We start from the raw sequence: 66,779 nt of genomic DNA, 5'->3' as shown, positions 1-66,779 counted from the left end.
TTTTTCCTCTAATGCATGTGAGTAAAAAGTTAAATTGAAACCTAAATATGGGTTTGAGTTTGGGAAAAAAATCAAATTGGGGTTTTGGGTTTCTGGTGCATTGGAGAAATCCTAATCTATATTTTGAATCAAGGGCGACGCCACATATAGGTCTGCAGTTACCGTGGCCTTTCAAGCTTCATGAAAAAGTCAATAACTCTTAAACACCTGCTGCTATATCAATTGAAATATAAGGCTATAAAATCTTGAAACTATAGTATTGACCCCCCAAAGACAAGCTACTAGCTCTGCCACTGTTTTGAACCAAAGTTGTAAATGGCTATGTGATTCTAATGCTGTTTATAGATGTGATCCAAAAATTAACTAAAATATATCACAATTGTAATTTTAGTATAGTAAAAGACGAGACAACAAAATTACTGAATTAGTAGAGACCAAAATACGGTTGGCAAAGAGTTTGGTCCATTTTCTAGTTAAGATTCAATATGTCATTCTCACTATTTGTTTGGTACTTGATGTGGCTCACAATCTAATAGTGTTTTTCATATTCGGCAAATATACCATCACCTAATAAGCAAAACAATGCATTTCATAAGTTATATGACTCCCCAAATACTTACGTTGTCAGATTGTAACACATACAAGCAAAGCGATAACCAACGTTTAAATTCTTAATTGAGCAAAAAAGTATTCCCACTCATAATTATTGGGATATATAAAATATTGGGTTGTGCTTGAGTTCACCTCCAACCCACCCAATTTGTGGAGGCCCAAATGTAAATAACAGAAATACATCAGATGATACGACATCGTTTGCAAAGTGCCATTGATTCTCCAGGCTTCCTAACTGCCAAAGATTCAGAAGAATATTCCATCATCTTGTTTGTGCAGCCAAGCAACTAAGAACAAGGCCACAACTGTGTCCTTTTCTGTCCCAGCTTCATTGTTGTGTCTGAGGATAAGAGCAGAGAACGGCCACCATAACCCACAGCATATTTGAAAAATCCAAGTCTCATGGCATTGGCTTTGAACAGCATAATCCCCCACACCAGAGCTTTGAGCTTAAGCACTTCTTTGCCTTCTAAAAAGCCTTCAAGCCCTCAATTTCAACAGCCTCACAATCGTCGCCAAAGCACTCAAATTGTGCAAAGCACTGCCTCGTCCTCCACCAACACCACCCTTTCTGATGTTAAACTCCAAATTCAGGAGGACAGCAACTTCAATCCCACTTCCACTTCTGCCACTGGTAACTTTATTCTAAGCTCTCTAAGTCAAAAGCTATGGTGATGCTTGTGCTTATTTATTTTAGGATTTGGCTTTTTGGGTTTAAATAAGAGCATCTGATTGTATCTATAGCAACAAAAATTTTCATCTTGGCTTAATATTTGGAGCAAATGAAGCTATTTGGATTTGGGTTGTATAATTCTGGTTAATTTCCAAACAATTTGCATGCTGCAAATCTAAAATGGTCAGTTGTTATATACCTGGTTTAATATAAAGCAGAGAAAAAGGATTGGATAAGAGATGGTGATGGTTAAATTTCCATGCTTTATGTTATATATGTGAAATCTAGAATCTAAAGTTGATATATTTAAGATGCATTTAATTCAATTTCTCTTTTATCAATCTTCTTTATCTGTTCAAGCGTGGTCCGAATTTGCCAGAAATGTGTCCGGTGAATGGGATGGCTATGGAGCAGACTTCACAAAGGAAGGGAACCCAATTGAACTTCCTGAGAATGTTGTACCTGGAGCTTACAGGGAGTGGGAGGTTAAGGTTTTCGATTGGCAGACTCAATGCCCCACTCTTGCTAACCCGGAAGAGCCCGTTCTTGTGTACAAGAATATAGAGCTACTTCCCACAGTTGGATGTGAAGCTGATGCCGCTACACGATACACAGTCATTGAGAAGAACATTGGTGGTGTGAATAACGAAGTTTCTGCCTTTGCATATCAGTCTAGCGGATGCTATGTGGCCGTCTGGCCAGTTGAGGAAAAGGGTAATAAGTTGTTGGAGTTGGAGTATTGCTTGATTAACCCTCAAGATAAGGAGTCACGTGTGAGAATAATTCAGGTCATCCGTATAGACAATATGAAGATGATGCTGCAGAATACAAGAGTGTTTTGTGAGCAGTGGTATGGACCATTCAGAAATGGGGATCAATTAGGCGGGTGTGCTATCCGGGATTCTGCCTTTGCTTCTACGGCTGCATTGAAAGCTTCAGAAGTTGTTGGGACTTGGCAGGGCCCAAGAGCTCTTGCCAATTTTGATGGTTATGGTTTGGAAAATGTGAGTTATGAAAATCCTTCTCTTGTTGGTTTGGTGTGTATATTTTGATTGATATGCTCAAATTAAGCTCAAATCCCTGAACATAATTGTGTGCCGTAATTAGACTATTGTGCTCAATAAGTATGCTTGAGAGGTTCAAATAATTCTTTTGTTTGGTTAAAAGTTTGTGATTTTTCTTGCTGCGGAGGTTCACTTCATTCTTTGCTTTTGCCACTATGGGAATCACATCCATGTTTTGATCCATAGGAAGAAACGTCTACATATTCTTGTGTTGAATTCTCCTGAAGCTATTACCTCAACGTAATTGCATATCAATCCATTTGGTAGACTATCATTGATTTGTTGGATTTCTTGTAACTCCAAGGTCTAATTAGTATATAATGTGAACAGGATAAACAGAACTTTTTTCAAGAACTTTTAGACAACAGTGAGCAGAACTCCGTAAGAGATGAAAGTGGTCTGATATTGCTTCCGAAGCAGTTGTGGTGTTCACTAAAAGAATGTAAAGATGGTGATACTTACAGCGAGGTGGGATGGCTGTTGGATCATGGACGTGCAATCACATCAAAATGCACCTTCTCAAGCACAGCATTGCTGAAGGCAAGTTTGCATCCATATACCACATCTTTTTCTGCATATATATTTATTTGTTTTGAATTTCAGCATCCAATGACGAGAACAAACCAGCTAAGGATTCAGTCCAACATATTTGACTAGATCATAGTACATAGGTTCCGATAGCTGGTTTCGTCTCATTTTCGGATACTGCTGCTGTATTTGTGGCTTCCATGGTGAAATCCATCTGTGTCAATATATATTGTGCTCCAATTAATAGATTTTACAGGATAGTTTCAGTTCCTTGGTTTTAAGTCTGGTCATGTAAACGGAGCTGAAATTCAGATCTTTCAGTTTCTCATGGTCACTAACAAAACAGTGTGTGCTTATTTTGACATCATTCCATCTTCTTTTGCAGGATATCTCAGTATCATATGAAACTTCAACTTTGAAGGCCGCATAGAAATTTCGGATGAGTTCCAATATGAATTATCTATCAGTCGCAATGCAAGCAAATTCAAACACAAACATCGAATTTTATATGAAATGTATCTTCGACTCTTTTTTCTTTTTCTTTTTGATCTAGTTGAGGCAATGGATAACAACAATAAGCCATCGACATCACGTGGCCAATAATGTCATGTACAAAACTTGTGCTATTTTGTTCAAACTCATAGTAATACAACATGCTCTGAAATGTAGTTTGCAAGTTGAAACAGCAGCCTGCTGGTGGATTTTGTACCTCATTTTTCTGACATGGTTTTGATCAAATATGAGGTAAATAATGCTTGTAAATACCGACAGGATGATTTTTGAAAGAAAAAAAATACCGACAGGATGAACATTTGCGAAAATGCAGGGATTGTTCTCTAGATTACAGCAAATTTGGTTGGTTGAACAGACAAATCCCCCAGACAGCTCCAAAGGAATCCAATCTGGGTTTGTCAGTGCCATTATAAATCGTTAAATGGACATGAACACCTTCAACAAATGAGACAAATATGCATGTGATAGGTTCCAACAATATGACACAACTAGAAAGAAACCCATCATTTATTGGCTTTTTTTATTTTTAGTACAAGCGTAGTCTAAACTACAGGAATAATAATTTTTCACACACAAAACTACAATGCCGTAAGAATTTGAACCTGAGACCTCAGATCTACAAGTAAAGACCTTTTTCCATTAAATTAGACCTGTTGGGAATTGGCATTTTCTTTAAAAGCCCGATGAGGGCACTACAAAATTAGGGTTAATGAATTGTTAGTAAAGTAAAAAGATAACAATTATTTTTCAGTGTTTAGAAGGCTGTAATTTCTTTGATTAAGAAAAAAGGCCGTAATTTCTTTGATTAAGAAAAAGGCTGCAATTTCTTTTTGTCCTTTCTGTTTCGCTTTATCATGTGGCGGATGGAGCCTGGAGTTATTTGCCTTCACCACAATCATATGACACCAACAAGACATCTTTTAAAGGAAAACACCCAAAAAGAAATTAGCATCTTTGAATAGTTGTAACACTTCCCACTCTGGAGTCAACAAAGCTTACAACATGTTCTGTGGTCATACAGCAACATAAAGGCTTCACTACACAAATGAAAACAGGATCTCCACAACTCAAATCTTCTGGGGCCTATTGAAATCTACTGGAGTTGAGGAATTAAAATTTGCTTCTCAAACTTCTACCACCAAATCTCTTCTGACTTTGCTGTACAACCTGCCAAAACCAAGTAAGATTACTTATAAATAGTCTAAAAGTCTCCCACATAGGCCAAAAGACCAATAATATTCCTTACAATGGTTATCTGGAAACATGAGAAGAATCTTTTGAAATTCTTCTGATATCTTAGAAGTGGAACAGATAAATGAGAAAACAAAAATGCAGAAAATGATACCTTTACATAAAGCTGACGTGCTTAGTTGGAAGCTAATGAGCTCCTGGTGCATCTCTCATGCTCAAATTTAGACTGTTCCTCATAGTCCGTCTTCCAATCGGCATATTGCCTTTCACATTGCCCTTTTGCATCATGGCGACAAATTCACCGTAGTCAATTCTTCCATCCTGCATGCATGCGAGAATTGAAGCTTGAGTAACATTTATAGCAAGAAGCCTAAATCTTAAAATAGATGGTACAAAACATAATTCTCCATTAAACTATTTCCATAGGAGATATTCTGATAGAAATCAAACACTCTGGTCAACTATTTGATAAAGCAGAAATATGCACTTTCCTCATGAAATTTTAATGACTTACATTATCTTGATCAACTTCTCTTATAATATCTTCAAGAAGAACGTCAGTCATGTGATGTTCTGCACAAGCTTGCTGGAGCTCATCAACTGTAATATAACCACTTCCATCCTTATCAAAGTATCGAAAGGCTGCAACCAAATGTTCTTCACGTTCTAGTTTGTTAAGATGAACTGTAGCAGCTATGAATTCCCCATAATCAATAGTCCCACTGTTGTCAACATCAGCCTGGAAAGAAGTAGAACAGCTTAGTTTTTTGAAACATAAACAAAGTCAAAAGGTAATGAATTTGGCACATTAACAAGAAGATTGAGAATTAGACATGTCTGTAAGCCTATAAAACAATCTATTTGGAAACAAGCATCTTACTGCATCCATAAGATCACGTATCTCTGTATCCTTCATGGTAGAGCCGTATCTTCGCAAGCCAGCTTTGAGTTCATCAAATGTGATAGCACCACTATTATCAGTATCCATTGCCTTGAACATCTCTCTGAGCCCAGCAATCTCCTCCTCAGAAAGGCTTTCAGCTATTACCTGATAATACATTAGAAATCTTGAGAATAAGTTCTAGCATCTAGCCCAGTTAAGGGGCATGCCAACCCAAAAGTCAACATGAACTATAAAGTGGGCCCTGAGATTTTAGGGACCATATGCGTGAACTATAAATGCGTGTTCCAAATACAAAGCCAAAAACTACATGAGTAAAGCATCTAAGAAACACCAAAATTGACACAAAATGCGTAACAATATGTTTCAGTCTCCTGCATGCACTTACCCGTAAGGCCATCTTCTTTAACTTGTTCATAGCAGAAAACTGTTTGAGACGAGAAAGTACAGCTGGATCTAGTGCTCTATCAGGAGCAACCCCATTTTCACAAATCCAAGGGTGACCTGAAAACGAAAATACATCACTTGAAAGCTTGAGAGTAGCAAAAGTGTGCAATTTACACTGGGCAATTATGATGAATAACACACTTCAACGGTCTTTCTAAATCTTCATTTCGTAAAATTTGAAAAAGCTCACACTAACAAGGAAAGCTAAGCAATAGGTGTAAGTCGAAAAGAAAGGAACATCTCCCACATCATATACTTTAAATGATTAAATCTAGGCAGACAAATAAAGTTTATTCCTTTTTAGCTAAATTTTTTCTCAAGAAAACATAGCTGATTCTCTTTAGACATTGAATGCGCTGAGTTCAACTTAAAAGGGACTGAAGTTTTATCCAGCAAATTTTTCGCATAATGTCGTTAGCAGCAAATATTGTGCATGTAGTAATAATGACATGATCCATCCAACGAAAAGAAAAGGAGAACAACCAACAACAAATAAATTTCCTATTCTGGTCACATTAAACCATGCACATTATTGCACTAAAATAAGGTTTAAACGTACATAGCACTTCATGAGCAGTCAAGCGATCTGAAGGCCGAGAACAGAGCATTTTCCGGATTAGGTCTTTTGCGCTGTCAGATATTAAGGGCCATGGCTCTGACTCGAAGTCAATATATCCCTTCAAGACCGCATCAAATATCCCCTGCTGAGTTTCTGTACACCAAACAAGTAAAACTTTTCAGTAATAGAAAACATGAAGTAACCTCTGTTTCACAATAAATACCAAACCACCATTACCTGCCCAAAATGGTGGCACACCACTTAGCAAAATATACAGAATAACGCCTGCAGTCCACACATCTGCTTCTGGTCCATAATGCTTGAGGAGTACCTCCGGAGCAACATAATATGGGCTTCCAACCACATCAGTGAAAACTTGACCTGAAAGACAGTTGAAAGACTTAAAGAGACACAACAGTGACACTGCAATGCATTCCAGCTTTTCAATTATTATCTAGAAACAGTACCAATAAATTCAGAACAGAAGTTAAGAGAACTTATTATTATATACGCACTACATATGTTTAACTACTCAAATGCACAAGAACTTGATATAACCCATAAATTAAATACAAGTGCAGAAAATCAAATCCCCTAACATAAGATGTTCCATTTTACTATTAAAATTATACTATTGAAGTGCACTAGTTATTTACTATGCTCCAGATCATCAAAAATAAAAATTAAAAAAGGAAACCACATTTATTTTTGCTTGTTTACCTGGTTTGAAAAAAACTGAGAGTCCAAAATCAATGGCTTTGAGAGAGAAGTCATCGTCCTTGTTAACTAACAAGAAATTCTCGGGCTTTAGATCTCTATGCATGACACCAAGTGAATGGCAAGCTTCAACAACCCCAACAATAATCCTTGTCAACTCAGCTGCCCTCCTCTCACTGTAATGTCCCCTCTGGATGATGCGGTCAAACAACTCACCGCCAGCACAAAGCTCCATCACAATATGAACGTACAGTGCATCCTCGTAGGCACCCTTGATTGTCACAATATTCTTGTGACCAGCCAAATGGTGCATTATCTGAATCTCCCTCCTCACATCGTCCACATCCTCCTTTGAGATCAACTTCCTCTTGGAGATAGACTTGCACGCATACTGATTGCCCGTAGCAATCTCGGTGCATAAATAAGTAGTCCCAAATTGTCCCTGTCCTAACTTATGACCCAACGTGTAAAGATCACGAATGTTGGCAGTCTTATGACCCAACACATAATAGCTTTGGTTATCAATGCATCTCCTCATGGTGTTGTCTTTCCTGGGACTAATGATGGGTGGATTACTATTGTTATGGTTGTTTTTGGTTTTGGGGCTGACTTTGGAGAATTCTTGGGGAACGTTGTGCTGAGATTTCAAGCTGGATGGGGAGTGGTCAGAAGTCGAATGGTCAGAAGAGGTGTTGGGCTTGGAAATGGAAGCAGATTGGTCTTCGGGCTGGTTGTAGCCCTGAAAATATTTCCCCCTGAAAGATCCACGGCATGTGTTGCCCATGAAACAATCACAAATCCCCTCAAGACTTTTTCACAGACTTTCCCACACCCAATTGGTTTCTCATCAATTCGCTCTGGAAGCATGCAAATAGTGCATAACACATTCAGTCAAAAGTTAAAATAAGCAATAAGCATGGCTAACAAATCCAAGAAAAGTTCATCATCATAATAAGCAGATCAGACCTATGGGCTCCACATATATGAATCCATTAACCATGAAAAAGAAAGCAAGCAAAGCATTGAAATTGAATTTTCCAAGCAACCCAAGAAAGAACCTTTTCTTTTTCACTAGTTTTTCCATGATATAAATCCATATCATACATACGATTATTGCAACAAGAGCTTACCAATTAACCACAAAGATCAAATCTTTAAACAGAAAGAAAACAACCCAGCAACCAGAAAACCAAAAAGACCAAGATTCAGATATTCACAGATAGAAAGCAAGAAAGCAAATACATTTTTTAGAGAAAGAGAGAGAAAGACGGGGCCTTTACCAGTTGAAAAACTTGAAACGACGGGAGTGTGAACGAATTAAACACAAGGTGGGAGAAGAACAAGGATATAAACAAGGTGCTTATGAAGATTTGATTTTGATCTCAAAATCAACAAAAGGCTTTGGGATTGGAATAATCTTTACAGCTATAATGATTTTGAAAAAATGGGTTTCTTCCAAAATTATATTTTTGTTAATTAGGGGCTGTTTTGGATTGTTGTTATTTTGGGATGGTGTTGCTGGGAAACATCGGAGGTGAGTGCTGACCAGCTATTCTCATCTCAAGTTCTAACCTTCCCCTCTCTCTCACTCCCTCTCACTCCCTCTCTCCTCTCTTCACTTTTATTTTAATTTTTGCAATTAATTAAATAAAAACCATATACCAGCTATTTTAAAACGCGTCTTTTTTTAATGGCCTTCATGTCATCCAAAAATTTTCCATTTATTTATTTTAATCTTTTGTGATTTATTTTTGTCTGAACAATGAAAATAAAAGGAGCACACGGCATTCTTGGAACTGGGGGGAGGAGGTAAAAAAAAAAGAGGAAAAGTTACCATGTTGACCTGCCGGTAGAGCCGCGGTGAAAAAGGTGAATTCCGAGATTTTGGGTCGGGTTGGTTCCGAGAATGAGGTGGTGCAATGTGAGTGTGATTGGTGCGTGGATGACACGTGGCGGTGAATGGCGGTCGGTGTGTAGAGAAGTTGTTTGGTCAAAATGTTCGAGCTGGTTTTTCTGGCAGCTAAATTTAGAGACACAGTTTTTTGTGTCAGAGAAGCTGTTTGATTCTCCGAACAAGTTTAAATTGGCAAAACTTGCATTCACGAGTTTCATGCAACACATGTCTTACAGTTTTTAACATTATGTGAGTAGTAGATTGACGCACATATTCCATACAACGGTTGCATTAAAATTAAAATTCGAAAGGCAAAGGGTTTTGTAGCTCAATTGAGCATTTATTCTATATTCGAGATTCTAAGTTAGACAACTTCTCTGTTTTTTAATATCGCTTGTATTAATTAAAAATAGAAAATAAGGCAACAAAAGAGGGGAAGAAAAAGTAAATAAAATGATCCGTGCAAATCTTTTTGTAGATTATATAGCCTAGTTTCATAACAGAAAACAGTAATATAGGAATGTTTGTGCAGACAATTTTGCAATCATTATATGTACAAATAAACTGATGGCATCATTCCTTTTGTGCGTTGTGTAAAGCCAAATTCTACCAATTCATTATTCTTTTACTTACAAATAAACATCATTTTTTTTCTTTTTATTATGATTAAAAGGAGGTTTAGAGCCTGATGACGAGAGGAAGGGAATTGAACTATTATTCTAGATGTTAGATAAGAGCTTAATTACTATTGTTAGGAACCCTGCAAAAGAGGTTAAAAAGCTTCCATTTTGATGGATAAATATGGATAGATTTGGTATAAATTTGCCCTTTTAACAGTTCCTCCACAGAAAAGTTGGTATGCTTGCCATTCATTTATGGGTCAGCAACAGTCAATTCTGACCCAAAATAAAAATAAAAATAAAAATAAAAGAAAAGGTAAAAACAACCATTCCAAAAAACCAAAAAAACAAAAAGTTACTATTATGTATGAAAGGTCGTCCAAAACCAGTTAATTAGGTGGGGTGGTCCACACAATAATCCAGCCAAATGGATAAGTGCCAGATGTGCTTGACCAATTCTATTCGTTAGAGGCTCACTCTAAATTTGCACAACGAATTTATAGTCAACTCACTACAACCAGAAAGGATGAAAAGGGAAAATCGCTTTGCACACTTACATATATTAAGCCTAGCAGCCATATGACTCTTTTGACTTAGCTGCCTCGTGTGTATGACTTTGACATTCTATCTAACCTATGTTGAGGAGCCAAAATCCCATTAGGATTATGCTAACATCAGTCTTCAACGATCGAGTTGATGACTGTGAACTATTAATGCATTCACGTGTTACAGTAATAGTATGCTAGTTTTAGTTTCCTATTAGAGAGTGTGTAATTACAGACGGTTAATATATGTCTCGTTTGGAAGAGCCATAATTATTTATAAGAAATAACACCTTTCACATATTTTTCTATATAATTATTTTATGTGATTTTAAACGATTAAGAGAAGAAAATCACTTAAAACCACTTAAAATAATTTTTCATAAAAATAAGTATTGGTCTATCCAAAACCACTCATAAACGAGCCTATATTCATATCATAAATTGCTTGTGCAGGACTGATGCTAAGTTGCTAACACTGACATTAATGATTGTTTGCATCTTCACTTCAGCATAAACATTGGTTTTTCTAAAGTTCACATACGTCAGAATCCACAATCTCAATTTACTGTGGAAAGCTTAAAGCAAAGCAAATGCACACTTTGGTGGATTCCCACTCCCTCATGGCACCTAGGAAGATCGAACTCCAATGGAATTTCTTTCCTCTAATATAAATTCCCAAAAAAAAAAAAAAAAAAAACAAAAAGTAAAGGCATACTTTTCTTTTTAATTTTTTAATGTTTACCAAACAGCATTCACTTTTGGCCCTCAAATATCGGACCATGGTAGTTGGTAGACTTTTTAGCCAAAAGACTCACGACCACATAGCACTTGCCTTGCACCCAAGAAAGGTTCCACAAAGTGTAATTGGCAATTTAGCTTTTTATAGGTTCCACGAAACCTATTGCCACAAATTACACTTCTTTTCAAGTATACAAAATGTCGTTCAAAGCAGGATCACATTTTATAACTGCTGCTGCTGCTGCACTTTAACATAAAGCATTAAGCATGCAGAAGCTATTTACATCTTATCTTATGTACCCAAAATCATAGAGTATCATGAAACTGCATGACCTTCAAATATTATGGATATAATAAACCCCGGATACGACAAAACTCTCAACTCAAAATGCCACCTATACCGCGAACGAACCGTGACATGACAAAGGATCAAAGTTGTAGTAATTGCTGGCCCCAAGGAGTGACTATCTCATCCTCAAAGACAGTGATCCTATTGAATTGTTCTTTATCTAATCTAATGATCTTAAGCTGATAGGTTAGCTTCTTCAAGACGCCTGGTAAGCCCTCCACTGGAAGGCCTGAAATTTTTTTCAAATGAAATTTATAATTAGATGAAAGGAGGAAAGGAAATATGTTGTTGTGTCTGTATCAAGTGAAATGCACTTACAATCCACATAGAACTTTAATGGTGTCATAGAAAAACCACTGCAAGGTAACAACAGGTCCGACAAGTGTAATTCGAACAGGAAGACTTCTAGTAAATAGATTAACGAGCCCGATGTTCTTCACAGCCTGGAGATAAGATATAAAGCCAATGCAATTGATGCTTTTTCCTTCAATTACTAGAAATAAACCAAAGAAAAGCTTAGTTCAAAGGGTTACCTGCATCACATTGTCAGCCTTTTTGTTGTATAGAGAGGAAACAATGTTGTCTGCAGGGTTAGAAATAACAGTACCAACAGCTCCTGCTGCATAGGCCGCTAAACATGTCACACCAAGCTGTTGGGGTCTTGAGCAATCTTCTTTTCTTCTTTGCATAACTTTCTGATAAATCAGATCCACTGAGTGCTCAAACGTCGTGAACATTATCATCGAGACTGTGAAGAACAGTATTCACATCAGAAAAGTTAATAAATATTTGTATCAATTTCACAGCACATACTAATCTTCAGTCTCTACTGAATGCTTGATGACGATAGCTGAGAACAGATAGCAACTTTCTCATGATAAATGCCAGAAAGCATGTAGCTGATCCTTGGATCGGGCACGACACAAGTAGCACCCTGATCATGACCATACACATTATGCTACTCTACGCAACCACAGGCTATAATTTTTCATTCTCAAAGGTAACTGCCAAAAACCTTATGTTTTCCTGTTCTGAACAGATGCAGGACTATTCCTGATTTCACATTTCCGATCATAGCACTTAACCAAAATGAGTACAAATAGAGTAGGAAGGTTTGGTCAAGGGCAAATGATCACCTTGGGGTTTTGAGTGAGGGGAAAAACATAACTAATCAAATAGCAATGCGTGATATCAAGTAGCCTTTTGCTCACATTCCTATATTACTAAGTACGATTATTTGGTGGAATTGGGAAAAAAAAAAAAATGCAAGGTTCTGTATGCAAAATCTCACAGGATAATCAACAAGCAATAGAAGATACAAAAGAAGTGAACGATTCTATGAGGAAATAACCACGGTACTACATGCTAGCAACAATGCTGCTCTAGCAATGTTGATATATCCAAAAACCACCCTGCTTTAAACTACTATTTGACAGATATCACCATTGGATTTTACAGTGAAACTAATCCATTATTGAAGTGGGAGATGACATGAACCTCAAAACTGCATTATCTGTTCACTATGCTGGAAAAACAGGACAGCATACCACACCCTTGAAATTCTAATGTGACAAACCACCCAATATATTTTTTAATTCATAGCCATAGATCCTACCAAGCAAGCAAATGAAAATTTTAAAAATGCAGAGATAGAGATATTACATGGAAGATTTCGACCCCAAAGTGGGAAAAGTCCTTTGTAAAAGCTGCAGTGTAGATAAGCTGATAAGGATTGAGAAATTAAAAGGAGAAGAATGATCAAATTTTTTGGGTAACTTACCCAGCTAGCCCTTCGGTTGCATATAGTTTTGGAAACCCATCAACCAAGCCCTTTGCAAAGTAAGGCTGTGTTTGAACTCGGACTTTGACGGCTTCAAAAGGACAGAGAGCCACATCAGCAAATACTTGAGCAGATGCACTGCTGAGAAAGAATATGGTACTCCTGTTATGATCTTTCAATACATCAGAGTAAAGCTTCTTAAAGTATTCGTAGAGACCAAATCTGCAGCCCCCTTGAACACCATATCCGAAAAGTTTCCCAGACCAACCTCTCCAAAGAGAAGAAGGGCCTTGTTCTTTCCAAAGAATAGAAAACCCTGAAGCCATCTTGTTATATTTGATTGGATTTACCTAAAGTGTACAAGTTACATTATTAGAGCATTCTTAAGAAGAATTATGTCCTCGACTGTCAAAAGAGAAACTAATTTATATAAGAGATAAAAATATGGAAGACAAATCCCTTGAAACATGAATATGCAGTAGCAGAAATGGCAGTTGAAACGAATACAAGGAAATCAAAGCAACTACATGAAATTTTTTCACTGGAAAGAGAACAGAAATTTGTATCTGATAGTTAGTTCTATTGATCTGTGATTCATGCCATGTGATGCATAACTACTTCTATTCTTTTTGGCAGTCGAGGACATGACAACTTCTATTCCCCGCACCCTCATTCCCTTTCTGGCAACTTCTATTCTTTAGATACATGACCACTTTATCTATAAAGGCAGGGACAGGGTTTTGACACACTAAAACAAAACTTTAAACTTAGTGTCCTACTACTGCAAATAGTTACCTAATTTGTCATGCCAATCCTTGCATTTAGTACCAATTCATCACAAACTACCCCCAAGACCCACAATAAATAAACAAAGAATAAAACCACCACAGTGGCTAATGTATTATTAATAAAAATTGGTCAGACATCCGGTGGCATTCACCTTTACTTGACAAATATAAGACTGGAGTAGTGAGAAAAAAATAATAATATCAAACTCTTGTGCAAAGTAAATTAAGCATGAACCTTTCGTGCAAACATCCAACAGAGTATGTATTGGAAAAAAAGAACATATGGAAAAAAAAAAGACATCCAACACAATAACAAAAAGAAGGAATCAGGGAAATGAATGACAACCATGACGAACAGGACAACAGTTATAAGGACATAAACCCTAAACCCATGAACAATACTCGATCAGCTGAAGATCCTTTCATTGCTAAAAATTCTTCCACTTCCACAAACAAATAGTAAGAAATGTCAGACAAAGTAACAAAACCCTCCAAACCCTTGTCATCAATGGCAAAGTTCTCATCTTGAACACAGATACCACTACCCAAGCACCCGAGAGAAATGGTAAACAGTAAACAAGCAAATATGTTGGTTAACAAAAAAAACCGAGAAAAGATCAACGAAACTTAACCAAGAAAACGAACCTGCATATTAACTTTCAAGACATCAAGAGGCGTGATTGCAAGATGGGTAGTGCCAGCACTGAGCATTCCTCCAACAGTGCAGAGCCCATAATATGCAGGTGAAAATTCCTCACACAGCCTCCCTTCAACCTTTCTCATGATCTTTCCTTGTTCCCAAATTCTACTTCCAATCTCAAATAATCACATTCCTACAAGCTCCAGGGCCAAGTGGACCAAAACCCATTTCATAGAGTCTTCGGTTGGAGCCAAATGTCAAATAGCGGCTCTGCCAACGGATACAAATCAAAGGCAAATAGAGAGAGAGAGAGAGAGAGAGAGAGAGAGAGAGAGAGAAAGAGAGGGGCGCAGCTTCCTTGGTAGTTGCTACAAGCTAGGGCGTTGGAGAATAAAGGAGGTTCTTGGTGTTACGTGGCGGTGGAGATTTGAACAAAAAAGTTCGATGCCATGGACGATTTCTCTTGCTAGCTATACGTCCACGTTTACGGTTCCAACTATATGGCTTTGCTTTAATTAAACTCTCACAACTAATCAAACCCTTGCCCTTTATTGCGTGACCCATAAGTTGCTCGTGAACGAATTAGTTGGACTTTTTGGAGTTTTTAGACCAACACATTCCAACAAATTGGGAACAATAGTCATTACAATTTTTTTGCATACCGCATATGTATATAGCCGGTAATTGGCATTCAACACGGACACAATCTAATGAATTTTCTAAAATAAAATGATGAATCTGTTAATCTAATAGATATATTTGTATTCGCATATGCTATTCCCTCACCTCTTCCTCCTCTCTCTTCCCTCTCAACCCCCTTCCTTTTCCTTCTCCATTTCCTCATAGGGATTGGAGTTTTGGTTTGTGATGAGACTTTTTGCTTGTTCTGTTTTTAGTTCTTCTGTTTCTAGTTGCAGGCAAAGGTGGCGGAACCCACGTCAGTGGGGTAGCATCGGTTGCTATGCTGGTTTGTACTGTAGTTGATGTTGAAGCAGTCACCGCGAAACACCATTGTCGCCGTGATTTAGTTGTCTCTTTTAGTCCATATACACATGATTTTGGCTCTAGTTTAGAGTTTGAAGTTACAATAATGGAAGTTGTCGTTTTGTGTGGGCTCGGGTTTAGCTAGTACGACACTAAGGATTTAGTCGGTATGGCGTTATGGGTCTCTTTGGTTGCTGAAAAGGATATGGAGCAGTGATTCTATTTCTTTATTTGTTTTAGTCTATTATTACTCTTTTAGGAGTTTGTTTTATTTTATTTTAATTCTCAAGAACTCTTTAGGAGTTTGCTATATTTTGTATTTTAATTTTCAACTGCGATATGAATTTGTCATTTATATCGTTACACAGTGGATCTATATTATTAGTCTCAGTACAGACATTGCTGAATCAAAGGTTTGAATATTTGTTGGTTTAGACATAATTCTCTCCAAATCAAATCAATTTATTTAGTCACTAGAGATATTGTACCGATTTCAGTACTTTTGTGACTTTGTACTTGTTCAATTTCATCAATAAATACTATCGATTATTCTATATAAAAAAAGGCTATAATTGTGTCTGCATATAAAGCAAGTTCTCATTGTAGAAAACGCAATTTATATGGACATGTTTTATATTCACTTCTCATTTATTTATTATGCAATTATACCCAAAAAAATTAGGTCATTTGACCGCCTCCTCATGTTACATAATTGTGTATGTAGCGAATTGGTTTGCTTCACTCTTAGGATTCGTTTGGGAGTAATTCTAAAGAGGTAAATAATCACTTTTATGGAGAAGCGCATTGAGGGTGCTTCTTTTTAGAATAATTTAAAATCATTTTAGTGATTTTATGAATAAGTACGTGGGAGGTGCTTTTTCTCATAAGTGATCCAGAATCACTCTCAAACACACCTTTATTTTCATTGAAAGTGTCAATTCTAATATCAAAATAACAAAAATTAATTCACTAAATGACCACAAGAAGCATTGACCCAAGACTAACTAAATATCATTATCACACCGTACCACTAGACTAGACATGCTTTCTTGAAAAATTTCAAGACCAGTCCTTGTCTTATGACCACACTCCTTCACATGCTTATCACGTGTCCACACCTCATGTATTTTCCTAATAGTTAATTTTTACGAGAAAAACGTTATATACACTTGTAGTATGTAAAAATCTTCCGTTGGTTGCAATTTCGTTAAGGTGCCGGGACATAAGATGTTAGGAAGAATTTATGTACCAAAATAGGATTTGGGTCTAGCCCAATGGGCTTAGATACTAAAAATCTTATGATTTAGAGCCTGCCTGGTGTTGTCTTTAGTCTTAGACCCGTATAGTTTTTCCTTCTCCGATTGAAACAGTTAGGAGAAGATCAATATGCTATGAGAGCCCAACTTCTTGTTTTTTGTTCTCATATTGAAGAAGGTTCTTTCTTTGATTTTTTGTTTTTAATGTCATATTCATAATAGACAGGGTCATGATCACTCACATGCCCAACAAGCAAAATGGTACAAAATGGGGTTATCTTTCTTGGTCCCCTTTATGCATCCACTTTGAATAATATTTTTGGCCACATGGCATGCCCCTAGTTTACAATTTTCCTGCCGAACGGTCATTGTTCATGTGCCCTTCTTGTTTCTGTGCTAATTTATATCAATGATTAAAAAAAAAAAAATTTAATTACATAAAAAGGATAGTTAACTTGAAAAGACAAAAGAAAGGAGGGATAATTTTATTAATTGGATTTTTTCTTCTTAAGCAAAAAAGTGTCGGTAAGAGTTTGTTAATGATTATAAGAAGAGTCAATGGTTTCTAACCTAGTGAAAAAGGGCCTTGACTTGTAGACAAGAGGTTTCAAGTTCGGATTCTTATGACATCTTGGTTGTGTGTGTGTGACAAACCCTCATTCCCTGTAGTTTAAACTATCGTATGTTAAAAAAAAAAAAAATCAATATCCTTTTCTTTTATGTTGATTAACAATCTCCAATGCAATTAGGTTAAATAAGTTACCATTAGTTAGGATAAATATATTTATATTTGAAATTCCATGAAGAACTAGTAATCCCATGCAATCTGTTAGAAGAAAATCTATGATTTGAACCATGACCAACAAAATATAATCATATAATTGACACTAGATGATGAAATCATATATCAAAATAAATAAGGGAGATTTACAATAATACCCAATATAGGAGTTCAAATTATAAAAAAAACCCTATATGAAATAGACTTTAAAAACACACCCAAAGTCTATTAACAACATAACAAAAGGGCTTTTAACTTCTTTCAAATTACAAAACTGCCATTGATTTCTTAAAACAAACCCAACCCAAAAATCTCATAAAAAATTCCAAAATACTCAATAAGGCATCAAATTAATTTAATAATTAAAATTAAATTCAATAGGGCCATCTATCGTTTTTTATATATTTATTTTGGGTTTGTTTATAAAAATTAAACAGTGTAAGATTTATTTATAATTTTAGTGCTAAAAATGAGTATATAACTAAATATCTCAATAAATAATTGAAAGCCACAATCTCCCTACCACATCAATCACAGGACCCACACACAAGTGGGGCTTGCAAATTCTTAGTAAACTTGACAGACCAACCATGGAATAAACCCAACAACTTGTTGGGTGCAATAAATAATTGAAAGCCACAATCTCCCTACCACATCAATCACAGGACCCACACACAAGTGGGGCTTGCAAATTCTTAGTAAACTTGACAGACCAACCATGGAATAAACCCAACAACTTGTTGGGTGCAATTGTACAAATCCTTCACTCATGAATTGATGCACCAACAAAAAGGTAAATACAAAACAAACAAAAAAAACCAGCCTAATTAATGGAAAAAAAAAAAAGCAAATATATATATATATATATATATATATATATATATATAAAGGGTCCCAAGACAAGGAAAAGAAAAAGTAGGGAAATATGACAAGCACAAAATAAAAAATAAAAAATAAATGAAAAAAGATACCTTTGAGCCTAACTAAAGCAAGGGACGCGGTGATCCCTGCTTATTGGAACTGTACTAGTGCTGGATTCCTAGTCCGCTAGTTGTATTCCATTACAACAAAGGTCATGCTCACTGTCATTCATACGAATCCGATTCAATTTATTTCACCTTTCAAATCATTGCTTTATTTGATTGGTTTTTTTTTTTTAATTTTTTAAATACTATATAAAGAGAGAGTTTCTTTCATACATAATTTCACGGTACCACGAGAATTCAAATTGAAGACAACTAAGTTAGACCCGTTGGCTTTATTTATTATTTTTAATTCAATACAAAAGTGATTGAATCACACACAAACAGGGACTCTAATATGCTTTGGTTCAGTGCTTATATATTTAGTTTTGCCAAATCGCCAACATGGTCTTGCGTTTTTGCTTTGTTTATTTGTTCATAGTTTTTGTCCATTAGGTAATAATGACATTAATGGAAATTTGGAATATTCAAGCGCTGAGCTGGGTTGGTGCTGTGTTGTGCTGAGCTTGCTGGCTAAAAGTTAAGGATTTTCCTTTTGGTACCAAAATTTCATTTTTAGCAAATTCTTAAGTATTTTATTTTTCTATTGGGTTTGTTTAACCTACCTAAGGAGTCGGCCTTGGCCTGGCTACTTGGTTAAGTTTTCCATTCTCTGAAAACCCATTTCAGACACTCTCCTGCATTGCTGCTCAAGAAAACAGAGCAACTCTATTCATTGGGTGTGTGAAAATTGGAAAATAAAGTTGAGTTCTTTTTAGAAAAATTCGAAAAGGGCCAAATTACAGATTGTGAAAGATGACGGAACACGTAACAGCAGTCTGATCAGGGAGAGTGACGTGCAAGGCTAAGAGAGGAGGACAAGGGCAGGTGTCCAACAGTCACCGCTCTGTTTCCAGAAGGGCTTACCTCTGTTCCTCTTGGGTACTTCTGCTTTACCACCTTTTCTCTTGTCGAATAAGATCGTTTGTTTTTCTCAAATAATTTGCGTTTCGTTGTCTTGGAAAGTATAAAAAGAAAAAAAGGGAAGAAAATATCATCAACTAGGACTCAAAGTCTCAAACTTTTGACGGCGTGATTGCATTTACAGACAGCACACCACTCACCCATCAAACGCCTATGTTTCAGGTAAACCTTCATCACCTTTGTTTTTTGTTTGTTTGTTTTCTATTGGGTTGGGTTGCTTATGTGTGCGCTTCTGTTTGAGTTTTGGCTTGTTTTATAAATGGTATTTAGCTTTTGATCCAGTGGTCTTATAACACCTTAACCTCAATGACCTATGCTTCTCTCCTTCGTACTGATAGTGGATCATTTTTTTGCCAGGATTGTTGAACTGGGTGATCAAGAACGGGTTCAAATCATTGATCTTTGATCTGGGTTTTTGGTTTTTTGATTGGATTGGTTAATTACTGGTGAGACTTGCTTAAGAGGGTAGCAATCGATTTTGGGTTTTGAGTGGAAGATGAGTGGAGCTGTGCTTGTGGCTGTTGCTGCTGCTATTGGTAATTTATTGCAAGGATGGGACAACGCTACTATCGCAGGTAAATCTACTCTTTCAACTCGTACTTGGAGAGTATCAATAGCTTTATGTCTGCCTTTTTTCAACATTGAAAGTTTATTCTTTTAGATTGGGAACAACAGTCAACTTAGATGCTTTGAAGATTTGCTTCTTTAGCTTTGTTTCGATTGTTAATCAAAAGTTTACTTCATGCCTGGCCTTGGAATTTACTTCATTGGTAGTCCATGATTCTCCTTTAAGTTAAGAATATGTGATTTTTGCCACCGAATTACATTTTGAATAACCTTTTCTGTTTTTGCTGCAGCGTCTGTTTTGTACATAAAGAAGGAATTCAAATTAGAAAGTGAGCCCGCTGTGGAAGGGCTGATAGTGGCCATGTCACTTATAGGGGCAACTTTGATTACAACATGCTCTGGAGCCATAGCAGACTGGCTAGGCCGCCGTCCTGTGCTTATAATCTCTTCTGTCCTATACTTCCTTAGTGGTATTGTAATGCTGTGGGCTCCCAATGTTTATATCCTTCTCTTGGCAAGGCTTTTAGATGGATTTGGAATTGGTTTAGTAGTTACCTTGGTTCCGCTTTATATATCTGAGACAGCACCACCTGAAATAAGGGGATCGTTGAATACCCTTCCCCAGTTCACTGGCTCAGGGGGAATGTTTTTGTCATATTGCATGGTTTTTGGGATGTCGTTAACAAAGTCACCAAGCTGGAGGTTGATGCTTGGGGTTCTTTCTATTCCTTCTCTTGTTTATTTTGCATTGACTGTATTTTTCTTGCCTGAGTCTCCACGATGGCTTGTAAGTAAGGGGCGGATGCTTGAGGCCAAGCACGTTTTACAGAGGCTGCGTGGCAGAGAAGATGTCTCTGGTTAGTCATTTTGTTTTGAATTTATCTATGAATAATTGGTCACTGCTGTGATACAGAAATTGATTTATTCTCTCTTATTTGCATGGAATGAACCTTTTTGCTCAAGTAGTTTGTGCTTTTTCCCTCTTTCTCACTTTAGACTGCATCATCTGGCGAGGGTAGCGATTTGTTAGTAGGAAAGTATGTATTATTGCTCATGGGTTATTTTTTGGGCTATTTGATCCTCTGGTCATAGAGTTTGGGAGACAAAGTTGTAGAAATCAAGACGCTTTTCACTTATAGCCTTATATGGGCAGAAAAGCGTACTCAATACTGTCACTTTTTGCTTCACTAAAAGAACTGTTTTATTTACAATGTTGCATTGTTTGAATGGTATTGATCCTTCTAAGATCAACAGGTGAGATGGCTTTACTTGTTGAGGGTCTTGGAGTTGGGGGTGAAACATCTTTTGAGGAGTACATAATTGGCCCAGCCGATGACATTGCTGATGACCATGATTTATCTGCTGAAAAGGATAAAATCAAATTATATGGGCCTGAACGAGGTCAATCCTGGGTTGCCAGACCTGTGACTGATCAAAGCACTATTGGACTTGTGTCTCGGCATGCAAGCATGGTAAACCAAAGTGGGCTTGTTGATCCTCTCGTCTCTCTCTTTGGCAGTGTACATGAGAAGCTCCCTGATACAGGAAGCATGCGAAGTATGCTTTTCCCACACTTTGGCAGCATGTTCAGCGTGGGAGGGAATCAGGCTAGACAAGAAGAGTGGGATGAGGAGAGCCTCGCCAGAGAAGGAGATGATTACGCATCTGATGCAGTTGGTGGTGATTCTGATGACAATTTGCACAGCCCATTGATATCACGTCAGACAACGAGCCTTGAAAAGGACCTGGGCCCACCTCCCCATGGGAGCCTTGCTAGCATGAGAAACAACAGTCTCATTGGTGGAGAAGGAGCTGGTAGCACCGGGATTGGTGGCGGTTGGCAACTGGCATGGAAATGGTCTGAGAGAGAAGGCCAGGATGGACACAAGGAAGGAGGATTCAAAAGAATTTATTTGCACCAGGAGGGTGTCCCTGCATCTCGCCGTGGATCTATTGTTTCGGTTCCTGGTGGTGATGCAGCGACAGATGGTGAGTTCATCCAGGCCGCTGCCTTGGTGAGTCAACCCGCTCTTTATTCCAAAGAGCTTATGAATCAGCATCCAGTTGGACCAGCAATGATTCACCCATCTGCAGCTACTGCAAAAGGGCCAATTTGGAGTGATCTTTTCGAACCAGGAGTCAAGCATGCTTTGGTTGTTGGGGTTGGACTGCAGATACTTCAGCAGGTAATAATTAATATTTACTGAAAAACCTCTAGAGTTATGCTTGTGACCAATTTTACTTGGCCGGTCATGTTTGCACTTCTTATATCTTTTGAAAAAAAATGCAGTTCTCTGGGATAAACGGGGTTCTCTACTACACTCCACAAATTCTTGAGCAGGCAGGTGTTGGAGTGCTTCTTTCAAACATGGGCATTAGTTCAGCTTCTGCATCTCTGCTTATCAGTGCAATAACAACCTTGTTGATGCTTCCTAGTATAGCTGTTGCCATGAGGCTCATGGATATCTCTGGCAGAAGGTAAATTATTATTGTTTTTCTGGTTATATCTTTGGCATCTTGGCTGAATGGACACGTTGTTTGAATTAACATGGCCCTGACAAGTTTTGGGGCTCTTTCTTTTTAACATTTATTAACTTCATATGAATATCTTGTGGATAAAATCCCCGCAGGGTAAGATGTCAATCATCATTCAGAATGCTTTTAAGTCAATATTAACTTTATGTATCACAATAATCACAATACAGGAGTTTGCTGCTCACCACAATCCCAATCTTGATAGCATCTCTTGTCATCCTGGTCCTTGGAAGTCTTGTGAATATGGGCAGCGTTGTGAATGCATCAGTTTCGACTGTTAGTGTTGTGCTCTACTTCTGTTTCTTTGTTATGGGGTTTGGGCCAGTCCCCAACATACTCTGCGCAGAAATCTTCCCCACCCGAGTTCGAGGCCTCTGCATTGCCATATGTGCCCTCGCGTTTTGGATTGGTGACATCATTGTCACCTACTCACTTCCTGTGATGCTCAAATCTGTTGGTCTTGGTGGCGTTTTTGGCATGTACGCGGTTGTGTGCGTCATAGCTTGGGTTTTTGTTTTCTTGAAAGTTCCAGAGACCAAAGGCATGCCCCTTGAAGTGATTATCGAGTTCTTCTCCGTTGGTGCAAAGCAGGCTGCAGCTGCCAAGAACAATTGACTTGGTCCTTGGTGGACTAAAATTTTTGATGGCTGTTTTATCGTCCTGGTTTTGCTTCAAATTTACTTTTTCTTTAGTTGTTTGTAATTGGTACAATCGGTCCCCGTAGAAAGGCTCATGTATAATTATCCCTCATTTGTTATACCTGATATAAATAACTTCAAGAGCTTTTGGGTACCATGTGTTCGGAATGAAATTTGTGGGATTACTCCATAGCAAAGGGCTTGTTTTACTCAATCCCAATTTCGACATGAAATTTTAAGCATGTCCAGTGATGATTCTTATCTTCTTATTCTTGTTGTGAACGGTTCCTAATCTGACTGGCAGGAACAATCTCAATCTCAAAGAAAGTAAATAAAAAAATGGGATACACACGAAGAAGGCAATTAAATTTCCTGAAAACAAAGGGGGTAAAAGAATGTTTGCTAGTTTGATCCCACATATCTCCACTTCTGTATTCAACCCACCTTCTGAATGAGTTCAAATCCTCTGTTTTTGTATTTTATGTCCTGATGCCAACGAGTGAATCTTAAACGCACAAAGGAAATGAGGAACCAAGTACAAAGTTTTCAACTGAAGATCATGTTCAGTGGCTGACCATTTTGATGTAAGATCAGCAAATTAACAGAACCAGATACAGTTCCCACATTTTTTCTGTGGTAAAAATGAAACTTGCAAAGAAAATGTTGTAGCCCTTCTTTGGAGCTCCAAACTCCAAATCTATAGAGTTCAAAATCAACTTCATTTTGGGCACCTCTCTTCCATAATAGCCACGGTTGCACGACAGGACGGGCATGAAGAATGGCACTTCAGCCACCTGTCAACACAGCTCACATGATATCCATGACCACAATAAGGCAACACCCTGATTACATCTCCGTCCACAAACTCCATCAAGCAGATTGCACATTCTGTGAATCTTGCATCACCTGCTGCATTATATGAGACTCTTGGAAGCGCCCGGAGATTCCTTTCGTGCAGGTCTTGGTCAGGCAGAGGGCCAGGAGGCTGAGGTGAGGAAAGCCTAGCTCGGGCCATGGGACGGCACAACCGTGATGCAAGCCATAATATTGGCCGGATGATCATGACAATGACAAAGGCTCCTAGGATGCTTAACAATGGAACAAAAATGACGACAATGGGAATTTTGCCAATGCAAAACACAAACTGGAGAGCCATATCGTTAAGAGAATGATCAAAGTGAGGATTTAACAGAAAAAAAAAGCGACCCCATTTATCAGAATTTGGTAAACAATGTACTAACCATCATTGACCAACCAGCACTTATACCCACCAGAGAGCTCAAATTGCTTAGCTTCACCAACTGTGAGTTCACACATCAAACATCCAATTAAAGTCTGACAACTTTAGAGCATTTCTTAAGAATCTGCAGCAAAGATTAACACGAGCCAACTGCATTTACAATGTGGGGCAGTAAAAATTTGGTGCTCAATCAAAACACATTCATTACACATTTTCAAATTTTCTTTTGTATACAAATGCCATGGAAACAGAAACACCTCCTTGCATTGTTTACAAAACCAGAAAGACCACTAACTTCTGCTTTCAGATTTCCAGAAAGCTCTTGTTATTCACAGAAGCAACAAACACAGAAGCAAATTTCAAGGTTCAATTGATCTCAAAGTTAAAAGAGCTAATACAACAGGAAATAGGGTAGAAAGTCGTATTGAAAATAACTTTCTATGTAAGAGTTGATTACAAAAACTTAAAATTCAAGCAGCAGCAGCAGCATTTTCAACTAGGAGCCATTAAAGAAGAAGACATTGGAGGTCTAGAAAAAGTTAAAAAGGCTGTGACAAAACGCATTCATTACACATTTTCAATCTTGTTGTGAATACAAAATGCCACAAGAACACAAACACTCTTCTTTCTTGCATTGTTTACAATACCCATCTAAAGTCTAAACCAACCCAAAAGGAAAAAAATCAAAACTTTCATCTGGGAATGGTACTAACAAGCCTGGCACCAACCCGGTCGAGCCTACTCACACTCGCCGCCGCCTTCAACTTTCCCTCCTTCAAAAACGCCGCCACCATTCTCTCCCCAATCGCTTTCCCTCTCTCAAGATCATCTGTAACTGCCACCGCGGTGGGCCCCGCCCCGCTTATCGTACACCCGAAAGCCCTGGCCTCAATCGCCGCCTTCTTCACGGCGTCCATGCCGGGAATCAGAGGGGCCCGCCGTGGCTCGACGATCTTATCACTTGACAAGGCCCTTCCCAGCCCCGGCAAGTCCCCTTGAAGCACCGCCGCCACCAGCGCCCCGGCCTGGCTCGAATTCCAGACGTGGTGGGCCATCCCCACCTCCGCCGGAAGCGCCGCCCTCATCTTCTTCGTCGGAGCTTCAAACTCTGGCGTCGCCAACACAAAGAACAGTTCTTTACCGTCCGGAAAGATCAGCGGAATCAAATCCAACGGATCGTAGCTTCTAATCAACACAAACCCTCCCATAATCGCCGGAGCGATATTATCGGCGTGGTAACCAGAGACCTTCTCCTCCGATTTCAGCCCCGCGATCACAAGCTCATCGATCCCCAATTTTCCACCGAAAATCTCGTTGACTGCAACGGCGGCGGCAGCTGCACTTGCCGCACTGGAACCGAGCCCGGAGCCCAAAGGGAGTCCCTTTTCCAGAGTGAGAGAGAGGCCGACCGAGCGGACTCCGAGCATCTTCATCACTTCAATGGCTGCGATTCCCGCGCAGTTCCAGAGTGGGTTTTTGCTGAGCTTCTTCGAGTTGTGGTCACCCGAGATCTCAGAGATGGAGATCTCGCCCGGCGAGACCTGCGGGTCGAGGGTAAGGGAGACAAAGTCGCCGAGGCCGTCGACCGCGCAGCCCAAGAAGTCAAAGCCCGGGCCGAGATTGGCCACTGTGGCCGGCGCGAAGGTCTTGACGGAGGTGTAGACGGGTTCGGGTTCGGTGGAGGTGAGGGAGGGTCTGGAGGGGAGGGAGAGGTTACATCTGAGAAGGGGTTTGGGCTTCGACGATGAAGATGATGATGGGATTGTAGTGAAGAGTTTGAAAGGAGATTGGTGGCAGATCGCCATTGTCGTCGCAGAGTGAGCAGCTGAGTCAGGTGGGGTTTTAGGCTGTCGAAGTAAATGGGTTAGCTTGGAAACGACGGATTTTGAAGAATTTTATGGGCTGGGCCGGAATTTCATGGTTTTTTGTTTTTGTTTTTTCCTCCTGCTCTTGGGATGGGCTGGTGTTTTCTCAAATGATGGTTCTGCTAAATTTTTATTTATTTATACAAACGGTATTGAAGGAAGAGGAATAAAATTTAAACCTCGGTTGCATGATAAATGCTTTTTACGTTTTAACTACTTGGACTAAATACCCCTTGCAATTTTTGGAAATGGTGCACAGATTTGACAAGCATATTTGATAATCCAACCGTTTCCTATTAATAATTAACACAAAAGAGTGACAGAACATGACATGGTATGATTAATTAACTTTTAATTAACTTATTATCATTAGAAAGGTGGCTTGATGATGTTTAACGAGTTAGCCAAGTGTCATTGTCAGCATTGTTGTGTATCTCTTGAGAGTTGTTGATTTGTATTCTCTTGGATATATTCCTCGAGTCATTTTCACAATTCTCCTTCCCATTTGATACCATCATCTCCTTGCGTTTTCTTTTTGTCTTGTTATTGTTCTTCGATTCGTCTGCTTTTTCGTCGATGAAGGACAGGAACGTGTGGAGGCGCGCAGAGCGGGAGGTTCTCCTGCTATGGCTGGAAGGCTCAGTTTGATCTTCAGCTTCGGGGGAATGCCGGCTGAACTGGCGTAGTGCCAACAGAAAGTGAATGAAGAGAGCAATAAGGCATGCAATCCCACAGATAAGGTAAAGTCCCCAGAAGCTTTGTGGTTGAAGCTGGTCTGATATGAGGTCAGAGGTCTGTGCACAGGTTTTTCTTGACAACCATTTGTCATGAATTTTCTGAAGATCGCCGTTCTCCGATAGGGTGAGAATGGCGGTTGACATGTCAATGGCTAGAGGAGAGTCTCTTGGAAATGCCTGCAAAAACCCATGTAGCAGAAACACTCAGGCATCGCACATCTCTCAGTTATTTGTAGCATAAGGAATTATGTTTTGTTTCACTTGATCAGTTACTCGAAGTCTGATAACGTAACGTGTCTAACAAAAGAATGATCAGATTGAGCATGTTTTGGGAGAATGGTCAACCAAATATGTGTTTCATTGACACAAAACCGGAAAATGTTCAAGTTGACAACATATGGTGAAGAAAATTTTGGAAAAGTTAAAGAAAACTACGTTGAAATACTCACAAATCCCCACCCGCTTTTGGTGAACTCCTGCCCCCTAATTGAGAACATGCAGTTTTCTGAGAGGAAGAGTTCTATATATGCTTTTTCATCAACCACAGCAGCAACAGTTCTTTTCTTAAGGGCGTCTGCATATGCTTCTGGTGAGCCAAGAGGAACTAGCCTAGATCTTGGGATGTTGAGCTCCTCAACCAAATAGTTTTGAGCAAAAGACCCTATTTGGTATCCTATAGGTTCGGTGCTCGTTACCAAGGTATCGATTCCAGTAATGGGGGATTCTAGTTGTTGTACTGTGAGCATTGATGTCAGGCTAGCCGTATAACTTGAGTTGATTATTAGAACTATAAAAAGCCAGATGATCAGCACCATCCGACCTAGCGTGCTCACCGTATTTTCTCCTGAAAGTTCAAAGATGGATCTTTTAAACACACTTTCAAGTTCTTGGTATAAGAACACAACATGTAGTACCAAAATTGAACTTACTATGAGCAAAAAACATGGTAGAGAAGCTAAACCTGAAAAACAACAGAATGAAGGCAGATGAGTAAAAGTTGTTATAAGTTTATTTGCATTCAAATTCAATAGAAGTTCAACTTTCATGAGCTGCAGCTTTCGTGCCACCGCGAATCATAGCCTACAAATTAGTAAGTGCATGCAAAAGCCGGGTCAGAATGTTCAATGTACAAAGTATTTACCATAAGATTGTGACAATCTGTTTCCTAGGAGGACCCCTGAACTCATCATTTATTCTATGTTCCAGAATCCACATGACTAATCCAATGATCAGGAAGAAAGCTGCTGTGACGCCCCACATCAGTGGACTAAATGGCTTTAAGAATGCCCAAGCTCTCGAATTTAACCTCCTCACTGGAGCCACCACAACTAGCCCTGACTCTATATATGGCTGAGTGAAATCCGCAATCTTTGTCCGGTTGGTGACAATGGCAATGTCACCCACAGCAGCATCAAACTTCTACAAAACAAAGTCTTAAATCAGATAGAAGTTTTATGGGCCAACATTTTCTTTTTCTGTGAGAATATAAGTCAGTATCTTGTAATTGTTAAATTTTACTTACTCCTGATGCAATCATTTTTACAAAATCGTAGTAGCTCGGGTTCTTGAGACCATCACCAAACAGAACAAACTCATATGGAACTGCATATGGAAGCAACTTTATAGCTGCAAGGAATATATCAATGCAGTATCCTTCAACTATATCAGTACCATTTCTTCGTGATACAAAGTCTCGATAGCTAACTCGATTTGGTACTCCAATTCTTAATTGCTTTCCATTGTTTGGAAAAACCCACCCACGAGGCTTGACTGTTGTCCCTCCAGGCCATACAACAGTGTGTAAGTGTTGGTTCAAAGTAGACCGGTTTGATGATGTCTCAGGGGGCACAACAGATATCCCGGAATAGTTAGACCAGTATCCAATTCTTTGATATCCATTTTCAATTATGTTAATGAGATCATATGCAGGATTCAATGGAGATCTATCTGGATGAAATGCTAAAGGACCAGTCAGGCCGGTCGTATTGGTTTGCAATATGTTGTCCAGCAACTGCTTCCCACCATGAAAAATGCTCAATGCACCGAGGTTCACAGTCCCTCCTCCCTTAGGACCACCTAGACTAGTGATGTTGGAAAAGGAAATGGTGCCCCCTTGATCCAAAAGCAAATTTATAGCATGAGCAAGCATCCAGACGGTGTCATAGGCATATAGACCATAAGGGTTCAACCCAATAGAGCCATTACTCAACTTGTTCCACCTTGATATAAAAGCCCTTTTTCTTTCTGAGTCTGGTGTGTGTGGTCTAAGAGTGAGAGCACCTTGGATAGAGTTGGCAGTCTTTGAAGAAAGAGGTGAAGTTGAATCTAAAACAGTGGATAGCCAAGCAGTAGCTATCCATACATATCCACTCTCCATCATCCCAAGTTCCTGGGCGACATCAAAAACTACGAGACCTGATTTGGCGAATGTGTGTAGAACAATCACTCGAGACTCCATCATTCGAATCATTACCAACTGATTTTTAACATCATCTCTAGTTGCTTTTGGTTCAGGTGGCAGTGCTGCCTTGTAACAAATCTTGTGGCGTTTTTCTGCAAGTTTATCACCTAATGCAGCAACACCATTTCGACCGCTGTCATCATCAGTGAAAATTGCAGCCACCTCTGTCCAACCGAAATAACTAACCATTTCTGCAATAGCAGCCATCTGGAACAGATCATTGGGTGCAGTTTGAACAAAGTAAGGATACTGCAGACTTGATAAGGTGGGGTCCAGCGCTGTGAATGACAATAGAGGGACATGAAGTTCATTTGCAAGATGTGAGAGTACATGAGCCATCACAGCAGTTTGTGGACCAATTATAGCTACTGTATCAGACTCCATGAACTTCAATGCTGTGATCAACAAAGAAATAAGCATTATAAATACAAAGTACTTGAGACAGCTCAATTAGTTAAAACAGCAGGCATACAGAAGATATAAAAAATAATAATAATTACCTCCAATGATGCCAAGAAATCCACTGAAGTTTGAATCATGAAAAGTTATAGATAATTTAGTTCCACCAAGAATGGTTGGATCAGAGTTCACATCGTTCACAGCAGCCTCAATGGCAATCTTTGAGACTCTTCCATTGATGGTGCCTACTGTGCACATAGCTCCAACGTTCACGGCGGCAGGTCTTGAGGCCCCTTCTGTGGAGCCTGGTATGCAGATAATGAGTATTGAAACGACCCAAACTAGATTCATTGCGATAATATTCCGAGCACCTCCCCAAGTTTCTTATATTCAAAGAAAATGAATGAATGGAACCACCAAATTCAACTTCAAAGTCATCACTTTCTATGTCAAAGTGAACTACAAGAAACTTAAAACTCAAGCAGTAGCATTTTCAACTAGGAGCAAAACAGCACCGCCCCATCATTCAGAAAGCATAAAGAAGGAGAAATACCAACTGGAAGTTTAGACAAACAGAACCAAAGGCAATAAATTATCAAAATTATGAGCTGTGCTACTTGAAACCCAAAAGCAACAGACAGAAAATTGGGCAAACCAAAAGCACAAATCTGCCTCACTAAAGCAACATCTTGGACATATAAGGAATGCCCACGAAGCTCATCTCATGAAAAAAGTGAAAACTCAGGTGGTTTCAGTGTGTCTCAAGGAATCCACACTCACCTCAGAGTTAAAGTAGGGGGGGTGGAGGGGGACAAGGAAGAGGAACCAGAGGCAGAGCTTAGAGTTTGGGGCACACAACCACCTATTCTGAAAAGCAAGGAAGATAGATTAATGAATTGAAATAGCAAGTGACATACAAAGACAGAAAAGGAAATATAAATTAAATATGAAGAAAAATGAACACTCGCCAGTCAAAACTCACAAGAAAGGAAGAAGCCCATTGGAGCGGAGGGAAAGATAGTTCCATTATTTAATTCTTGTAATGCGAATACTTCGAACTGGGGAAAGAGAGCAACTTGGGCAAATGGTTTTCCACTTGATCTTTGTGGAGTTGTATTGAGTTTGCTTGTCTTTTGTATCAGTCACTCTTCAGAACAATGGCTGAATTGTTTAAATATAGTGGGAGACAGGGATGGTGATGATGGGTGAAGGCAACAAGAACGTAGTTTAAGGGATGACAATTATTATTATTATTATTATTTTAAGGGGCCTTTTGTAATGTTAGTATTCTTTGGTTTGAATCACAGATATGGTAATGGATTAAGTTTGGTATTTGTACCATTGGATATATTGTTATACCATGGCAGGGTGAAAAGAATATTATAACATGCTATCTCTGAGTTGCTTTGACAAAAGTGGTCTGAAATTGGACTGAAGGTTTACACCTTACATGGCCTATTTACTAAAATAGGTCTATTGATAGTGGTGCTTTTGTCAGATCAGTAGAAGCTTCCCTACTCATGCTTAGATTTTTTGAAGTTCCCAAACAGCATGGCTACCATGAGAGAATCAATAACAATCATAGATTCACAATTTGTTTGATTTCTTTGTGGTCAAACATATTGATAACATAAAACGGCATCTGCAATGTTAGTCACATCTAATTTTCTTTTCTAACATAAAATCAATGGCCCAATATTTTTTAAAAAAAATTATGAATCATCTGTGCATAGATGTTTATTCAATCAATTTAGTGAACAACCAATGTTTTCAAGGGTGTTTCAATTGTATGTTTGCAAATTCTTTCCTGATGTGCCAACTGACACTTTCATGGTTTGAATTATACAACCAAAATGGTCTATTTCTAAGAGGCAGTTTCTTGTGGCACCTTAGCATAAATTCTGCTTGATTCACAGAAGGATGCTTGAAAATATGTCCAGTTTGCATAGACCCTGCTCCAGTGGTAATCTTGATATTTAGCTAGTGTTATGTTAAGACAAACCAGCCAAGAAATGACTGAATGAATCATGGGCCTCAATAAATCACCACAATTATGTTTTGAAAGTGGAAGAGAATGAGCCAATGAGCTTCAAGCTATTCATGCTAACAAAATATAAGCCTTCCAGACGCACTGAAGCTGAAGACTTGGAATTTTTATATATTCAACTCATTTACATTTAACATGAATGCAGACCTTTACATATCCAATTCAGAAATCATTTTTTTTTTAAAAGCCTGATGATATCTGCTGTTAACAAGCCTACCTCAGTGAAAAATCCTTTCCCCAGTTGAGAAGAGTAAAAACCCAAGTGAGCTGAAAATGCAAAGTACCCCTGGTATCATGAACACTGATCTCCAGCTTTCCGGATTCGAAAGATCCGAATGAGCAAACTTAGCAGCTTCAAGAAGCTTCCCAGTGAGATCAACCCCAATTATGCCAGCCAATGTACCAGCTGTATTAGACACTCCCATCACAATTCCTGCATACTTGGGAGCAATATCCATGTGATTTACTGCAAACCCAGCTCTCCCTAGTGCCAAGAAACCAAGGGCCACAGAAGAACAAATCACAGCCCCAAGGGAAGTTCTGAAAATGGGCAGTGCCATCAATGAAAGAGAAGCAACTATGAACCCTGAAGTGTTCAAAAGCTTCCTGGTTGCAGTCACAGACAAGAGCCTCTTTGTGATCAAGTGATCTGCAATCACTCCACCAATGTTTGAGAATATGAACATATTAAGATAAGGCACCATCTTGTAACTCCCCATGTCCTGAAGACTAAGCTGGAGGCCTTGTTCAAAGTATGTTGGGAGCCAATTCATCATCACATACAAAGCATAATGGAAAGTGAAATTATTCACTACAATAGCCCAAATTGGTAAGCTCCTAAAAATAATCTTCCATGGGATACTTTCTGTTCTATTACAAATTCGTTCGTTCCGTTCCTCCACTTTGATCTTTTCATGACCTCCTTTGATTAGCAACAATACTTCTCCAAACCCCGTAACTGTTGTAGCTTTTGGAAGCTCAGATTGAGGCGGGTTGCTAGCATAGTTTAACCAAACCACAGACCATATAGTACCTAAAGTTGCTTCAGCCAAAAATACAAATTGGGGGCTACTCAACTTCACAAGGCTTGGAACCACAAGCATTCCTGCAGCTGCACCAAGGTACATCCCAGAAGTTGTAAGAGAAACAGATCTAGACCTCTCATGTGGAGGCACCCATTGAGCAAGAACAGAGTGGATTGAAGGGAACATGAAGCCTTGTGCCACACCAACAAGAAACCGAGCCAAAACCATCATTGTGACGCTATTGGGGTCTAACGGGACAAAGGCATAAGTTAGAGACCATGTCACAAATGAGAGGAGAAGAACACACCTTCCTCCTATTCTCTGAGCTGCCCATCCTCCAGGGACTTGTGAACAGGCATAGCCATAATAGAATGTAGAGAGTATAGTGCCTTTGCTTGATTGGCTCACACCAGCAGCATCAGCTGCTGCTGTGTAAGCAATTGAGAATCCCACTCTTTCTACATAGCAAATGAATGTGCTGATGAAAGTTAGAATGACAATCAAATAACGCTTTGGAAATCTTGTCCACATAATTCACTGGTATTCTAAGCAAATGGCACAGAGAAATTTTTTCCTTTATTAAGAAGTGCTTTTAGAAGAAGAATATAGCAGCAAGCTCATGCCTTTGGAAATCTGTGTATATGCGTGGTCAGTTCATGTAAACATGCATGAAAAGACAACTACAAGTTGTAAATAAGAATTAAAACCCATGTTTTACTTGCTGAAAAGAGGCTGAAAATGGAGCCTTAACTATATTATAGGCACAATTGGTGAAATTTGAGTGACATGACATAGCTTATTATGGGCATAATTTTAATTTTTTTTTATAATAACAATCTGACCCCAGAGTGGCACATGAAGATAGGGAGATTTATTAGTGACTCATCTTCAAAATGTGTGTTTATTATTGTGTCCGTTATCTGTCTAAATCTCCATCATTAAAAACAAAAACATGTCATGAAAATGGCTTCTAATTTAATATATTTGGCTCATTGATGTGAATATCAATTGTGAAAGCTCACCTAAAAAAACAAAATTATTACAGAAATTATGGTATCTCATATACAAAAAAATAAAAATAAAAAAGCTCTTTGGTCTGATACTCATTTTCCTAACATTGAAATATTTTGCAAACCTCAAATTTCTGTTGTTATAAATTTTGTTTTGGGTGGATTTTAGTTGTTACAAGTTCCCAAGAACGTATTTTGGGAGACAGTGATGGTGATGTTGGGTGAAGGCAACAAGAATGTAGTTTGAAGGATGACAATTTATTATTATTATTATTATTATTATTATTTAATGGGGCCTTTTGTAATGTTATTATTCTTTGGTTGAATCAGCACATATGACTGGGCCTGCCATCCATCAAACACATAAGGCCATCTCCAACAGTAGATTTAGCCCTTTCACACTGAAAGCCCATCTTCAATAAGTGGACTAAATGTTTCATGTGAGCGAGCCGAACCCAGCACTTGTGTTATGAGATCATGATCTCACATGGCCATGAATCATGATCACCTTCTCGAAAGGAGTTATTTGGTGTGTGGGTGTACGTTATTGTTTTCTACTTGTTTGTGCTGGCACTGACATCTTTGCAATGTGAATTGGTAATTGATTTGATCTCCTGTTTGTTTTAGACATATCGGTTGCCTATTGAATTTTTGAGCAAATTATATATAGCTCTCTATTTGAGCAGACCATTTTCACATCTGACAGAATTTATGTCAAGTTGTCGGAAGAACGTGGTTCTTTCTTTCTCTCTTCTCAGCCAAATTTGCTTGAAAACCTGTTCTTCCTCACCTTAACACTCCCATTTCTCCCTAGAAAGCCATATTTTCCTCTTTGTGCTAAACTCATGCTGATTTTGCTTCCATGCCACAAGCCTCTTATGTCAAGCTAGAAAATTTATCTGTAAGCATCAAGAAATCATCTGTAAGTTGCTGTTGTTTTAGTTGGTGAAGGTAATCAGAACGCTTTCTAAGGCTCTACTGCCCTTTCGAAGCGCTTTTGGGGCTTGATTTTCGAACTCAAACAAAAGGGACAATTTCATCAATCTGCCATTTACGGCAGCCCAGCCCGTTTAAGCTACCGGAAGAAAAAAGCCCCTACAGTCTCTTTCTCCCTACAAAACAAATTGGAATAAGAGGACCACATCCGGGGGTGTTGGCTAAATGCCCTTCGATGCCTAAGTTAGTTCAAGTGTTTGTAGGAAAACAATAGCTAACGGAAAGGATACAGAGTTGTATGTATGATGTGAACCGGGTGGCTGGAGCAGTGTGTGATGGGCGGGGCCTTGTGTGAGAGAGAAATAGTATGGTGGCTAGGGTTTGTGAGAAGGAATTTCTGCAGAGTTTCATATAGAATTTTAGACGTACCTCAACTATTGTGCGTAGCCATCTATTTATAGGAGCCTCGAATACTAGGGTTTCAGAAGAATAATTCAACATATGGAAATGAATTATTCTTCCTTGATTTGGCGAGATTGGTGTAATTAGGGATTTGAAATCAAATCCCTAATTAAGGCAAGAATCAAATAAATCCCTAATTAAATTAAGTAACTCCCAATTAAATCTAGTAACTCCTAATTAGGTCAAATAATTCCCAAATTGATTGGCTTAATAATGTAACATATCAGACTGTCTAACAAAAGAATGATAAGATTGAGCATGTTTTGGGAGAATGGTCAACCAAATATGTGTTTCATTGACAACATATAGTGAAGAAAATTTTGGAAAAGTTAAAGAAAACTACGTTGCAATACTCACAAATCCCCACCTGCTTTTGGTGAACTCCTGCCCCCTAATTGAGAACATGCAGTTTATGAGAGGAAGAGTTCTATATATGCTTTTTCATCAACCACAGCAGCAACAGATCTTTTCTTAAGGGCGTCTGCACGTGATTCTGGTAAGCCAAGAGAAACTAGCCTAGATCTTGGGATGTTTAGCTCCTCAACCAAATAGTTTTGAGCAAAAGACCCTATTTGGTATCCTACAGGTTCGGTGCTCGTTTCCAAGGTATCAATTCCAGTAATGGGGGATTGTAGTAGTTGTACTGTGAGCATTGATGTCAGGCTAGCTGTATAACTTGAGTTGATTATTAGAACTATAAAAAGCCAGATGATCAGCACTGTCCGACCTAGCGTGCTCACTGTATTTTCTCCTGAAAGTTTGAAGATGGATCTTTTAAACACACTTTCAAGTTCTTGGTATAAGAACACAACATGTAGTACCAAAATTGAACTTACCATGAGCAAAAAACATGGTAGAGAAGCTAAACCTGAAAAATCACAGAACGAAGGCAGATGAGTAAAAGTTGTATAAGTTTATTTGCATTCAAATTCAATAGAAGTTCAACTTTCATGAGCTTCAGCTTTTGTGTCATCACGAATCATAGCCTACAAATTAGTAAGTACATGCAAAAGCCGGGTCAGAATGTTCTATGTACAAAGTACATACCATAAGATTGTGACAATCTGTTTCCTAGGAGGGCCACTGAACTCATCATTTATTCTATGTTCCAAAATCCACACGACTAATCCAATGATCAGGAAGAAAGCTGCTGTGACACCCCACATCAGTGGACCAAATGGCTTTAAGAGCTCCCAAGCTCTCGAATTTAACCTCCTAACTGGAGCCACCACAACTAGCCCTGACTCTATTTATGGCTGAGTGAAATCCACAATCTTTGTCCGGTTGGTGATGATGGCAATGTCACCTATAGCAGCATCAAACTTCTACAAAACAAAGTCTTAAATCAGATAGAAGTTTTATGGGTCACCATTTTATTTTTCTGTGAGAATATAAGTCAGTATCTTGTAATTGTTAAATTTTACTTACTCCCTGATGCAATCATGTTTACAAACTCGTAGTAGCTCGGGTTCTTAAGACCATCACCAAACAGAACAAACTCATATGGAACTGCATATGGAAGCAACTTTATAGCTGCAAGGAATATATCAATGCAGTATCCTTCAACTATATCAGTACCATTTCTTTGTGATACAAAGTCTCGATAGCTAACTCAATTAGGTACTCCAATTCTTAATTGCTTTCAGTTGTTTAGAAAAACCCACCCACGAGGCTTGACTGTTGTCCCTCCAGCGCTTACAACACTGTGTAAGTTGTTGTTTCAAAGTAGACCGGTTTGATGATGTCTCAGGGGGCACAACAGATATCCCGGAATACTTAGACCAGTATCCAATTCTTTGATATCCACTTTCAATTATGTTAATGAGATCATATGCAGGATTCAATGGAGATCTATCTGGATGAAATGCTATAGGACCAGTCAGGCCGGTTGTATTGGTTTGCAACATGTTGTCCGGGAACTGCTTCCCACCATGAAGAATGCTCAATGCAACAAGGTTCACAGTCCCTCCTCCCTTAGGGTCACCTAGACTAGTAATGTTGGAAAAGGAAATGGTGCCCCCTTGATCCAAAAGCAAATTTATAGCATGAGCAAGCATCCAGACGGTGTCATAGGCATATAGACCATAAGGGTTCAACCCAATAGAGCCATTACTCAACTTGTTCCACCTTGATATAAAAGCCCTTTTTCTTTCTGAGTCTGGTGTGTGTGGTCTAAGAGTGAGAACACCTTGGATAGAGTTGGCAGTCTTTGAAGAAAGAGGTGAAGTTGAATCTAAAACAGTGGATAGCCAAGCAGTAGCTATCCATACATATCCACTCTCCATCATCCCAAGTTCCTGGGCGACATAAAAAACTACGAGACCTGATTTGGCAAATGTGTGTAGAACAATCACTCGAGACCTGATTTGATTTCTAACTGTGATTCTTGGCACAGTTTTATATACACAAATGATACATAAAGTTGCATCTGCAATGTTGGTCACATCTAATTTTCTTTTCTAACATAAAATCAATGGCTCAATTTTGTTTTTTAAGGAAAAAAAATTATGGATAATCTGTAATAGATGTTTATTCAATCAATTTAGTGAACCAATGCTTTCAAGGGTATGTTTCATTTATTTGTTGCAAATTCTTTCCCGATGTACCAACTGGCACTTTCATGGTTTGAAGATAGCTTGAACTGCTTGATTCACAGAAGGTTGCTTGAAAATAAGTCCATTTTGCATAGACCCTTCTCCAATGGTAACCTTGATAGACAGAACCAGCTAAGAGATGACTGAATGAATCATGGGCCTCAATAAACATCACAATTATGTTTTAAAAGTGGAAAAGAATAAGCCAATGAGCTTGTTAGTATGAAAATAGTGTTGTCATTTCCTAGACTCTAGCATAGATTGAAAATTAGTGTGTGAAGAATTGTTACTGAACGTTTTGGCCCAACTCATTCAACCCCATACATCCGAGGCATGACTTGACCGATATGAGAAACTTGATTTCAGGTAAATCATGACATAATCATGCATTCATTATAGGATTCCTAGTTTGAGTTTTTTTTTCTTTCAATCAAGTATTTTTATGTTAATATTATTTTTAATAGGATTATACTTTATCTCTTAAGATTACTTTTCTAGTTGGACTCTATTTTGATTTAAGTTAAAATATTATCTTTTCCTAAGTGACGTGCACGATTGTTATCTTCCAATTACCTTGCTTTAGGAGTCAATTGGTTCTTCATAAAAGTGGACAGTTGGTAACATCATTAAGAGTCCTTAATGAATCAAACTTTGTATTTTTATTGAATCAGAATTTATATTGTTAATCGGATAACTGTTTGGCCCTTGTGTGGTGTCTCATTTAGGAGATCATATTGCATCAGGTTTAAAGAGTCTTAGTTGAATTGGTCTTAGAGTTATAATTGTTTTGGAACTGTAGTCTCGCAAGTTTCTCTCCTGTGAGAGAAACTTGCTTTGAATAAAAGGATGTTTGTTTCTTTTCATTGTAGCTTTTCAACGTATAAAATTGTTGGGGTATATTGAATCTATGTTGGGAAAAGCTGTTGTACTTAGTTTACTCGGTAAGTCATCAAGTGCTTATGTTGCTTGGTGATTGATAGAATTCATTTATCATTCATATTGCATTGTTCGGTGACTCATACGGTTGAGGGCACCAAGACCTTGGTGACGGTTTTTCCTCCGGTGAGCTTGAAGCAATCGTGATCAGTATTGCGTTCAACATAAGGAGTGTCGAAGATCATCCCGTGACAGAAGTTGAGTTATGAAGAAGTTGGTAAACGTTATCTAGAATGTGTCTAGGATAAGTGTGTGAGTACTTCTTGTAATCATCGTTCTATAATGGATTTGTATTGGACTGAAGAGTCCCATGGATTTTCCCCAGAGGAGGGGTTTTACCACGTAAAATAATTCTCTGTATGTTTCTTTATTTTATGTTCAGCACGTTTCAGGATTGATAAGCCATATCAATCCTGCTATATAAGTTTATTTTTACTTATTTGATTATAATATTAAATTGACCTATTCACCCCCCTCTATGCATTTTTAGTCATCCTAAAGTATTTTCAGAGCTTCAAGCTATTCATGCTAACAAATATAAGCCTTCCAAATTCACTGAAGCTGAAAACTTGAATTTTTATATGATCAATTCATTTACATATCACAGGAATGCAGTACATATCCAATTCATAAATCATTTTTAAAAAAAAAAAGGCTGATGACATCTGTTCTTAACGAGCCTAGCGCAGTGAAAAATCCTCTCCCCAGTTGAGTAGAGTAAAAACCCTAGTGAGCTGAAAATGCAAAGCATCCCTGGTATCATGAATACTGATCTCCAGCTTTCCGGATTCGAGAGATCCGAATGAGCAAACTTAGCAGCTTCAAGATGCTTCCCAGTGAGATCACCCAAATTATGCCAGCCAATGTACCAGCTGTATTAGACACGCCCATCACAATTTCTGCATACTTGGGAGCAATATCCCTGTGATTTACAGCAAACCCAGCTCTCCCTAGTGCCAAGAAACCAAGGGTCTCATAAGAACAAATCACAGCCCCAAGGGAAGTTCTGAAAATGGACAGTGTCATCAATGCAAGAGAAGCAACTACGAACCCTGAAGTGTTCAAAAGCTTCCTGGTTGCAGTCACAGACAAGAGCCTCTTTGTGATCAAGTGATAAGCAGTCACTCCACCAATGTTTGAGAATATGAACATTTTAAGATAAGGCACCATCTTGTAACTCCCCATGTCCTGAAGACTAAGCTGGGGGCCTTGTTCAAAGTATGTTGGGAGCCAATTCATCATCACATGCAAAGCATAATGGAAAGTGAAATTCCAAATTGGTAAGCTCCCAAAAATACTCTTCCATGGGATATTCTCTGTTCTATTAGAATTTCGTCCGTCCCGATCCTCCACTTCTATCTTTTCATGACCCCTTTTGATTAGGAACAACGCTTCTCCAAACCCAGTTGTAGCTTTTGGAAGCTCAGATTGAGGTGGGTTGCTAGCATAGTTAACCAAACCACAGACCACATAGTACCTAAAGTTGCTTCAGCCAAAAATACAAATTGGGGGCTACTCAACTTCACAAGGCTTGGAACCACAATCATTCCTGCAGCTGCACCAAGGTACATTCCAGAAGAAACAGATCTAGACCTCTCATGTGGAGGTACCCATTGAGCAAGAACAGAGTGGATTGAAGGGACCATGAAGCCTTGTGCCACACCAAGAAGCAACCGAGCCAAAACCATCATCGCAACGCGATTGGGGTCTAACGGGACAAGGGCATAAATTAGAGACCATGTCACAAATGAGTGGAGAAGAACACACCTCCCTCCTATTCTCTGAGCTGCCCAGCCTCCAGGGACTTGTGAACAGGCATAGCCATAATAGTGCCTTTGCTTGATTGGCTCACACCAGCAGCGTCAGCTGCTGCTGTGTAAGCATTTGAGAATCCCACTCTTTCTATATAGCAAATGCATGTACTGATGAAAGTCAGAGTGACAATCAAATAACGCTTTGGAGATCTTGTCCACATAATTCACTGGTATTCTGAGCAAGTGGCACAGTGAAAATTTTCCTTTATTAAGAAGTGCTTTTAGAAGAAGAATACAGCAGCAAGCTCATGCCTTTGGAAATCTGTGTATATGGGTGGTCAGTTCATGTCAAAATGCATGAAAAGACAACTACAAGTTGTAAATGAGGATCAAAACCCATGTTTTACTTACTGAAAAGAGGCCGAAAATGCATGGAGCCTTAACTATATTTTGGGCACAATTGGTGAAATTTGAGTGACATGACATAACTTACTCTGTTTGCTCAAATAACCTATCAATTGATTTATTTTATTTTATTTTTTTGGGTAAGAAAATTACCCATAATTTAGATAATAAATCCCAAAAAGGTCATCCATTTTTAATAACAATCTGACCACAGAGTGGCATATGAAGATAGGGATATTTTTTAGTGACTTTTTTGGTCAGCTTCAAGATGTGTGTTTATTATTAGGTCTATTACATGTCTAAATCCCCATCGTTAGAAATAAAAACAAAAACATGTCATGAAAATGTCTTCTAATTTAATTTATTTGGCTCATTGATGTAATATCAATTGTGAAAGCTCACCTCTTTAAAATGCTCTTTGGTCTGATACTCATTTTTCTAAAATTGAAAGATTTTGCAAACCTCAATTTTCAGTTGTTAAAAAAAAAAAAAATATTTGGGTGGATTTTAGTTGTTGCTAGTTGGAAAACATGAATGGGATCGCCGTTGTCAACGACCGTCAACTACCAGTTCCCAAGTTTGGTGAAAACCGTCAGTCATCATCCGGCCGTCAATTATCAACTGTTGCAATCCAACGGCAGACACGACAGCCCAGCCGCAATTGTTGAACCTCAACACCTGAAACTACAACCCTCTCATCTCCGATTCTCCGGTAACAACCCAAATATCAAACATCCTACGTGCCACGTGCCAGATGCCCAGCTGTCCGTATTTACAAGTCCACCGGGACGACCCGCAATGACCGGTTGACAAAACCCACGTGCCAGTTACCTTCTGTTTTCTTCATCGATCAAACTCTTTCTACATCTTTTATTCAACGAATCAACATCAATCCTACACATATCAACCCAAAAAAAATCATTTATAACCATTTTTTTTTCTTTTTCAGTTTGAAAGCTTTTGGTGGTTTGTGGGCTTGTTCCACTCCTTTTCCAATTTCTCTTTCAGGGATCTTTGAAGATTTTTCTTAAGCTAACCAAAACAGTACGGCAAGTATTATCATCATCAGTTCATCACCCACCAACTATTTTGCTCTTTAATTCTATGATTTGCATATGTAAGCTTGATTCTTTGTGGCTGAAGAGTTGTCTGGTTTGGTGTGTGATGTGTGTTGCAGTTTTGAGTAATAAATTTTGGGTTTTGTTGCTTAACTGCTTTTGCCTATTTTGTGCTGGTTTCTGTATTTGGATTTGTTGTATGCAGTTTAAATCTGTGAATTATAGTTTTTATTTTAAATGAAAACTATGTTTTTATACTTCCTAGGATTAGAATATAGTCATGGTCTTTGTTTCTGGTTTTTCTTTTCTGAAATCTGATATGGGTTGTGGCAGATTTTGGTGATTTGGATTGTGATATGGGTTTGTGGATAGTCCTGAAATGGCAAAGGTGTTATTTAAATATGCTTTTTGGGGAGTTTATGTTTAGGGTACATACTTGTAGCTGGTGGTTCAACAGATTAACTGGGCTGTTTGATCTTAATTTTAGCTCAACAAAATAATTGAGAAGTAAGTTGAGAATTTTCTGGTCATTTTCTACTCAGGTGTCCATCAAAGTATCTGAAGAAACAACCTAAAAGGAGGAAAGCTACTTGTGTGGTATGATTTGGGGTCTGTTCCTGATATCAGAAGTTGTTTGCTTGATAAAAGTAAGAAGCTTTTGAAGTTTGAACCAACTCTTTGCAAAAGGATTGGTTGAAAGGGAACACTTGAGGTCCAGTTTTTGATCCAGGATTGGATTATGTTTTGGAGAGAAAATGGCTGCAGGGACCGATTACCCATCTCCACTTTCCATGTTAGATGGCAGCATCAGAAAGGAGAATGTTACTGTTACAAAAGAAGAGAAATCACTTACTTTTGAGAGCTTAAAGCAACCGAACATGGGCAAACCTCCGCGGCACCTCTCAGCTATGAGGTATTGTGTGAGCTCTGCCCAGTTGGCTCCTGCAACTGAAGTGGTGAGATTGATTTCTATCATCTGTAATAATTGCAGTTTTCTATCGTTTCTTCATATTAAAGTTGTATGGAATTTGATGTTGCCTTTTCACTCCTTGCTTAGGAGTCGGATGTTGGGATTGTTAGCTCAAAGTCCTCATCAGATAGTAACTCCGCATTTGTACCTGTTTTTCGCTCTGGAAGCTGTTCAGAGATCGGTCCAAAACCTTATATGGAGGATGAGCATATCTGTATAGACAATATTTTTGAACATCTAGGTGCCACTGCGAACTTTCCTTCTCCTGGAGCTTTCTATGGGGTTTGTAATTTAATCACTAACTAAGCTATATAGAGTTGTTTCTAGAAACATTAATGCTGCTTTCATTTTTGATTAATGAAAATGGCGGTGATTCCCTTAAGTGCACAACTACCATAACATGCCATGATGTGTCAACATTCTTGTTCTACTGCAGGTTTTTGATGGCCATGGTGGTACAGATGCAGCTTCCTTTGTCAGAGAAAACATTTTGACGTTTATAGTTGAGGATTCACATTTCCCCTTTTGTGCCAAGAAGGCTATTAAGAGTGCTTTCCTAAACGCTGACCATGCTTTTGCTGATACTGGTTCTCTTGATAGTTCCTCTGGTACCACTGCACTTACTGCCCTCATATCTGGAAGGTGAGAGTTTTATCCTTCTATTGTTTATTTTCTCATCCATTATTGGTATCGGTCTAGCTTAAACTAAATGCTTAACCATGTCCTTGTAGTCACTCTTCTAATGGTTGTTTGTTAGTTTGCGTATCTGCATTATGCTCTGTCAGACTCCGTTGTCGGTGTACCAAAATTTTTTCTCTTTTTCTTGGAATTTTTTTATTTTTTTATTTTTTTATTTTTTTGAACAAATGGTAACAAAGATTTTGAAGCTTATGGAGTTATATGATGTAGAATGGTTAATCTGACAATTGAAATTCCATTGAGATCATTATATATTATAAGCTATCTTATTGTGCCAAGTCCACGAGTAAAATTTCATCATTCTCATCGACCAATGTCATCCATGGTGATTTCATCCAGGAATGCTTTCAAAGACATTTCTTGGCATCAATATAGAGGCTTGTAGCTTGGTAATAAATCTTATCTGTGGGAGGCAGGGGGTCACATTTGTGAAACCTTCCATGGTGCAATAGATATGTGGCTATAGCATAGCTTTATGGTCTTGACCAGATAAACTGGATGAATTTTTCGTAGTAGAAGAATGTAATGGCCACTTCCTGTAGGATTTCAACCACAAAGTTCTCTCCACGTCAGTTATGTCTTTATAGATGACATCATGATTTACATGTGATTTCTTCTTTCAGGACGATGCTAATTGCCAATGCCGGGGACTGCCGAGCTGTGCTGGGAAGAAGAGGTAGGGCAGTTGAGCTTTCCAAAGACCATAAACCCAATTGTGCCTCAGAAAGAGTAAGAATTGAGAAACTGGGAGGTGTAGTTTATGATGGCTACCTTAACGGTCAATTATCGGTGGCACGAGCTCTTGGAGATTGGCACATGAAAGGCTCCAAAGGTTCCTCTTGTCCCTTAAGCGCAGAGCCGGAGCTTGAGGAGACAACTCTGAGTGAGGAAGATGAATTCTTGATCCTAGGCTGTGATGGGCTGTGGGATGTGATGAGCAGCCAATGCGCAGTTACAATTGCAAGGAAAGAATTAATGCTTCACAATGATCCTGAGAGATGCTCAAGAGAGCTGGTTAGGGAGGCACTCAAGCGCAATACCTGCGACAACCTGACAGTAGTTGTGGTATGCTTCTCCCCAGACCCACCACCTTTGCTTGAGATCCCGAAATTGAAATTCAAAAGGAGTATATCAGCAGAAGGTCTGAATCTTCTGCAGGAAGTACTAGATAGTAAATCATGATCAAATTTGATGCTTAATCACATTTGTGAATGATATTGAAGAATCGGTCATTTTTCTCTTTTTATTTATTTATTCATAATGTCATCAACAGCCAACCATTGCATGTTTTGATCTGTCTTGGGATCTAATTAATTTGTTGGCTTTTGAGTGAAATTTGTTGTACATAATGTCTTGGTAAATAAATCAGTTTCTCCCATGTCTTGGTAACCCATCCACCCATCTCAAATCACAAAACCCAAATTTATATGAAATAGTTTTAATCCTATGAATTCTCACTACTCTCTCTTATGTCTTTCTTCAATTTAGAGTAGTAGGAGAAAGACAGGTCTTAGTTTGGTATCAGAGCCGGTTACAATGGTGGACAATCTAAAGGTCAGATGGCGGAGATGGAACGCTCTCTTGCTGAAAGACTCCATAAGCTGACCACTCTTGAGAACACAGAGAGAAAAAAAAGACACCTGTGACCAAACCAGCAATGTTCGAAGTAGATCATCGGCTGAGTTTCAATTTGATAACAAACATAATTCTGATTTGGCTTACGTGAAATGAAATGTGGGTCAGAAACTGAATTTATTTGTGGGAAATTAAAAATTGAGGAAACTTCATGCATTTGAGTCTTAAAAAAAAAGGATTAGACACTTGGAAAGGAGCCTTATGATAAAAGCATGGAAAAGGGCCTCACAAAACCGACTACGCGCAATGCACGGTCTGATGTGCCAAGAAAACCAATGCGAACAGCAATTATGCTGTTTTTGGGTAAAACCACCTTCCAAACAATGCACACAGAAAAATGATTAAATTAACGCGCCTGATCACATCATTAAGGGAAATTATCGGCTACGAAAATGCATGTACAAAGATAACTTGCCAACAAAATAGTAGGTCAAATTCAAAATCTGATGCAGCTTTTCTTTTTACCCTTTTTTGGAGCTCAAAATTTGTTGCAGCTTACAAAATCAACAAATGAGGAAACATACACCTAAGAACCCCAAAATTGTTGCTCAAATCTTATAATTCACGAGCATAATCCTGCCCCCTTGAAAGAAAGGGCAAAAGAGAGGGATGGCACACTTTGGTTATGAACACTCAACTCGTTGTCGTTTTACCGAATTATGATCACATTCTTGATCTATTTTCCCATTCTCATCATTGATGTCATTCTTTCGCTTACTGTCTTCACATTTGAACGTCCAACCAAGAAACTCAGACTCGGACTCCGAGAACAAAGACGTGGGGGGTACTTTGTAGTATGCAAGTGGAGCCAATTTTATCCTCCGTCTCATCTGCAAAATAGAGTCAATGCAGTCGCCAGATCAGTGAAATCACATACTACATAAAGAAAACTGCAAGGCATTTCCTTGGACATCAGACAGATTGATAAAGTAACAAATATATGTACTCTGTCCTACAACGGTCCCAAAAAAAGAATATACAAAGGCCACAACTATTTAGAAAATAAAATAAAAATTGCCAAACGTAGCCTGCTGTCAGATGACCAAATGTACAGGAATCAACACGTCCACAGATGGAACTAAACTATTGTAAGTACCAAATTTCCACAACTTTTTTTTTTTTTTCTATCCTTTAAAAGATAAAATTGAAAAATGCATTAAATGTAGAGATATTTAGTGATATACCCATTTCTAGCACTAATATTATAAATAAACCCTACACAATTGAATTCCTATAAACAAACCCAAAAAAAACCCAAAAAATGATAGCTAGCCTTATTGAATTTAATATTGATTATTAAATTACTTTGATGCCCTATTGAGTGCTTTGGGTATTTTTATGAGATTTTGGGGTTGGGCTTGTTTTAAGAAATTGATGGCAGTTTTGTAATTTATAAGAAGTTAAAAGCTTTTTTGTTATGTTGTAAATGGGCTTTGGGTGTGTTTCTAAAGTCCATTTTATATAGGGTATTTTTATAATTTGAGCCCCCATATTGGATATAATAGTGAATCTCCCTTAAATGTATTATATTACTCAATGAATCCTGAGACATGATATTAATACCTGCTCTCCAAATATTGTTGCATATGAGCCTGAGGTAAAATCTCCAACAGAAATTTCAGTGGTTTTGGCTCTTACTGTCAAATCATTCTCAAGTGACAAAACAAACCTAACAACAAAGAAAAAGGATATCAGGAAAAATCAAAAGGTATAAGGACCATATAATAATGACACACGATCAGGACTCAAGCATGAACCTTGATACAGCAGGGCAGTAGTGGTGACGGAGGGTATCAATCTCCCAGAGTGAACTTCCTGTTCAAAAACATCTCATCAATATGTAAAAGTAAAATTTATTTAATAATTAAAGCAATAATGTGTGTGTTGTCTGCTTTCAAATAAAATTTGAGCAAGTATACCACATTCATGGCTTACATGAAATGCAGGTATTTGGCACGCAGAAATCACATTTAAGGGGAAAAGACACTTACTCATGGCATTTGATTTTATAGGATCACTTTGTTCATTATCAAAAGGGTCAATGCCTGGTTTTTTGACTGACTTATCTGCTGAAGCAGTTGCAGTGTCATCTACACCATCAGCAACCCTCTGTTCTGTTTCAGGATCATCTTTCACAGTTGCACCACCACCTACCTGCATAAACAGTAGTCTCCTCAAATGTATCATGTATGAAATGAATACTTTGACAAAGAACAGTACAGCTGACCTCACTTGCATTCAGATCAAAAGGATAGTGAATAACTAACAAAGAAACAATTAAAGATTGTTCGAATACCCGATTCACCAAGCAATTGATTGAAGGATGTCTCCGTAGAAGATTATGAACTAACGCAATAATAACTAACGCTCCAGACGGAGGAACTGAAATAGAAAGCCTGCTCAATTTCTTAGCAAAAGCAGCAGCCAAATATGCAGGAAGAAGTGGTGATTTTAAGCAAGCATCCACAAGCTGCAAAATTAAATACACAAGTATAAAATTACCGATTCATCCAACATAAACATTTAAACCGGGTGTTCAACAATTATGCAGACCAAGCAAGCAACCTCATGTTCATGATGCATTATTGCAACAGAGTTTCCTGTACAAGCTCCAGAACTTAAACTCTGTGAAGAAATCAATCAAAGCCACAACTGATGGGAAGGTCATTACACTTGAATGACTTTGTCAAATCCCCTTAGCTTTCTTTTTTTAATGAGTAAATGAGTGTTTTAATGATAACATATAACCAGCCTAGTTGATGCAAAACTCAATAGATTTAAAGATAACACACGCATCTAAGCATATATTATCATCTTTCTATTTTAATTGCTGATAATTGTAAAACAACACAAATGCACACTCACACTCATACATAGATATACATGCCTTGTGTTATAGAAGTATATCTTTAACAACTGTTACCGCAGTAATGAACAGCATTACCTGAAAAAACTTTGATCGATGTTTTGCCATAAAAATAGAAGGAACCAGTAGTGCATAAAGTTTCTCATAAAAGTTGGGGTACTCTAAACCATATTGTGTCATGAGGATGAAGAGGCCGCTAAGAGCCATGACGCTGATAACACCACCAATGTCATATGACCGAGTTAAGAAATCACTGCACATTGTCAATAAATGAAATGTCATGATCTTAGAAAGAAGTTGCTGCATGTTGTCAAGCAATGAATAGACTCAAAGTCACAAAGAACAAATTGGAAAAATATACATAAACGTATTTGGTAAGAAACTTTACCATAACAAGACTGGGTTAGATAGATGAGGAATTACTGCCTGATGGAGAGTGGCAAGAACCTGAGCATCAAAAGTCACAACATTTAAGATAACAATAAAAAACCAATTAAACTTTGTTCGGGCACAACATTTATGAGAAATCATGGTGTGGCAGGTATGAGCCTTACCTCCTTGTACACATCAAGTGGAAGTGGTAACCTTAGAAATGATAACCATGCTTTAGTAAATTTCAATTTCATCTTTTTGGCAATACTGGCTGCAGTCAACACCTGAAGACATTATTCAAAAAGAATGTGGAACGTTAATCTCATAGAAATATACAGAGGATAATCTAGTGAATGAATGCACAAACAATTTTGATAGTTGCATTGAAGCATCATCTTCTGAAGATAATTGATAGCTTGCCTTATCATTGTGCTTCTCAGTCATGTGCTGTTTATGTTCTGCTTTAAGATTCCCAGAAATATCTTCATCGTCACCTTTACACAAGAATCTTAATCAGTAATCAATAATGATATCTTCCACCAAAGTAAAGTATGAGTTTAACTGTTGAAGCACTGATTTGCGAAGGCAGGGAACACTCACCTGATCCACTCCACATGTCATAATCAGTTTTCTCAACTGAGGCTTCCACAGAGGGGATGTGTGACATTATATAATGAATCTTGCAAATTAATAGATCCATGCTGCCAGTAAATGATTTTAAGAAATCAAAAGCTAACATCTTGCAGCATCAACGTACTAACAAATATAAACATTAGCATATATATATAAAATACATTGGGGTCATTTACAAATCTTAACAAGAAAGAGGCAATGAGAAAAAAAAAGAGAACAGAAATTTCCAAAGTGATAACATTGTTGATTATACTAACCTTTCACTTGGATGCCCCCCATTGTTGCCGTCTGTGTTCAGGTTTCTGTCATCTAAAGGATATACAAAACAATAAACTAACTAAGATAACACCACCAGAACCACCCCAAAAAAGATGAAACAAAAAATTATGAAACTTGCAGCAAGGACCACAGCAGGAAGTACCAGAAATGTCTTTTGCATCTAGAACTCTAGAAAGTTTTTCCAAGCTGATGTAGGTAAAATAACTGCAACAAACAAATACAACAATTACAATACTTTTTTAAGTAACCATAACAAAAATTTCCTGACTAAAGCCTCCAGTAAACAATAGAAGCCATGTGACCTTACCGGACATCAATATACTCGAAATACTTGGATGCCAACAAGTCTAACAAGAAATTAGCCGGTGTCGTAGAGTAAACCTATCGATGAGAACACCACATTACATCTTACTCTTTCAATAACATTAAAAAAACAACCAAAAAAAAACAAAAAAACAAAAAAAAATTCAAATCAAGCTTTTGGAGAAACGGGTACAACTTACAATACTACGAAGCAACCTATGGTAAATAGCAGAGTGAAACCTTCCCCCATTTCCAGACTTCACAAACTCCATTATTGTGTCCAACACCACCTCCTAATCACAGTATCAGCAAGCACAATTTAGAAGGAAAAAAATCTATAATTACAAAACAAAACAAAAAAGAAAGGAAATTCAACAAATAGAAAATTGACCTTGAGAGTTTCATCGGATTGAGGAGAAAGCAGGACTAGGATGAGGGACTCGACGAGCTCGTCGAACTTGGACCGGAGCCAAGTCCGGTAGATGAAGTCAGGGTCGTCCTGGGATGCATTGGAAGCGGAAGGCTTGGAAGAAGAGGAAGGAAGGTCAGGCAAGAGAGGGGTGAAGAAGGCCTGGAGAGAGAGGAGGGACTCGAGAACGAACTGGGGAGGCGAGATTGGGGAGACGAAGGAGAGGAGCTTAGGGAGGTTGTTGACGTGGGCTCTGGAGGAGAGGAGGTCGTGGCCTAGGGTTTTGAGGTCGGAGAGCTTTGTGCTTTTGTGCTTCTGCTTTTGCTTCTTGGAGAGAATGGAGGCCATGGTTGCTGCTGCTGGTAAGGTGAAGGTTCGGCGGGAACGGAACTGAGGGGAGAATGAAGAAGAGAGTTAGGTTTTTAGGTTCGACTATTTCAATTTACTAAGAACGACAGGTCGTATCAGATATTTTTTATTTGGGAGATTCACTGTTATATTCAATATAGAGGCTGAAATTATAAAAATAGAGTAACGCTACGGGCACCAACTTGTTTACCAACTTTTGGATACCAACACATGTAGCACATGACATGGCAACCTATGTCATCTGCCACCTCATTTATTTTAATTACATAATTTATTATATAAATAAAAAAATTTCTTTTTCTTTTTTCTTTTTTCTTTTTTCTTTTTTCTTTTTTCACAAATTCTTTTATTTATATAACAAATTATGTCATTAAAATAAATGAGGTGGCATATGACATAGGTTGCCATGTCATGTGCCACATGTGTTGGTATTCAAAAGTTGGTAAACAAGTTGGTGCCCTTAGCGTTATTGATAAAAATAATACCCTCCGTTTGGATGAGGAAAAATAACTCAGAATTTAGCTAAAAGTCGGGGATTTAAGAGGAGAAATTGACAATTCCCTTGTTTGGCAACTTAAGTGCGGAATTTACTAAATGACGCGCGGAAAAAATCATGGAAATTGAGGTATCAAATTCCCTAGTTTAATTTCCACCAACATAGGTGTCATTTCACAATTTCCATAGTGCGGGAATTCATATGTTTCAATATCCCAAAACTTACATTAAAAAAAAAAAAAAAAAAAAACTGCCAAACTTTTCATGGAAAAAAAAAACGCCAAAAACCTATGAAACCCTGGACAATAGATTGCCTTGTTGCTTTACATGTCTCTCTGGATCAAGTTTGAAGGTTAGTCTTCAAGCCTTTCTCTCCTTCAATTTATATTTTTCTATTTTAGGGTTACCATGGTTTCTGAATGCTATCAAAATTGGGTGTTTCAGACTAAATTTATGAATGTGTAGAACGGGTTTTGTGATCTTTCCAGCACTATGGCTGGATTTGGGGAAGTTTTAACAAAATACTATATGCCCATAAGACTTAATCGTTTAACAAACTATTTTCGGTGGAATATAGCTATGGAACAAGAATTAGTTGATATACTTCGCGAGGAGCGCAACTTGGGTCACAGAGGAGATGGTGGATGGAAGGCAGTTGCTTACAATATTGTTGCAAATATATTAGCTGCACAATTTAATCTTGAGATAAGTGCTGATAACATTAGAAATCATGTTAAGTCATGGAAAAAGTTCTATGGAGTAGTGAGTACAAGCAATACCAGGTCTTAGTGAAAATGAACAACTCAAAGCATGTGTTTGGCTAATAGAAAATGATAAACAATTTCAGATGTTGAATGACAGGACCCGACCCAATTTCCACTTTGGAATTCGAGCCAAGTCCTGTGCGTGTCCGACACCTGGCGAATGTCGGGCACAAATGACCTTTTTACCCTTCTTACTTCAATTTTTCTTTAAATTTTCCTTAGACTTCTGCCGAAAATTCGGCAGAGTCTCCCCTGTATTTTGACCAACCCCAAAACTTTTCACCTGTCAAACAATCTCAGAAACCCTACCAACAGCCAGACTAAGTCAACAAACAGATTCCAACCTCAGTTCCTTATGTTCAATATGATATCAGAGCATTTTCTAGGGTTTTCAAGGTTGCAAGGATTCTGCAAAACTTTACCTTGGCGCGGAAACTATGATTTGCCCGGTGGTGGATCCCGCGTCCTTCTACGGCCTGGGGGCGAAAAACAGGTTTAAAATGTGAGTGGACCAAAGCAACAATAATGTTCTTCAAAACAATTCTCATAAACATAATATCCCCCATGGTAAAATAAATTTAGCTAAATAAAACTGAATACTTACTTATTATATCACGCGTAGTCAATTCAAGGCATTCTATATCAGTCATATCAAACTTGAAAGTTTCATACAAACCACTGAATTCAAAGCTTTCATAAAAGTACTGAAATCCAACGCGTATAAAAACTCTGTACTCAGATCTTTCATAACTGAACAAATATAAAGGAATCTATATCTGAAAAATCAGAAAAACTGATTTATAATAGCTGAAAATCAACATTTAATAAAGAAACTCAGAATCCTTTGAAAATACCACCAGTATGTACCCCTGTCATTTCCGTCAATTCCCTGGCAGGTCTCGGGCGTCACACAGACTTACCCGAGCCGCAAACTGGCGAAATCAGGGGACTATGATCAGCCTGTCCCGCCGGCAGATTCCTCGATGACACCAAGTCAACTCGAGTCGCTCTGGCAGGGATGCAGGGGACCGTAGTCAGCCTGATCCGCAATCCTGGCAGGTCTCGGGGACATAAAGTCAGCCGAGCCGCAATCCTGGCAGGTCTCGGGACACCAAGTCTGCCGAGCCGCAAATCCTGGCACTCACGGTCCGAGCGTCCCCGAAACTCGTGAGGCAAGTCAAGTGCACTGACTGAACTATAATCAGACTGGATGTCCGTAGACATCGGTCCGACTCTGGGTAATCACCATAAAGAAAAACGGGTACGAGGTGGTTTTAAAATAATGTCCTTTTAAAAAGAAATATCTGAATAATAACTGTAAAACTCAAGTCGTGCTGCGGTCTTAACTGATTCAAAACTCAAACTCTGTTTCTCTAACTGGTAAATAAGCAGCACCGACTTATAGAATTATTACTGTACTGATCATATTCAAAATCGTATTAAAACTTACTCAAAGACTGAATGAAGAAACTTACTCAAATAAACTCATTTATAAAACTCATTTATATAAAATCATTTATAAAATTTATTTATATAAATGCACATCAATTCATATAAAAGCACATTAACTCATTCATGAAATCTGATTTATGAAAGAAGGTCCACTCACAGATGGTCCAAGCTAATTTGACCCTTTGAAGCTTCCTCATGCTAATCGGCTGGACCTCTGATGCCTTACTCGATCGATTTGGTGGAGAAACGAAGGAGAATTTCGAGCTGGAAGTTCGGGTGGCTTTGCAGGAACCTCCGTCGGAAAACATGGTTTTCCGGCCAACTCAGGGCGGCCCCGGGGTTGAGATCGGTCAGGTTGTGACGGCGACACGAAGGTGGACCCGTAGGTACCAACGGCGGAGATCGGCTCGGCCTGTGGTGGCCGGGCCGTCCCTTGGAAGGCGAAGGGTCGCACGACCCCAAATCGCGCGAAGGAGAGAGAGGGAGGAGAGAGAAAGTGACGGGGAGAAGAGAGAGGGGGTATAAAATCTGACTTTTTGGCCAAATTACCATTTTGCCCTTCGCGGTTTTTAGACCATAACTTCTTCGTTACGGCTCCGATTCGGGCCTACTCCGTGTCTACGAACTCCTTTCGCCGCGCTCTACGCAATGGCGTAAGCGAAATTCCCAAATTCTTTCTCGATCAAAAAGTCAAATTTTCCCCATTAAAATATGCGAGGGCAATTTGGTCATTTTGCTAAAAGATATTTTCCTTACCTTTCTAGATATTTCTTTCTTTTTTTGATATTTTGTTTTGGGTTCTTACATTGAAGGCACTCCCAATTGAGAAAAGAAAAAAGAAAAGAAAAAAAAAAGAGTATGTTGTTGATGTTTATTGCACGTGGGGAGTGATTTGGTTTGCTAATATGCTTTGTTTGTTTAAGTTGAGTTATTTAGTTCATCAAACAATATGTTATTTTATACTTTGAGGAATACCTTCTATGTCGGTTATCAGTTTTTCTGTTCTTTCGAAATATTTAATTTCTGTCATTTATAATTTACATGAGTTATCCAAACATTGAAATTTTCAATTCCTGTCATTTATAAAATTCGAAATACATAAATTCAAACACTGAAATCTTCAATTGCCAGAAACTGAAATGACAAAAATCTAAATTCTGTCATTTTAGAATTCTATGTAATATGCAATTCCTTCATCCAAACGGAGCATATATGTAATGAATTTTAAAAACACATACAAAACTCATTTACAACATGATAAAAAAAAAAAAAAAAAACTTTTAACTTCTTATAAATTACAAAACTGTCATCAATTTCTTAAAAGAAATCCAACACCAAAACCTTATAAATAAAAAAAACTCAAAACACTCAATAGGACATCAAAGTAATTTAATAGTCAAAATTAAATTTAATAGGGTCATCTATCATTTTTTGGGCTGGTTTATAAAAATTAAATTGTGTAGAATTTTTCTATATTATTAGTGCTAAAAATGGATATATGAATAAATATATATTTTTATTTTATACAATTAGTTCGTTGTTTTATTAGAATATTTTTTGGAGTATTTTGATATTCACCTATTAATTTCAAATAATGAAACCTTCGTAAAAAGGAAAAGGAGAATATGGTCCAATCAAATTGTACCACCATAATCCAAATTATCGTGAACTAATCATAGAATTAACCGGTGGATGCGACTTAGGTAAGTTGCCCAATGCTCCTAGCACCCAATAAACAATAAAGTGTTGATATCGTAGAAGGACAGAAAGGGCTGAAGTTGCTCTTCTTGTGTATTTTTTTTTTCATTTAATTTTCAAATATATAAAGAAAAAGATGGGAGTATAAGTAGTATCATCTGTAAGCAAAAGCAATATAAAATGTTAGCAAGATCAATCAACATACATAATTCATTTCATATCAGAACATTTTGGTTTTCGCGTATGCTACATGATTACATCTTTCAAGATATCGTACATCAGGGATTAAGGTTACAAGTTCCTTGAGAAGGTATGGTAAACAATAATATAATAATTTCGAGACGTAACAAGAACAACGATAGCATCGCCTTTCTTGCTCTGCAACGACCCACCAAATATGTAGTAGACGTATGGATACAACCACCTTGAGGACAACAGAGATGTGGGAGCTTGCTACTTGTTGATTGCGACAATTACAAAGTTCTGAAGTCAAATTACAGAAGAGAGTGAAGACATAGCCAGCTGCAACACTCAAATCAAGAAGAAAAAAAAAAAAAAGGCAGCCGGCTCATCTAGGTTTAAGTTAACATTGATTCTCTATTGGTATGAGTTTAACCCTGTGCTTCAAGAAATATGTTTTTCTTGAACCTCAATGTTGAACCTTGGAAACAAAACTTTGTCCTTTTGAACTCTGTCCATTAACCAAGAGGAGAAATATCTCAGATGCTATTTATGTTATCCCAAATATCAAATCGGTGTCTACAATTTTAAGCCAAGAAATGGCAGCAAGTTAGGCACAACCAACCTCATCTTTGCATCAAGAATCGTCAACTCCAAGCTGCACGAGAGAACCTGGACCAACAAGGAATATACGTTGTGTGATTTGATATCGGAAAACAACTATTCCTTTATATGCTGTCCTTGGTACACCATCCTGAAAAATTATAGGAAACATAAACAAACAAATCCGGATGAATAAATAAATTAATAACTGGGTATAGCTAGCACTATGGATTATTTTATTTCCAGAGCTACTTGCATAATTAATGAAGGCAGGATTTAACGAAGACTCTCCAGTCTCATAAAATCAAATAGGCTTTTCCTAAACTCAACAATAGTTAAATGAAAGTTACTCAATAACAAGGAAAATTCACCTTCCACTCTTCAAAAATACCAAATTGACGTGCAATGCGTTCAAAGTCTGGCTGGTCATTGTACTGTACGCGAACATCACCACCAATGTTACGTGCCTTTAGTACAAGATCCGTTCCACGAATGGGTTTAGCCTTTTTCACAATATCAGCAAAGTGCTTTATATACTTGTCCTACAAACAGGTTGAAAGATGTATTGATTAAAGATGTAATGAAAGCAACATTCAAACCAAATGTATCAAAGCACTGACCTCCATCAGGTAGTTCAAATCCATTGATTTCCAGTCAACCTTTGGAAGCGAAGATAGAAAAGAAAAATGCAGTGTGAAAATGTTGAATGAAGAGACGACAAAATTAGACTAGATGGAATGATACAGAAGTGAGATTGGTAATTACCAGGACATCATTCAGCTTGATTGGCTCAAGATATTGTTTGAAAAACTGCCCCAGACTAGAACCCTGCATAAAGCACAAGACGTGAGAGCCGAGGCATTAAAAATTTCAGTCCCACAAGGGGACAAAGAAGCCATTTTGTCAAAGGGCTATCCCAGTTTACTAGAAAATATCATTTGCATTGAGTTAATTAGAGTGAAAGAAGTTATTCCTCTAAAATTCTTTGCAGTTTCAATGAACAAAGAACCACTTTAGCATAAGATTTTCTAGCATCACTAATAGATATTAAATTAAAATCGATGCAGAAATGCATTATAATCAATACAAATCCCTGAATTGAACGTGACTGCTTGCACACACTAGAGGTTGGGAGGTAATGAACAAGAAAAGTGAGAATACACACATGTTCACCAAAGTTATATGTTCTGCAAACTTCTGGCCGAATAAATTGTCGATCTTTATGATTCTCTTTTAACCTCAACCAATCATCCCAGTAAGTGAAGCATTGTGAAAGAAAACATTTAGAAGAAATGCATTGAAAAACATAGAGAAGTATAATCAAAACAAAATTCACTACAGCAACAAGGATATGCCTTTGGCCACTTTGGTGATAGCTCATCCCATGTGGATCTAGCCAGCATCCACCCAAGTCCAGGAAAGAAATCCGACCTATAAAGTACTTCTGCAGAGTGGATCAGACAGCAGATCAGAGAGCATAATGGTTCTGACAAGTGTCAATGTCTTGTGTCCAAACATTAGCAGTAAATACTGATGATGCATTAACTTGTTGGTAAGACGATTGTACCATAACGTTAAAACAATTAATATGGCGTACGAGCTCAAAGAGGAGGGAGGGGAAAGGATGAGAGAGCGCGAGAGATGGGGATGGTAAACATGTTGCCAGTATATTAATTGACCATGTTAGATAAATGTATATAAAGACTTAGATGCAAAGATCATTGTCAAACCTTAAAGATAGGAACAATATGTTACAAACCTACATGATCCAGGAGCATGAACAAACAATATATTTACCCAAATAAGCATCACTCCTCCCACAAAAACAAGCATATTTGCTTCAGGCAATCACAGAGCACACCCACAAAGGGTGGGACAGAGATCTCAATTGGTTCTTGAGAAATAAAAGTTGCACTAAGCTTGATTTCAATATGAGGAAGATAAACTAAAAAAATTGATGACAACTCACTAGGATCATGCACAAACTGCTTTTGCCCGTTGTCATTCCACGAGGAAACAGCCATGATAGACCTACCACAGTTTAAATATCAAGTGAGGAAAACCAGAATTCCTGGAGCCTGGAACAATTATCTAACAACGTAGTATCCAAGGTACAAGACCTCAGGTTCATCTAGAGGACATACTTATCCTTGTCAAGGAGAGCAGCTGTTGACTCAAAGTAATCGAAAAAATCAGGAGCAATTTCCATATCATCTGTGTGCAAATATGATGGATTGTATCAGCAAAGCATACTTAGAGCTTTGTAATAAAGCGGAAAGAAAGGAAAACTGAGGGTAATCCAAGGAACACTGTTTTCACCTTCAAGTATGATTACTCGGCTGAAGTTATGCTTGTAGAACAATCCATCCAATGCCCATTTGTAATGACCTATGGAAAAACCAGGGATTTAGTACTGAAGCTAATAGATGCTTAACAGAAGACTCACAGATTCCTTACGTGCAATTTTGTAGTACGCAATCAACTCCCCAGGTCTTTCAGTATGAACTGGTTCATAATCCAAATGCTGCAATGAATTGAAGTCAGGACTTATGGCTGTCCTGGGGTGTTGCAAATGTCTAAGATATTCCCAGGAATATACAATTTGATTAAAAATGTACAACTTACCTGCATATAGGTAAGCTGATCGTAGCTCAAAGCCTTCTCTTTGACAGCTGGATGAGATCCATCCTGAGAAAAATGAAGTTACCATGTTTATCTATTGATTCTCTCCTAGATCACTGCTAAAGAATGACAAGTGTCAATGACACTCATAGTATTTTATGAAAGATTAAGCACATAGATACCTGGGAGACAAATAGAGGAAACTTTGAAGCAACAGAACTCTGATATCTATATAATTGAAGAATTAGGCTAGTGGGTCAGCTCAACTGTGTACAAATGAAAAAAAACTGCACTGTGCAATATGGTCTAAACACAAAACTTACTTTTTATTTGACAAGAACATGAAACTTACTTTAAAACCGACTTAACAGTTCTTTCCAGATAATCAGCACGATTGCATGCCATAATTACAACTGCTGCCACTGGCACCTAACAAGTTCATTAGAAATAATGGTTAAAAATAAAGACAAGTCATGATTTCTAGGAAGAAGGAAAGCCAAAAGTAACACGTTCATCTGCACCTGTTCTTTGTCAATCAGCCTACCTAGGCCTTTCCCTGAAAATAAATGTATAAAAATAAAAAATAAATAAATAAACAACAACAACAACAACAGAGGAGTTATCCTAAGTTCTTTGGAATGGCTGAAAAGAAAAAAAAGTGCTTCAGAAAATAAAAAACGTTAAAGCGCACAAGACATCTTCCAAGAACAGAAAATAAGTAACTGGCAGGTGCTTTTAAATATCATTTTAAGAAAAAGATTTTTTCTGATAAGCACATACTTTCAAGTTCTTGAACAAGGACCTTCAGTTGTCCACACTCTTGCTCTAGCCGTTGCTTTTCTTCTACAATTGCAGCAGTCTAGTGTCATAATTTTTTTAAAAGGAAATCAAAATTTTATAAAAATAAGGATACAGAAAAGATGGACAAGAAGTCCATCAAAACTAACCGGCTACCAAAGAGTAACAAAAGGCCTATACAATCAATGCAATAATCAGAATCAATCCAGATAAATTACAGTAGAAGGGATATCCCTAGTATGTTTTGGCAAAGAAGCCATAAAAGGGATAAAGACCTCCAGAAACCATGTTGTTACTATAAGATATATGACAGTAATTCACTGATCAAAACAAATTCTCACAGCATGATGCAGACAGTACAACCGGAAGAAATTGCCAAAAAATGGCCAACATGATTGATAAATTTAAAGCTTACTCATTAGTACATGAGTAAAGACAGGATAGTTGTGAGCCCTATAATATATAGAAAAATATATGAAAGACTCGAATGCTCGAAATATATCACACCTTCTAGGGAAACAATTTGTCCTTGTTGCAAGCTTATTTGATCAATTAGTGTTCTCAATTGAGATGTACATTGGTCCTCCGACTCTATCTGTAAAAGAACAGTAAATGTGAGATTCAAAATAAAGTAATGAACTTTCAACCCACAAGAAGCTTCCAATGCAGCAAATAAGCCATTTGGTTCACGACGAAAGGAAAATAAACAAAATCTTTTAAACATTTAGATTGAAGCTGTGTCAAACTTTCTTCTTTTGCTCAATTTGTTTAAGTCGACAATGAACCAGCAAGAGATAATAATCCTACCAAGTAAGACAATGAACCAACTAAGAAAAAGCTACATGAGCTAAAATAAACTGATATCTACAGCCCATTTCCCATTTATCATCAAATAAAGAAGAGAAGAGTTCATATTGTAGACCAGTTTTTCATGAACCACTCTGATACAACAACAGACTCATAATTTAGACATACCGCATCGGCAAGACGATCAGCATACTGTGATTGCGTCGCGAAAAGCCGCATCTATAAGCAAAAAAAAAAAAAAATTACAAAAAACACAAGAAGAAGAAAACTGGTTGTCATTTCAGCTACTACAACAACTGTACATGCATCTCAATATGAACAACAAGATTGATGAATTTGAAACAAACAGCAGCGAGATAATTAGGGTTTTGGGGGAACCTGGATATAGATGAACGCCGCAGCAGCGAGAAATAGGAGGAACCGAAAATCGCAGAGAATTTTCTTCATTTTTGTTTCCTTTTTGGTGCCAACAAATTTTCGGCAGCTTCCGATCTCACAAATTATACATGAAAATGAATCAGATGAAATTACAAGGATCCCAAAAGAATGTTCTTCATTTGTGTGTTTGGTGAATTTTGATCGCGTTTACTTTACTGGGCAATAACTGTTAGTCAAGTTCCATGGCTTGCTAACCTGCGCCGGCTGTTCTTGCTCGCTGACGCTGTCCAATTTTTTTGCTTTTTACTTTTTTTGGACCAGAAGAAGAAATGGGCTTTCTGGCATGAAAGAGAGAAAGAAAGAAAAGGAAGGAGCTTGGGCTTTTCGGTAGTAACCCCACAATGAGTTTGTATTGGATTACAACAAATCCAATAAGGGAAAGATATTTCCAATTTGTTTACCAAAAAATATATGTTTCCAATTTGTCAACCTTATCTTATCATCTCATAATATAAAAATCATGGGATATAATCTTCAATTTTTATTGTGTTTTGATAATGGGCTATATTCTTGAATCTTGATTACCTGTTTATGTTTTATCCACCAAAATATGTATGATTGAAACCTACGCGTCTTTTTAAGCTTTTATGCATCAACGACATCTTAATTTTGTGGTAATTTTCTTCAAAATATTAAAATAAAGTTCAAATAACTTGATCGTTGGCTTTGATGATGCAAAAAATAGATACCTAGTATTGAAAGAAGCACTCGAAAAATATTAAACCATAATAGATACGTAGTAAATTATAACTCCTCGCAATTGTTGATAGGGTCTTAATTTAATGATAAAATTGTTGATATATAGGTTAGAAGTATGCAGTTTGATCCTCCATGTCACACATAGCAAGCGAGAATACCCCCCTCTTTCTCAACCGTGACCAAAAAAAAAAAAAAAGCAAATTACAAATCACAATTGAACCGTGAACATTGAATCATGACCCTTATCTAACTTTTCATAATCATTAGTTTTGTTTGCTAATATAATTGGCAAGGTTATTACGGGTATGTTTTCATTTTCTTGCGGAATCAAGATAAAATAAAATTAATTTCCTTCTATTTCTATCATAAGCCAAATTATCCAATACAGTTTTCAGGTGAAATTTTAAACAATTACAAATTAAAAAACAGTCTAAACTCCTCCGATCTTCCCAACTTTTTGGCAAATACTAAACATATAAATCTCTTCAAGAAAAAGTACTCATCCATCTCGCCATTTCTCATCAAAATCGCCAATCAAACCAAAACCCATCCGGAAGCTTTTGTTCTTGATCTTTGTTAATCTGGGGTCAAAATCAAAACAGAGGATCAAGATGGGTTTTGACAAAGAAGCAAGCTCGTCGTCTCAGCGCCTCAGACCACCAGCCCCATCAGAAAACACACCGCTGATCGGAGACCCGGAGCCATTGTCGTCCCAAGGCAAGACCTTTGCCAATGTCTTCATCGCTATCGTGGGTGCAGGCGTTCTGGGCTTGCCTTATTCTTTCAAGCGCACTGGGTGGCTCATGAGCCTCCTCACCCTTTTGCTCGTGGCGTTTCTTACCCACCATTGTATGATGCTGTTGGTCTACACCCGAAGAAAGCTTGAGTCTTCCAATGGATGCACGAAGATCCCATCTTTTGGGGACTTGGGTTTCGCCGTTTGTGGCACTGCAGGGAGGTTGGTGGTCGATGTTCTTATCATTCTTGCTCAGGCTGGGTTTTGCGTCGGCTATCTCATTTTTATTGGTAATACAATGGCCCATTTGCTAAATGCACCCACAGCAACCGATTTGACACCCAAGATTTTGGGTTTGGCACCAAAAAGCTTTTACATTTGGGGGTGTTTTCCGTTCCAGTTGGGGTTGAATTCAATTGCAACGTTGACCCATTTAGCCCCTTTGAGTATTTTTGCTGATGTGATTGATCTTGGAGCAATGGGCGTGGTGATGGTGGAGGATGTGATGGTTATGGCGGCAAAAAGGCCTGAAGTGAAGGCCTTTGGGGACCTTTCTCTGTTCTTTTATGGCCTGGGTGTGGCTGTGTACTCGTTTGAAGGGGTTGGGATGGTTTTGCCTTTAGAGACAGAGACCAAAGACAAGGACAAGTTTGGGTGGATCCTGGGCTGGACCATGACTTTCATTTCTTTGATGTATGGAAGCTTTGGAGCTTTGGGTTACTTTGCTTTTGGGGAAGAAACTAAGGACATGATCACAGCTAATTATGGTGCAGGCGTGATCAGCACTCTGGTGAAGCTTGGTCTTGTGGTGAATCTATTCTTCACATTGCCTATAATGATGCACCCGGTTTATGAGATCATGGAGAGGCGGTTTTGGAGCGGGAGGTATTGCTTATGGTTGAGGTGGGTGCTGGTTTTGGCTGTGAGTTTGGTGGCTTTGTTGGTCCCCAATTTTGCTGATTTCATGTCTTTGGTGGGAAGTGGTGTGTGCTGTGCATTGGGGTTTGTTTTGCCTACCTTGTTTCACCTGATGGTTTTCAAGGGAGAGATGGGGTGGAGACAATGGTCTTCAGATGTAAGCATTTTGGTGTTAGGACTTGTTCTTGCGCTTTCAGGAACTTGGTCTGCTCTGCAAGAGATTTTCTCCATCAAAGTATAGGATATGCGAGTTGAGAGTTGACGTCTATTCCTCAGCTAGCTTGAATGATTTTTCTCTGCATTACCAAAAGATGTTCCCTTTGCCTACAGATTGTTATCTTATTTTGATCATAAATGGCATCCTCATTCAAAGATTGTAAAGGTATGATGTTAGTAGAATGTTACCTGTTGTTGAAATGAAGCTTGCATTGGCCCATAATATATTTTTGAGTGTTTGGCTTAAAAATGATGCTGATATATTCATAATGAACCCTCTCATTATTGTTCTGATTTGTGTTGTGTATGTTTTTTTACTGGTAAAGCGTCTTGCATGCAAAGATGGTTGTATATTGGAAACTCTCCTTCGAAATACAACACTCAGTGCCAATAATCAGAATCCTTCTGTATCAGAAGGTGATGTGATGCAAGCAATATATGAAAAGAGGCGGTGGTATGGTACCAAATAGAGGAAGAACAAAAAAGAAATGGACTGTTTTCACCATCACAACCATTACTAGAGATTGCATGGAACTAAAGTTTATTTAGGTTTCATAAAAGGGTTTCATCAATCATCACACTTAATCTTTGTACAATTACTTTCTCTCAAAAAGTCTTTGTAAAAGTAATTAGAAGAGATTTACAATGACCTCAGTTAGTAGGCTAGATTCTTTTACCAGTACGACGCGTTCGCCCTTCCACAAAGATGGAGGAAACTAGCCCTGTTAAGGAATTTGATCATACTTATTAAACCTTGAATGAATGAATGAGTAATTATTTAGTCTTAATTCAAAATGGAGGTGCCAGAGGGGGGAGAAAGTAGTGTAGCTCAAGTGGCAAGAGAGAAAAATGGGTGGTACAAGAAAGAATTGAAAAATGAAAGAAGTAAGAAATCCCACATCGGAGGAAGAGAGAAAAGGAAGGGAGAAAAAATTGAACTATCATAATTTTCATGTTTAATACATGTATTTTTTACAAAATTTTCAATAATACATTTCATGTATTATACACATAATTTTCATATATTAGTAAAATATTTAAATATATTATATTTAAATATTATATAATGGCCGAACTTTTCAATTGTAACTTGCCAAAATTTTGTCAAATAAAACACGTATTTATTTTATTCGTATCTTTCAAGTTCCGTATTTTACTAACTATGAAAGAATTTGAGAGGCTAAGATTATTTTTTACTTCTTGTAAGAAAAATGCAAGATGGCAATTTTACAATTTTGCAATTTTGCAATCTCTTTGCCAATCAGAACAACAATTTCAAACAAAGCTTTGTGGGTATAGTAATAGGTGGTAGAATTCTTCATGTAAAGTGTTTGAAAAGTGAAGCAATTACCAAGACCATTCTAACACAGCATGATATTCTCTATGATAAATAATGTGTGCAGTAACATAATTTAGTAGCACTCGAGTGAACAAGATAGATCAAAGGCTAACATTCCCACGAAAAAGGAAGAAGACAAAATTAAACTCTTAGATTGATTTACTATGAAATTACTCTCTTTCTAATATTTGCTTCAGATATGTTGAACTAGCAAATTAATAATTATAAAGTATGAACTAATGGAAGTGGCCACAAAATTTCAAAATTACTAGGGCACCCTTTTTTTAATATTGGGGTTTTTTTTCTTAATTTTTTATTTTAAAAATAAAACTTTTAATTATAATATATTTAAATAGTATAGCCACGGGGTAGACTTTGTAAATATATATATATATATATATATATATATATATATATATACATGCGGGATCCTTTTTCTTTTCTTTTTTAAATAATTTTTTTCCCTGCTTTTCGACAAGAGTAGTTCTGCCTTTGTTTCTCTCTTCTCAGGACTTTAAATGACGGTCCATCATTTACACAAGCTCTCAAAAGCTGATCCAACTGCAGTTTCCATCGTTTAAAGCTTTAATATCATCTTGCCAATATGTAAGTAAAGTAAGCACAACCTTTTTCTTTTCCACTTGACATATATAAATTACACGTTCCTATTATTGCTCTTACGTTACAGGAGAGTTTGTTCAAGTGCTTGAATTTGGTGAAAGAAATGATGGTGAATAAAGGGTACGAGTCCATGTTAGATACTTTGTCATGCACAACGAGGAACCCCAATAATGAGCGTGCTGGACTGTCAGCTCACCAAATCAGATCAAACCGAGAACACAATTAGCACCACAACAATCGCCACCACGACCACATATACTTCTTCTACTATGATTGCAGAGAAAAGCGATAGCAAGCTGCGCAGATTAAATGCTACTTGTGCAGTGAAAATAGGTTCCAGCTCTCCCATCATTTTCAAAAGTGTTGACTTGCTTGTGTTTACTTGTCTATGCCTCATAATAGTTGTTCTCCTCTTCACTTACAGAGCTGGCTCTAAGTCACCAGATAAGCAACGTCCCATTTTACTGCCCAGAGAACAAAAAATGAATATTGAAAAAACAGAGAGATAATTTATTTTGTTTTATGGGGTTTTGAAGGTGGGGAAGGGAAGGACAGAATGGAGTTTTGAATGGTGTGTGAGTTGCTTTTGGCCTGTTCGGGTTCTTGGGTGGAGTTGGGTCTTGGGATGTGGGATGATGTGTCTCTTGTTTGGTGGCATCAAAATGGTAAGAAAAGCATCAATGATTTTATAACTCAAGTAGTTAAGAGAATTTATCCCTACACCCGAGGTTATGTGTTCGAATCCCTTCTCCTAGAGAGATCATAATAGATTAACATTTTCCTTTAACAGTGAATAATGATATGGTTACATTTTGAGGAATGGAAGCATGTCAATTTATGAGACTGCTGAGAACATCGAAGGAAAAGAAAAGTAGGAAATCTGCTAGATCATGCATATAAGTTGTACAAGGCAATATGATTCTCCATCTGCTGCACCACATGGTTGAAAACACCCTAATAAAATCATTCAACTTGTATAAGTATCATTCCAGCTTTTTCGATGAGTGCCTCATCCAAACCAATACCCTGATATCTTGAAAGGCCTCTTCTTAGTTCTCCCATCCTGAATGCAATAATTTCTGCAGCAGGCTGAGGCTGGAAAAAGGCTGGAAGCGGAACATTAGAAAATCAATTGCTCCTAACAGGAAAATATTGCAGCAACAGCAAACAGCCTATGCTCTCATCATGTACACTTTGTTTAGCATATGATATCACTAATTGCTTATGCATAACTCAAAGTGATGCCCGAATAACCTCAACCAATTCCTCCACAATTTTCCCTCTTGGGAAAATCCTAAATATGCTGAACCAAATGAATCCATCTTTGGAAGTTGACAGATATCGAAATCAACTACAGAGGATATTAAATCGTTGCCTGGGCTCTAGGCGGGTCTGGGCGCTTGGACACAAAATAGTTTTCTTTTTTGTAATTAAGTAATATCTTAGCTTTTTTTAATTACTTTAAGTAGTAATTATGTTTCAATTATTATTTATTTAGTGAATAATTAATAATTAATAATTAAATATTTTACTAATTTCATAAATTACTTCATAAATAGTAATTAATTATTTAAATTATTTTGTGGACTTTTTTTTATTTTATAGATATATACAAAATTAGTTTGTTTAGTTTAATATTTGCAATTAAGTAATATATTAGCCG

The 66,779-nt window shown here is 37.9% G+C and overlaps 12 protein-coding genes and 2 pseudogenes across 19 annotated transcripts; 4 read left to right on the top strand and 10 right to left on the bottom strand.

Annotated features, from left to right (window-relative positions):
* The first annotated feature begins 833 nt into the window (after positions 1-833).
* On the top strand, positions 834-3,560 carry LOC117638791. The gene is made up of 4 exons (XM_034373912.1): positions 834-1,246; positions 1,646-2,289; positions 2,680-2,889; positions 3,263-3,560. Exons 1-4 carry the CDS (start codon positions 1,015-1,017, stop codon positions 3,305-3,307), a joined length of 1,131 nt encoding a protein of 376 aa, XP_034229803.1. The 5' UTR covers positions 834-1,014; the 3' UTR covers positions 3,308-3,560.
* Positions 3,561-4,290: 730 nt separating this feature from the next.
* On the bottom strand, positions 4,291-8,893 carry LOC117638790 (calcium-dependent protein kinase 26). Its single transcript, XM_034373911.1, has 9 exons — positions 8,486-8,893; positions 7,209-8,062; positions 6,726-6,869; positions 6,489-6,641; positions 5,871-5,986; positions 5,462-5,629; positions 5,096-5,320; positions 4,736-4,902; positions 4,291-4,557 (listed from the first exon to the last, which is right to left on the bottom strand). The coding sequence occupies exons 2-8, from the start codon at positions 7,987-7,989 to the stop codon at positions 4,768-4,770; spliced, it is 1,722 nt and encodes a 573-aa protein (XP_034229802.1). The 5' UTR covers positions 7,990-8,062; positions 8,486-8,893; the 3' UTR covers positions 4,291-4,557; positions 4,736-4,767.
* Positions 8,894-11,313: 2,420 nt separating this feature from the next.
* LOC117637584 (mitochondrial phosphate carrier protein 1, mitochondrial) lies at positions 11,314-15,095 on the bottom strand. Its single transcript, XM_034372515.1, has 6 exons — positions 14,565-15,095; positions 13,132-13,481; positions 13,014-13,057; positions 11,885-12,099; positions 11,670-11,794; positions 11,314-11,580 (listed from the first exon to the last, which is right to left on the bottom strand). Exons 1-6 carry the CDS (start codon positions 14,700-14,702, stop codon positions 11,526-11,528), a joined length of 927 nt encoding a protein of 308 aa, XP_034228406.1. The 5' UTR covers positions 14,703-15,095; the 3' UTR covers positions 11,314-11,525.
* Positions 15,096-19,142: 4,047 nt separating this feature from the next.
* LOC117636820 (monosaccharide-sensing protein 2-like) lies at positions 19,143-23,492 on the top strand. The gene is made up of 7 exons (XM_034371499.1): positions 19,143-19,484; positions 19,569-19,688; positions 19,884-20,101; positions 20,384-20,950; positions 21,348-22,279; positions 22,384-22,571; positions 22,799-23,492. Exons 3-7 carry the CDS (start codon positions 20,023-20,025, stop codon positions 23,241-23,243), a joined length of 2,211 nt encoding a protein of 736 aa, XP_034227390.1. The 5' UTR covers positions 19,143-19,484; positions 19,569-19,688; positions 19,884-20,022; the 3' UTR covers positions 23,244-23,492.
* A 492-nt stretch (positions 23,493-23,984) lies between these two features.
* On the bottom strand, positions 23,985-24,422 carry LOC117638598 (RING-H2 finger protein ATL80). Its single transcript, XM_034373698.1, has one exon. It carries the CDS (start codon positions 24,420-24,422, stop codon positions 23,985-23,987), a length of 438 nt encoding a protein of 145 aa, XP_034229589.1.
* A 614-nt stretch (positions 24,423-25,036) lies between these two features.
* On the bottom strand, positions 25,037-26,515 carry LOC117637331 (homoserine kinase). Its single transcript, XM_034372198.1, has one exon. It carries the CDS (start codon positions 26,309-26,311, stop codon positions 25,199-25,201), a length of 1,113 nt encoding a protein of 370 aa, XP_034228089.1. The 5' UTR covers positions 26,312-26,515; the 3' UTR covers positions 25,037-25,198.
* A 150-nt stretch (positions 26,516-26,665) lies between these two features.
* Positions 26,666-31,130, bottom strand: LOC117637330 (glutamate receptor 3.2-like). Of its 4 annotated transcripts, none has more exons than XM_034372194.1 (7): positions 30,951-31,130; positions 30,070-30,835; positions 28,631-29,964; positions 28,250-28,527; positions 28,038-28,069; positions 27,558-27,952; positions 26,666-27,285 (listed from the first exon to the last, which is right to left on the bottom strand). In XM_034372194.1, exons 2-7 carry the CDS (start codon positions 30,317-30,319, stop codon positions 26,764-26,766), a joined length of 2,811 nt encoding a protein of 936 aa, XP_034228085.1. In that variant the 5' UTR covers positions 30,320-30,835; positions 30,951-31,130; the 3' UTR covers positions 26,666-26,763. The 4 variants fall into 4 exon arrangements, with proteins under 4 accessions (XP_034228085.1, XP_034228086.1, XP_034228087.1 ...); XM_034372195.1 differs by having other exon boundaries at positions 30,070-30,830; XM_034372196.1 differs by having other exon boundaries at positions 30,070-30,524.
* Positions 31,131-32,233: 1,103 nt separating this feature from the next.
* LOC117638597 (probable anion transporter 5) lies at positions 32,234-34,854 on the bottom strand. The gene is made up of 2 exons (XM_034373697.1): positions 34,841-34,854; positions 32,234-33,560 (listed from the first exon to the last, which is right to left on the bottom strand). Exons 1-2 carry the CDS (start codon positions 34,852-34,854, stop codon positions 32,234-32,236), a joined length of 1,341 nt encoding a protein of 446 aa, XP_034229588.1.
* A 933-nt stretch (positions 34,855-35,787) lies between these two features.
* LOC117638596 lies at positions 35,788-37,736 on the bottom strand (annotated as a pseudogene).
* A 1,748-nt stretch (positions 37,737-39,484) lies between these two features.
* On the bottom strand, positions 39,485-40,953 carry LOC117638594 (annotated as a pseudogene).
* A 1,063-nt stretch (positions 40,954-42,016) lies between these two features.
* Positions 42,017-45,242, top strand: LOC117637512 (probable protein phosphatase 2C 27). 3 transcript variants are annotated; one of them, XM_034372417.1, is made up of 5 exons: positions 42,017-42,181; positions 42,738-43,151; positions 43,253-43,447; positions 43,602-43,807; positions 44,488-45,242. In XM_034372417.1, the coding sequence occupies exons 2-5, from the start codon at positions 42,951-42,953 to the stop codon at positions 45,044-45,046; spliced, it is 1,161 nt and encodes a 386-aa protein (XP_034228308.1). In that variant the 5' UTR covers positions 42,017-42,181; positions 42,738-42,950; the 3' UTR covers positions 45,047-45,242. The 3 variants fall into 3 exon arrangements, with proteins under 3 accessions (XP_034228308.1, XP_034228307.1, XP_034228309.1); XM_034372416.1 differs by having other exon boundaries at positions 42,017-42,186; XM_034372418.1 differs by lacking the exon at positions 42,017-42,181 and adding an exon at positions 42,186-42,294.
* Positions 45,243-45,858: 616 nt separating this feature from the next.
* On the bottom strand, positions 45,859-50,790 carry LOC117612203 (protein NUCLEOLAR COMPLEX ASSOCIATED 4). Its single transcript, XM_034340965.1, has 15 exons — positions 50,344-50,790; positions 50,153-50,245; positions 49,957-50,030; positions 49,792-49,853; positions 49,628-49,679; positions 49,338-49,438; positions 49,158-49,231; positions 48,920-49,021; positions 48,754-48,812; positions 48,444-48,618; positions 47,796-47,969; positions 47,491-47,653; positions 47,257-47,314; positions 47,063-47,168; positions 45,859-46,329 (listed from the first exon to the last, which is right to left on the bottom strand). The coding sequence occupies exons 1-15, from the start codon at positions 50,707-50,709 to the stop codon at positions 46,123-46,125; spliced, it is 1,866 nt and encodes a 621-aa protein (XP_034196856.1). The 5' UTR covers positions 50,710-50,790; the 3' UTR covers positions 45,859-46,122.
* Positions 50,791-55,322: 4,532 nt separating this feature from the next.
* LOC117637651 (alpha-1,3-mannosyl-glycoprotein 2-beta-N-acetylglucosaminyltransferase) lies at positions 55,323-60,931 on the bottom strand. Of its 3 annotated transcripts, XM_034372591.1 has the most exons (19): positions 60,528-60,931; positions 60,318-60,368; positions 59,850-59,937; positions 59,325-59,387; positions 59,066-59,100; positions 58,897-58,973; positions 58,727-58,772; positions 58,548-58,610; positions 58,380-58,446; positions 58,242-58,310; positions 58,067-58,136; positions 57,892-57,953; positions 57,276-57,366; positions 57,088-57,181; positions 56,688-56,750; positions 56,543-56,581; positions 56,294-56,464; positions 55,945-56,073; positions 55,323-55,830 (listed from the first exon to the last, which is right to left on the bottom strand). In XM_034372591.1, exons 1-18 carry the CDS (start codon positions 60,594-60,596, stop codon positions 55,957-55,959), a joined length of 1,335 nt encoding a protein of 444 aa, XP_034228482.1. In that variant the 5' UTR covers positions 60,597-60,931; the 3' UTR covers positions 55,323-55,830; positions 55,945-55,956. The 3 variants fall into 3 exon arrangements, with proteins under 3 accessions (XP_034228482.1, XP_034228481.1, XP_034228483.1); XM_034372590.1 differs by lacking the exons at positions 60,318-60,368; positions 60,528-60,931 and having other exon boundaries at positions 59,850-60,305; XM_034372592.1 differs by lacking the exons at positions 57,892-57,953; positions 58,067-58,136; positions 58,242-58,310; positions 60,318-60,368; positions 60,528-60,931 and having other exon boundaries at positions 59,850-60,306.
* Positions 60,932-61,663: 732 nt separating this feature from the next.
* On the top strand, positions 61,664-63,447 carry LOC117612211 (amino acid transporter AVT3B-like). The gene has a single exon (XM_034340973.1). The coding sequence runs from the start codon at positions 61,898-61,900 to the stop codon at positions 63,179-63,181; it is 1,284 nt and encodes a 427-aa protein (XP_034196864.1). The 5' UTR covers positions 61,664-61,897; the 3' UTR covers positions 63,182-63,447.
* The last annotated feature ends 3,332 nt before the right edge of the window (positions 63,448-66,779 follow it).

Source organism: Prunus dulcis, chromosome 8 (assembly GCF_902201215.1).
Source record: "Prunus dulcis chromosome 8, ALMONDv2, whole genome shotgun sequence".
In the NCBI taxonomy this organism is placed as follows: Eukaryota; Viridiplantae; Streptophyta; class Magnoliopsida; order Rosales; family Rosaceae; genus Prunus; species Prunus dulcis.
Note: the sequence above shows the minus strand (reverse complement) of the source record. Positions and strands in the feature narration are given on the sequence as shown.

Excerpts from the sequence above, each read along its gene's own strand:
- LOC117638791 (XM_034373912.1), top strand. The coding sequence starts at position 1,015 with ATGGCATTGGCTTTGAACAGCATAATCCCCCACACCAGAGCTTTGAGC. Across the intron at positions 2,290-2,679 it reads ATGGTTATGGTTTGGAAAAT|GATAAACAGAACTTTTTTCA; the intron begins GTGAGTTATGAA and ends TAATGTGAACAG. Across the intron at positions 2,890-3,262 it reads CAAGCACAGCATTGCTGAAG|GATATCTCAGTATCATATGA; the intron begins GCAAGTTTGCAT and ends CTTCTTTTGCAG.
- LOC117638790 (XM_034373911.1), bottom strand. The coding sequence starts at position 7,989 with ATGGGCAACACATGCCGTGGATCTTTCAGGGGGAAATATTTTCAGGGC. Across the intron at positions 5,630-5,870 it reads TAAAGAAGATGGCCTTACGG|GTAATAGCTGAAAGCCTTTC; the intron begins GTAAGTGCATGC and ends ATGTATTATCAG. Across the intron at positions 4,903-5,095 it reads GAGAAGTTGATCAAGATAAT|GATGGAAGAATTGACTACGG; the intron begins GTAAGTCATTAA and ends GCATGCATGCAG.
- LOC117637584 (XM_034372515.1), bottom strand. The coding sequence starts at position 14,702 with ATGAGAAAGGTTGAAGGGAGGCTGTGTGAGGAATTTTCACCTGCATAT. Across the intron at positions 12,100-13,013 it reads TTGGGGTCGAAATCTTCCAT|TCTCGATGATAATGTTCACG; the intron begins GTAATATCTCTA and ends TGTTCTTCACAG. Across the intron at positions 11,581-11,669 it reads ATTAAAGTTCTATGTGGATT|GCCTTCCAGTGGAGGGCTTA; the intron begins GTAAGTGCATTT and ends AAAAAATTTCAG.
- LOC117636820 (XM_034371499.1), top strand. The coding sequence starts at position 20,023 with ATGAGTGGAGCTGTGCTTGTGGCTGTTGCTGCTGCTATTGGTAATTTA. Across the intron at positions 22,280-22,383 it reads GACTGCAGATACTTCAGCAG|TTCTCTGGGATAAACGGGGT; the intron begins GTAATAATTAAT and ends AAAAAAATGCAG. Across the intron at positions 22,572-22,798 it reads ATGGATATCTCTGGCAGAAG|GAGTTTGCTGCTCACCACAA; the intron begins GTAAATTATTAT and ends ATCACAATACAG.
- LOC117638598 (XM_034373698.1), bottom strand. The coding sequence starts at position 24,422 with ATGGCTCTCCAGTTTGTGTTTTGCATTGGCAAAATTCCCATTGTCGTC.
- LOC117637331 (XM_034372198.1), bottom strand. The coding sequence starts at position 26,311 with ATGGCGATCTGCCACCAATCTCCTTTCAAACTCTTCACTACAATCCCA.
- LOC117637330 (XM_034372194.1), bottom strand. The coding sequence starts at position 30,319 with ATGAATCTAGTTTGGGTCGTTTCAATACTCATTATCTGCATACCAGGC. Across the intron at positions 28,528-28,630 it reads TAAAAATGATTGCATCAGGA|AAGTTTGATGCTGCTGTGGG; the intron begins GTAAGTAAAATT and ends TTTGTTTTGTAG. Across the intron at positions 28,070-28,249 it reads CAGATTGTCACAATCTTATG|GTTTAGCTTCTCTACCATGT; the intron begins GTAAATACTTTG and ends GTTGTTTTTCAG.
- LOC117637512 (XM_034372417.1), top strand. The coding sequence starts at position 42,951 with ATGGCTGCAGGGACCGATTACCCATCTCCACTTTCCATGTTAGATGGC. Across the intron at positions 43,152-43,252 it reads TGGCTCCTGCAACTGAAGTG|GAGTCGGATGTTGGGATTGT; the intron begins GTGAGATTGATT and ends CTCCTTGCTTAG. Across the intron at positions 43,808-44,487 it reads ACTGCCCTCATATCTGGAAG|GACGATGCTAATTGCCAATG; the intron begins GTGAGAGTTTTA and ends TTCTTCTTTCAG.
- LOC117612203 (XM_034340965.1), bottom strand. The coding sequence starts at position 50,709 with ATGGCCTCCATTCTCTCCAAGAAGCAAAAGCAGAAGCACAAAAGCACA. Across the intron at positions 50,246-50,343 it reads AATCCGATGAAACTCTCAAG|GAGGTGGTGTTGGACACAAT; the intron begins GTCAATTTTCTA and ends TACTGTGATTAG. Across the intron at positions 47,169-47,256 it reads TACTGCCCTGCTGTATCAAG|GTTTGTTTTGTCACTTGAGA; the intron begins GTTCATGCTTGA and ends CTTTGTTGTTAG.
- LOC117637651 (XM_034372590.1), bottom strand. The coding sequence starts at position 60,066 with ATGTTTAAAAGATTTTGTTTATTTTCCTTTCGTCGTGAACCAAATGGC. Across the intron at positions 58,137-58,241 it reads CCGAGTAATCATACTTGAAG|ATGATATGGAAATTGCTCCT; the intron begins GTGAAAACAGTG and ends ATTTGCACACAG. Across the intron at positions 57,954-58,066 it reads GCTCTCCTTGACAAGGATAA|GTCTATCATGGCTGTTTCCT; the intron begins GTATGTCCTCTA and ends AAACTGTGGTAG.
- LOC117612211 (XM_034340973.1), top strand. The coding sequence starts at position 61,898 with ATGGGTTTTGACAAAGAAGCAAGCTCGTCGTCTCAGCGCCTCAGACCA.